Raw genomic sequence first — 72,089 nt, 5'->3', positions numbered from 1 at the left:
CGAACCTAAAAACTTGGAAGTATAAAACTCCTCCTACGAACTGTTTCTTTTCTACATTACTTCGTCTCTTTCCTTATTGAATGTCCCTCGTATTTATGCCACAGGAACCGAGAGTGCCATGGGTACTAACATCAGATATATATGTTTCGAGGTTTTTCTTGATAAATAAAAGCCATAAAACACATATGTTATATGTGGGCAACCGCTACAGTAGTCCATATACAGTTCGCATGGACAGGAAAGGTACGCCCAAACTTGAGGCCAAACTGCAAAAAGGTGAGATGGAATTTAGGTCAACAGACACTACGACGGGTTTAATGTTGCATGAAAAAAGACACGTATGTTAGCTCAACGACATGTCATACAGCTGCAATGAAATTAGCTGTAACAATGGGGCAATAAATAACACCGAAAAATTTAAACCAAAACGTGTGCTGTAATGCATGTTGTGGACATGCCAGTTAGTTCACTGAAATGTGTTCGCAAAACACTGCAATGGTACAAAAAACTCTTTTTCTCACTCCTTAGACGTATGCTTGCCAAATATCCGCGTTGTTCACTAGATTCTTACCGAAAAGAATACTTTAGTCGCCGAATTTCATCTGAACCTTATTCGTGAGATTTTAGAGACGTAACACCAAGAAAGGAAAGCTTCAGGAGGTTATCGATCGCACCAAGAAAATCCAGTGAGGCTTGGAGAAAGTCACTTTACAATCATCGCTGAATCGTCAGTAAAACAATTCGGTTCTGCAAGGAGGTGCATGATATTCAGCAAGAGCAAAAAACAAAAGAAATTGCTTTATCGCTGGAAACGATGTGATGGACAGTGTGTTGTGCCTTGTTTCGAAGTTTGTCACTCAAAAAACTTTCTGAAACACTTGTTTGTGATGTTATGGAGTTTTAGAAACTTCAATAAACAAAAACATTCAAACTACAATTTATTTCAAAAACTTTGTGATGAGAAGAAATACAGACAAGGCTGCTATAATGATGATCGAGCGCAGCGGACCCCGCAGTGCTCAGTGCCACATCGTGTCCTGACCACACACGCATATGCCCGGTATTACGATGGTACACTCACCAATGAAAGGGTGAAGTTCTAAAACGGAAGTAACGCAAGTTTGATGAAATAACATGTATTCATATTTAATTTTGGACTGAATGTATTGGCGTACCCAGAAGACAATAATCAAAAAATTTTCTTGGCCCCCTTACGTGTTCTTCACGCTAATATGATAAGCCTAGACTTTTCGAGACGTTCAGGAGTGTGGAGATCAATGGTTAGGATGCGAAAGAGTTATTGAACGGCCATTGTATAGAACTCGCGTCTCACTACTGAAGTGCTCGAAGACATCCATCCAGAATCGCAACAGACAGAGAATGAAGGAGCTGGTTTGAATGTTTAGGAACAGACAGACAGAGAGATAGAGGAGTGACACCTTTCTGCACTGATTAATTACGTCTCCTCCATGTGGAGCAGGGTAAAGACGCTAGAGGAGAAACATCACCAAGACAAAGCTGTTGCTAGAGGCGGCTGTAGAGACCTACGAGTATTCAAACATCTTTCCGGTAAATCGTGGACCCACTATCCCTGAAGCTGGTAAATGTAAATGTCGAATGGCGTTGTTGACTGGGATATCCCACAGGTTGGGTTCAGCTGCCTGCCCAAAAGTGTGGTTGTTCCTCATATGTGCATGCTGGCCCCTTTCCTTGCTGATATATTAAGAGTAGTTGTATGTTCATTTGTAGATTATAGATGAATGTAATGGATGCTTCTACAGTGTGTAGTGTTACGTTCACCTTGTTCAGTTTGTATGATGATGATGAAGATGATGATGATAATGGCCGGCCGGAGTGGCAGACCGGTTCTAGGCGCTATACTCTGGAACCACGCGACCGCTACGGTCGCAGGTTCGAATCCTGCCTGGGGCATGGATGTGTGTGATGTGCTTAGGTTAGTTAGGTTTAAGTAGTTCTAAGTTCTAGGGGACTGATAACGTCAGAAGTTAAGTCCCATAGTGCTCAGACCCATTTGAACCATTTTTGATGATAATGATGATGATGATGAAGATGCACGGGGAGAGGGTAAAATCCAGTACTGGCACATGACTTATGCTTCTCAAACGGCAGCCGAGCAGAATGTCCGTCAGCAGTGTCACATGCCCTCACTTCATAGACACTTTGGAGAAGTTCGGAATTTGTCGCCGACAGATCTCTTCCCCTTAACGGCCAAATACTACTAATGGAACTTTAGTCCGCCACCAGAATTTCAGAAGGCTTGCCTCTGAATCGAGATCCGCCCCACACTGGTGAGTTAGCGTTTCGGCGAGTTCTGTAGCTGTCTTTCGTGCCAAAGAGCAAGGTGTATGGCGTACGGTTGGCGAATTCCCTATCCGAACAATATCAGTACTTCTCTCTCCGTCCCTCGCAGATTTCCATACGCCTTGGAATGAAGAAAACGGTGCCTCTATCCATGGCGTCATGTTCCGAGCACTAAGTGCCGCAGTCAGTGCCCTATGCCAACACATCATTCTTAGTAGCAGCGAGCCATTTCCGTGAGGTAATGGCAGAGTCCTTGGACACTGACCATCCTCCGTGCCGCTTGCGTGATGGCAGAAAGTGACAGTGGTACCACTTCTGCATGATCACCCTCCAGACAGCAAGTGTTTACACCCACCAGGCCCAGCTAGTCATCGTCGGACGCTACCGTGAAGACAACGGAAGAACTGCAACGCGGCTGCCACCACAGTCGCTGGACCGGTAACCCTCGACTGCTGCTTGACCGCCCAGGCTCTTGTCAGCACTTCTCTCTGACGGCACTGCGGGTCCACCCGTTCAGATCCAGTTGCCTTTCCACGTTCCCCTCACCCTGTGTCTGGGGCCAGACGGCCCATCCTCTGGTGCGGAGCTCCGGGCGCTGGGTCGTCACTTGGTCAGCTTCTTCAAGACCTTTTCTTCAGAGGAGAGGTGGGGTGGCGCCACTCCATTGACTGCCGTTTTGTTTCCGGTTCGAAGCGATGAAGCCGTGTTTCATTGCCTGTAACAATGCTCGACAGAAAATTGTTACGATCAGCTTCGTAATGCGCAAAAAACTCCACACATTTGGCCCTTCGTTGCTTTTGAGTCTTCTGTTAGCTGGTGAGGAACCCAGCGGGCGCACGTCTTTGAATTCCCCAGCCGGTGGACGAGTGTGTCACTGCTACCATTGTAACCTCCCCCTCACTTATCGACTTTAATGACAGTGAAAAATTAAACCGCGTGCACCTAATGGAAATTTGGGAAAAGCAATCGTCACCGAAGTTAATTTGTTGGTAAAGAGGGAGGAAAGGGTTACATCTAAATAAAAGGAAAAATGCAAATGAAACTGGTGGAAATTAATTTTGAGAAAAGGGTAAAATTAATAAAGAAAGTAAATGTGTGGTCGTTACGTTAACAATTAATTGGCGTTAATTAGATATTTGAGATTTGGGGAAAATTACGGTCGCCAGTCCCATGGACAACTACTATAATAACTGAAAAAGGAAGGCTATTGCACATATAATTAGCACTAAAACCGTGGCCACTGAAGGTTGACACGTGTTGTGTGAAAACTGAATGTTTGTCAGAAGTAATAAATTTCGCTACACTTGACTTAATTTAGCAAACGAATTAACAAAACCGGAAAATTGAAAGTTAAATTAGTGACTGAAATTAATAGTGAACTCTGTTTCTGAAGCACTACGAAATTCAATAAAATAAGGTTAGTCTTGGGCTACCTCAACAATAATTTCAAAAGCTACTTGAATCCACGCAATTTAGAAATAAGAGATTTAACTTTCAACTTGAAGTAAATGATTCTGGACAATTAACAATAGTAACATTTAGTACGTACCAAGCTGAGCTGCAGTCACAGGTAAGGTAAAATATGCTAACAAAACTCGCACTCTTAATTTGTGCTTGTGTAATCTAAATATTGTAGCCAGCTATGAATACTTTAACTGAACTTTGAAATTAAAGCAGTGAAATACCATGATATTACTTTAATGCTGGCGTTTGAATTTCAACGACACTCGGGTTCATTCCAGAAAAGGAAGGGTCCCTGCTTGGTAATGCAATTGGGATAATGAGCAACAAAGGTTCATGGTAAGTTGCTGTATTTTTGTGATGCAACAGTTTGAAAAGCTGAGGTCTGCCATACAGTTCTGAAACTTTACGTGCTTTTAGTCTTCCTTGTTGGTTGATTGAAGGTTTGAAGTCGTCGATCGGGGAGGTGGCGACAGTCACTCATTGTCGGCCGTCGCTGTTGCAGAAGCTGGATGTTGGCGCGCCTTCTTCTCGACACGGTCACCAGGCGAAACGGGCTCTTGATGTACGCCAGCTAATGCTTCCCCTCCGCGACACCGTATCAGAAACTATCATAGCAAGTCGAGCGCAATTACATGCTGCCAAACCCCGAAAGCGCGGCAACTCGCGGGATCGTCACATAACACACCTGCTCCACCGCCCTACTCGAGCCAGACTCAGCGTAAAAATACAAATAATATTTACAAAACAAATAAAATATACATCGACATAAATGCATATATATATATATATATATATATATATATATATATATATATATATATACAAATAGTAAAACAATTACAATATATAAAGACACAGAAATGCCATATCTTCAGGTAACAAAATAAGAAAAAAAATTTATACTACAATAGATGGAAATAGGAGGCTATTCATTTCCGGCGTTACACCATCAGAGACGTCCAATTTTGCAGCGACTTGTTTGATTGCGATACGACGCTCACCTTGAATGAGTGTGTCGGCACGTTCCAATACTGCAGCAATCACATTTGTCGGAGCCGGCCAACACACTGGAGGTCGGGCAAGTTTGCGCGATGACGACACACGCCTCGCCCAACGACTCACCATGCTTTTGTTCACTGCCATGTCTCTGTAGACATTCTGCAGGCGCCGATGAGCATCTGTGGTGCCCTGGTTTCCCGCCAAAAGAAACTCGGTGGCAGCTCACTGACTGGAACGCACCTCCGTTACAGACCATTTTGCAGGCTACATACAGCGTCGCCACTCATCGGAAATTCATTGAACTGTAGGGGGAAGAGCGAGAATATTACACGACGTCCGACAATAAGTTTAGTAGTTGTTCAACAGAAACTGTCTGAAAAAAAAGAGTTGTTCCATTTCTTATTGAACGCCCTGGTATTTGCATTGCTGTTTGTTGTTTTTATCTTGTCCGAAAGCTGCTTTGATGCAGCTCTCCACTCTAGTCTATTCTGTGGAAGCCTCTTCACCTCTGCAACCTACATCCACGTTAGCCTGCTTACTGTACTCAGGTTTTGGTCTCCCTCTGTTATAAGGGCCAATCAAAAAGCTTCCGTCTGAGGTCTCTGCTGCAGCGAAATATAAAACCCAGCGCGACTCCGATGCGGGCGTGTAAGCACCGATATCTAGGCGAGGTACTAGTGTGGCATTCAGACAGAAATGATCTGATCGCCCCTCATATTTTAACCACCCTTCTCCCCCCCTCCTTACACACACACACACACACACACACACACACACACACACACACACACACACGTCTCCTTCCATTATCAGACAATTCCTTCATGCCTAAAGATATAGCCTGTCAACCAGTTCCTTAATTTTAAAACGAGTGATCCAGAAGTTGTCATTTGAGGACGCTGCTGCAGGGTATATCTTACACAGCGCGGAATCCGATAGGAGTTCGTGAGGACAGACATTGGCATTCGTGTCTTCCCGACTGTGAGGTAAATGCGGAAACGTTAACTATGGCGACGTTGTAACCAAACGTTGCATGGGGGCTTAATTATTATATAATGCAAATAATTTTAATTTTTTGATTTAGTAGCTGTCTGTCCGATTACGAAGTCTCGTAAACGGTTGGCCCTGACTAGTATTATTACGCAATCTGACTGCATAGAACAACAACAAAGAATGAAATGCAAATTTTCATGAACACAATTAATCTGTGTGTGGAAGTATGACTCAACGTACGTATCTGGCACGGTTCTTCTTCAACAACACAAGAAATTTTAAATATCATTTATACTGAATTAATTAAAGGAAATAGAAATACCATAATTACTCAAGAAAACCAGAATTACACTCTAATACAAGAACACAAGCCAGATGCTTTGTTGACTGAACCTGTAATGACGCATTATTTAAAACATGGAAATAATGAAAAAACAGTGAATATTTTACCTTCATATATATTGACGAAAAGCACTCTGATCATTACAGTATTTCCATTCGAACCATCTGCCGTCTAGCCCATCAAACAACTGCATAAAACATGGAACAACATCTCGACAAACACTGCCCACTAGCACATCTCAACACACACTGACTACTACGAGTCCTCGACAAGCACTGCTCACTACGACATCTCAATAATCACTGCCAGTGGAGGCGGCGGAACAATACTCTCTAGCGCGATCTCTGGCGCTGTGGCTCAGTGTAGCCACCTTTCATATGCCCTTCCTCCACGGGCTAGAATTTGATGGTATTTTTGCCAGCATTGGTGGTGAAAATACCACCAAAATCGTCAAAAAAATACAGACAAAAATAAAAGATAATATTAATGCGTAAATATCACATAACTAGATAAAATTTTGGCTTTGCACTGACCTTTCAATAACCTAATATATAAAATACAGTAATCAATACAAATTCTTTCATACATGTGATTTTACGTAATAGTTTACACAAGTATTATGTGGTTAAACAGTTCAATCAATAGCGTCAGCAATGACGAATATGTGCAGGTAAGAGTCTCATAACTTTGCACAACAGTAATACACAAAAAATCAGTTTATACAAATATTCACATAAACGCTTTCCATAGCCCAAGAAACAAGTAGTTGACAGTTCCAACAGTAGCACCCAGCAATGGTCAACAGGTGCAAAAACCAACAAGGGACATTTTTTCAGTAGAAACAGTCCATCAGTGGCACCCAGTAATGTTGAATAGGTGCAGACACCAACAAGTAACACCATTTCAGTATAAGCAGTTCCATTAGTGGCACCAGCAATGTTGAGCAGGTGCACACAGCAACAGGTGACATCTTTTCAGTAGAAGCAGTCCATCAGTGGCACCCAGCAATGTTGAGCAGGTGCAGACATCAACAAGTAACACCATTTCGGTATAAGCAGTTCCATTAGTGGCACCAGCAATGTTGAACAGGTGCAGACACCAACAAGTAACACCATTTCAGTATAAGCAGTTCCATTAGTGGCACCAGCAATGTTGAACAGGTGCAGACATCAACAGGTGACATCTTTTCAGTAGAAGCAGTCCATCAGTGGCACCCAGTAATGTTGAATAGGTGCAGACACCAACAAGTAACACCATTTCAGTATAAGCAGTTCCATTAGTGGCACCAGCAATGTTGAACAGGTGCAGACATCAACAGGTGACATCTTTTCAGTAGAAGCAGTCCATCAGTGGCACCCAGTAATGTTGAATAGGTGCAGACACCAACAAGTAACACCATTTCAGTATAAGCAGTTCCATTAGTGGCACCAGCAATGTTGAACCAGTGCTGACCGCAGTCCATAACATTCACTTTCACTAATCACACTGTTCATCAGCAGAAATTAAACATGTCCTAGTGGCACGAATCATGTAGAAAAAGTGCAAGTAACAGTCCATAATATTCACTATCACTAATCACACAGTTCATCAGCAGAAATTAAACATGTCCTAGTGGCACCAATCATGTAGAAAAAGTGCAAGTAACAGTCCATAATATTCACTATCACTAATCAGACAGTTCATCAGAGTTCATTAGCAGAAATTAAACATTTTCAAGTGGCACCAATCATGTAGAAAAAGTGCAAATAACAGTCCATAATATTCACTATCACTAATTATACAGTTCATCAGCAGAAATTAAACATATCCAGGTGGCATCCACCATGTTGAATAAGTGCAGGTAACAGTCCATAATATTCACTATCACTAATTAGACATTTCATCATACAAATAATAATAAACACACAAATGACATCAGATAATTGTCCTATTAACTATTACAATACACAAATAGCAGTAAACCTATAATGTTTATGAGTGTCAGTGCAAGCCACAACAAACAAGTAATATAATATTTAGGAGATAGGTTGGTACCAATTTGGGATAGGAAAAGGAAAACACACAAAACACACTCACTCATCTTTCATCCACATTTAGTGCTACTGTGTAGTTGAATAGTGTTAACTGTGTAAATGCAATTCTGTCAAAATTTTATGTTCATCATGTGTATCAAGTAGTAGTGGCAGCAATGTATAACAGTCAATAATAGTTAGTCAACGTCATAGTCATCATGTCAAGACCAATGTTTGCCAAGCCAGATCAAAATGTACTGTTGCTGAACAACTGTCAGTGAGCCAAGATATGCAATTACTTCCTCTCTCCAAAAAAAAAGTACACTCCTGGAAATGGAAAAAAGAACACATTGACACCGGTGTGTCAGACCCACCATACTTGCTCCGGACACTGCGAGAGGGCTGTACAAGCAATGATCACACGCACGGCACAGCGGACACACCAGGACCCGCGGTGTTGGCCGTCGAATGGCGCTAGCTGCGCAGCATTTGTGCACCGCCGCCGTCAGTGTCAGCCAGTTTGCCGTGGCATACGGAGCGCCATCGCAGTCTTTAACACTGGTAGCATGCCGCGACAGCGTGGACGTGAACCGTATGTGCAGTTGACGGACTTTGAGCGAGGGCGTATAGTGGGCATGCGGGAGGCCGGGTGGACGTACCGCCGAATTGCTCAACACGTGGGGCGTGAGGTCTCCACAGTACATCGATGTCGTCGCCAGTGGTCGGCGGAAGGTGCACGTGCCCGTCGACCTGGGACCGGACCGCAGCGATGCACGGAGGCACGCCAAGACCGTAGGATCCTACGCAGTGCCGTAGGGGACCGCACCGCCACTTCCCAGCAAATTAGGGATACTGTTGCTCCTGGGGTATCGGCGAGGACCATTCGCAACCGTCTCCATGAAGCTGGGCTACGGTCCCGCACACCATTAGGCCGTCTTCCGCTCACGCCCCAACATCGTGCAGCCCGCCTCCAGTGGTGTCGCGACAGGCGTGAATGGAGGGACGAATGGAGACGTGTCGTCTTCAGCGATGAGAGGTGCTTCTGCCTTGGTGCCAATGATGGTCGTATGCGTGTTTGGCGCCGTGCAGGTGAGCGCCACAATCAGGACTGCATACGACCGAGGCACACAGGGCCAACACCCGGCATCATGGTGTGGGGAGCGATCTCCTACACTGGCCGTACACCACTGGTGATCGTCGAGGGGACACTGAATAGTGCACGGTACATCCAAACCGTCATCGAACCCATCGTTCTACCATTCCTAGACCGGCAAGGGAACTTGCTGTTCCAACAGGACAATGCACGTCCGCATGTATCCCGTGCCACCCAACGTGCTCTAGAAGGTGTAAGTCAACTACCCTGGCCAGCAAGATCTCCGGATCTGTCCCCCATTGAGCATGTTTGGGACTGGATGAAGCGTCGTCTCACGCGGTCTGCACGTCCAGCACGAACGCTGGTCCAACTGAGGCGCCAGGTGGAAATGGCATGACAAGCCGTTCCACAGGACTACATCCAGCATCTCTACGATCGTCTCCATGGGAGAATAGCAGCCTGCATTGCTGCGAAAGGTGGATATACACTGTACTAGTGCCGACATTGTGCATGCTCTGTTGCCTGTGTCTATGTGCCTGTGGTTCTGTCAGTGTGATCATGTGATGTATCTGACCACAGGAATGTGTCAATAAAGTTTCCCCTTCCTGGGACAATGAATTCACGGTGTTCTTATTTCAATTTCCAGGAGTGTATATACTGCTTAGTGATTTAACAAAGTGTGTGTGTAGACAATCTTCCTTCTACTTGAGTGTTCTAGTCTGCCATCTTCATCCTCCTTGTTCCATATAGACCAACAAAAAAAATATGCTCCTCACTTACTTTACCTCTTATCCACCAAAACTCCAATAATCATCAGCATCACATAATCTCAATACTTCAATAATACCTCTTACTTCGATACATATAAAGCTTATCATCAATATCATCAATAATGCCTCTTCAATACGTCGACACATATAAACCTTATCATCAACATCATTTACCTTACCTCTTGTCCACGAAAACTCCAATAATCATCAACTTCACATAATCTCAATACCTCAATAATACCTCTTCAATACGTCGATACATATAAACCTCAGCACCAATATCATTTCACTTCCATAAGAACTCTTTCCTCTAGTCAGTCTCCTCGAACAAGTACAGACAAAATCCTAGTGCAAACCTCAATTCATCATCTCATGTAATCCGTAGACACAATGTCAACACACAACCTCTATGTAATCCATCTGATCCAAATCTTCTACTCATTATGAAACATAAAATACATTTCGGTTCCTTGTCCATCATTAAATAAAAGAAATGCATACCTGACCTCTAACAGACTTAGTTCGAATAACTCTCAGTAATTAAGTACGATTACGAAGTGTTAATGATCGTGATATTTCAGTGTGTACACCACTTCAAAAATTATGGCAAACAGAAGCAAACATGTGGAGTATTTCTTGTGTCAAGTGTCACTTCCTATTTCAACTGCTCACGAAGAATGCAGTGTAATAATTGTTAATGGTCTAACCTAGTGTTGGTATGTCATGTCGTTAGCTTCCTTCCTATTAGCTTAAATTTATACAGCTTCCATAAAACCTCCAGCTCATGTGACTTCTATGATGTTTCTCGTACTAATGTCGTTCGTCTAATTATAGCAGTTCATTTTCTTATCTTAAAAATATCAGGCACTGAGCGTAAGCAAAACATGCAATAGCGAGTAAATATACCAGTAGAGAACAGAATGTCAACAAATGGATGCAACACAATTCCTACAACAAGGCTCTGCCAAGCGAACAATCTGTAATTAATACCATAGTGTGACCTAAACTCCATGTTCGCACACAGTATATCAGCATTTCTATACACCAAATTAAAGAGTACTTATGACAACAAAAGGAAATGTGTTAATATGCAATCCATACGCAAAGCAGCAAATATGTATCTTACATAATAAACAGGTCATTATCATCATATCAGCATAAGCAAATAAATGTTCATACGTAATCTTAATAAGTAAACATGAAGGCGCAAGCAGATAAATCACAAAGTATAACTTACATACATAACCACAGTCAGCACAATTAATCAGTTGACAATTACAATTTAAATAAATAAGCACAGCAGGCACATAATAAAAAAATATGACATCAGTGAAAAGGCATAGCAGCCAAGCGATGCATAATATACATAAGTAACAACACTGTTCATTAATCAATAATTGTCAAAATCAGTAAATGTACACAAGCACGTCGCTTCACAAGTAAATTCATAGAACATGAAATTTAGCAGAAAGTCTGAATCACGTAATCGCGAGCAGCAAATTACGTCTAAAGTACGTACCTAAGTGGAAATGTGTTGCCTGAAAAATAAACTCAATTAATCGTTACCTTTTTAGTTTATTAGTTTCATCTTCGAAATTACATTCTTCCTGAAATTTTCTCGATAGCAAGTCGTCTTAACGTCGGACACGCACAGAATTTACCTGAAGGTCTTAAATACTTTATACAACCGTATCCTGAAAAATACTGAACGTTAATAACATAATTCATCAAGTCACTATAGCTTTATACTGAATTTAATCCGAGAAATTAGACTGTGTATTTGTTTACGTCTGTCAGTGCATTCACACTGAGCGCTCGATCAGCTGTTGGCGCGTGACGTAGGAAGTAATTGTTTGCGGTCAACGACTGCCTTGTGCGGCGCGCAGGCTGACTGTTGCTTTGAGTGTGTGCCGCCGCCAAAACACGGCGCGGTATCCTTGTATTCTCTGCATGTTTACATGTAGCTGTTAGTTTCTCTAAAGTATGTCATTCCACAAAAATTTTAACGTTAGATATGTGATGTATTCCTTTAGAGCGTCGTGATTTAAGAGTTTCTACTTCAACAGTGTTATCATGAATGATTTTGCGAACTCTATATGAACCGTTATAAAGCAGAAAAAATTTGCTACACAAGCCTTTTCCTTTATGAGACAAACGGTGAGACTTAATTAACACCTTTTGACCAACTGACAAGATTCTTAAACGACCAGGACGTTTAGCTGATTTCTCTCTTCTAGCAGCCGCAGATGCAATATTTTGCAGAGCCAGGTTGACAACTTCAGAATGCCGCAGTTTCCGTTTAGGCGGAAAAGGAACAATTTCAGAAATGCGATTTGTTGGTACTTTATTTTTTAATATCAATAGAGGCGGTAAAGAAGTTGAGTCATTAGGAAGTTCATTCAGAATGTTTTGAAAAATATGAAGATACTGATCCCAAGTTCTGTGATTCTGATGACAATAAAGACGGCACAATTTATTGATTTCCTTCATCCATCTCTCTGAAGCATTAGATTGAGGGTGAAAAAGTGAAATAAAAATTGGTTTAATCTTACGACGCCGTAGAGTACGAAGCCAAATTTTAGAGCTAAACTGTGATCCATTATCTGATATAACCTTATCAACATGACCAACTTCCTTAAGAAAATGTTTGATGAAAGCATTAGATACTGAACGAGCTGTTGCTTTGCGTAAAGTTGTAAAACACACATATTTTGATGTCAATTCCACTGCTACGAAAATGTACGCAAAACCATTAGTAGAACGAACCACTGGACCGAACAAATCGACTGCAGCCATGTCCTTTAATTTCGCTGGAATGATAAGAAACAACGGTACTCTGTGCGAAACAGTTGGCGGCTTAGCCTTTTGACATAATTTGCATTTGGCAAGAACAGATCGAATACGTTTTTCCATATTACTGAAGTAGCAATTTTCTCGCAATTTGTGAAAGCATTTTCTGGGACCAAAATGTGCATAACTGAAATGTGTAAACGAGGTGTGGCCAAATCATCCAATCTAACAAAGCGTCTAAGAAAATTACAGACACCAAGGAAACTACGAACATCACGTTTTGTGGAAGGAACAGCATAATTACGAATAGCGTCTAGCTTCTCTGGATCAGGAAGAATACCTTCTGTAGAAATAATGTGACCGAGAAATTTCACCTGAGAACGACCAAATTCAGATTTTTCCAAGTTCACTGTAATGCCAACTCTTGCAAAAATACGTAATAATGAATCCAAAATGTTGTTGTGCTCACTCCAAGAACGTTTAGCAATAACAATGTCGTCAACATATGAAGTAATATTGTCACGAAGATAAACAGGTAAAATTTCGTTTAAATTACGAATGAATGCTGCAGAAAATATAGTAAGTCCAAACGGTAATTTCCAAAGTCACTTTTCGGTAAAACAGTCAAATCCGGTTATTCTTTACCTACTGTCTAGATAGATGGATAGTAGAAGAATTGTTTTTTATAGATGCAAAGAATAGCGAAAGAGTAGGCAGCGGTGCAGAAAACTAAAAGGGAAATAGCACCACTACAGCTCGGGGCCCTGTGAGCGCTACGACACATATTCACTTAGTGTAGTGAATCCCCTGAGGACTTTAATAGCTGCACATAAATTTCAGTTTGTGACTTAGTGGCAAATTTGGCGGAAGCGCGTACGTAAATTGATCTAACCATGCACATGGATGTATGTCATTCTTAGAATTGCAGAAGATCTTAAATTTCCGAACAGTCAAAAAGTGTTTATAGTCAAAGTTTTCGCCTCGTGGCGACAAAGACCTACCGCGTCTGTCCCAGTCCCAATGTCGATTATTGTCAAGTTCGCGCGCCTGGCGCTCTCTTGTTGCATCCCGTAAATGAAACAAATTATTTTCTTCAAAGCCCTCTGCTATCTGTGATACCAAAATTCGTCTGCTGTCTTTTCCTACGATTTCGCTTTCAATATATTTGTCTTGCTTTTGTAATGCCTCAAATTCCCTTTTGACGCGTTCATTAAATTTTCCCTGATTTTCAACATGCTTATTTATGTTCTCGTACTCTTCGGTTTCTGCAAATGGTAATGGAGCTGTATCATCCGAATCTCTGTCCCCATGTAAACTAAGACTTGTCAATTTATCTGAAATCTCAACTCCTTCCGATGAGTTACCTATTTTTTCTTTCTGTTTATTTACGTCTTCCGTAAGTGTCGCGACTCAGGTTTCGGTATTGTCACATTTAGTAGTTAACTGTTCATATTGTTGTGTTAGGTTATTTGTTACAGATTCCTCGATTCTCTCAAATATTTCCTCCTTATCGTGTGCACTTTGTAAATTTAACTCTGAAAAATTTTGTACTATCACGCGACGTTTTTCTTCCCGTTCTCTGTCCTGTTCCTCTTTTCTGATTTCTGTTGAAATTAAGCTATTATTGTGAGCCTTCAAAATCGGTTGTACTTCTTCTCTAATTTCTTTATTTGATTCGTCTTTCATGTATTTGAAACATGTCCCTGTTCGTGAGCCTAACTGTGTTTCCATTGTTCCCATATCAGTTTCTAATCCAGATCGTAACTGTGATCCCACTGCTTTCATCTCGATTTTAATTGTTCCTATTTGTGAGCATAACCGTGTTGTCATTGCTTTCATTTGTGATCCCAGTGAGTCTAACCGAGATCCCTGTGAGCCTAACCGTGTTTCCATTCGTGCTCCCAAATTTAATATAGCACTCATCAACTGCTGCATATTTTCTGTCGTTAATCTCGTATTCTGAAAATTTTCTAATTGAGAAAAATTTTGAAATGGTTCCGGACTATTTTCCCGACTTATTAAATTGTTTTCCACTTCATTATTCATGATACTGTTTTCCTCTGTTGGCGAGTTCGCCATGTTAACAATTTCGTCATTCTCACTATCCATCATTTCTGCCTTTTTCATCGATCGTGTAATCATTTACAAAACATACAAAACTCGTCACTATATGAAAATTACACACAATGACACTTTATCTCCAACAATACCATTCACACGAAATGTTTCCCTCAAACACGATTAATCGAACAATTGAAATAATTGCACTAATTGTCAAACCCGTAGACAAGACAACAGAAATGAAATTTTGCAAAAAAAAATACCATTAGAAGAATGACAATTACCAAATCTACACATGCAATATAGACTACAATTACTAAACTACAAATTACTACAACAATACTACTGTCTACTATTTCTACAATCAGAAGAATTCCAAGGGACGATCCGAAGCAGCGGTCGCCACGTGCATGGGGGCTTAATTATTATATAATGCAAATAATTTTAATTTTTTGATTTAGTAGCTGTCTGTCCGATTACGAAGTCTCGTAAACGGTTGGCCCTGACTAGTATTATTACGCAATCTGACTGCATAGAACAACAACAAAGAATGAAATGGAAATTTTCATGAACACAATTAATTAATTAAGTCCCCAGCAACTATAAAACCTACGAAACCAAAGCACAAGTATAACTGTTCTGTGTGTGGAAGTATGACTCAACGTACGTATCTGGCACGGTTCTTCTTCAACAACACAAGAAATTTTAAATATCATTTATACTGAATTAATTAAAGGAAATAGAAATACCATAATTACTCAAGAAAACCAGAATTACACTCTAATACAAGAACACAAGCCAGATGCTTTGTTGACTGAACCTGTAATGACGCATTATTTAAAACATGGAAATAATGAAAAAACAGTGAATATTTTACCTTCATATATATTGACGAAAAGCACTCTGATCATTACAGTATTTCCATTCGAACCATCTGCTGTCTAGCCCATCAAACAACTGCATAAAACATGGAACAACATCTCGACAAACACTGCCCACTAGCACATCTCAACACACACTGACTACTACGAGTCCTCGACAAGCACTGCTCACTACGACATCTCAATAATCACTGCCAGTGGAGGCGGCAGAACAATACTCTCTAGCGCGATCTCTGGCGCTGTGGCTCAGTGTAGCCACCTTTCAACGTCTCCAAACAGGACCAACGTACTGTCATTGTTTTCTTGTCTGTCGAAGGTCAAACACTGGTAGACATCCGTCGAAGAATGTGGAAGCATGTCTGTCGAAAAGGATTGGTATTTTTTTGGTCTTATGTCAAAGCGGTAGGTGAATCAAAACAAAATCTTCAGACACTCTGTGACCAAAATGGTACTGAAACAGAGGATGACAGACTAAAGGCCGAAATACTAAATGTCTTTTTCCAAAGCTACTTCACAGAGGAAGACTGTACTGTAGTTCCTTCTCTAGATTGTCGCACAGATGACAAAATGGTAGATATCGAAATAGACGAAAGAGGGATAGAGAACCAATTAAAATCGCTCAAAGAGGAAAGGCCGCTGGACCTGATGGGATACCAGTTCGAATTTACACAGAGTACGCGAAGGAACTTGCCCCCCTTGTTGCAGCGGTGTACTGTAGGTCTCTAGAAGAGCGTAGCGTTCCAAAGGATTGGAAAAGGGCACAGGTCGTCCCCCTTTTCAAGAAGGGACGTCGAACAGATGCGCAGAACTACAGACCTATACCTCTAACGTCGATCAGTTGTTGAATTTTGGAACACTTATTATGTTCGAGTATAATGACTTTCCTGGAGACTAGAAATCTACTCTGTAGGAATCAGCATCGGTTTTGAAAAAGACGATCGTGTGAACCCAGCTCGCACTATTCGTCCACGAGACTCAGCGGGCCATAGACACGGGTTCCCAGGTAGATGCCGTGTTTCTTGACTTCCGCAACGCGTTTGATACAGTTCCCCACAGTCGTTTAATGAACAAAGTAAGAGCATATGGACTATCAGACCAATCGTGTGATTGGATTGAAGAGTTCCTAGATCCTAAGGAAATGCAATCCGAAAACAAAGGAAGTAGGTTACAGTACACTTGTTCTCCCACTGCTTGAATACTGCTCACCGGTGTGGGATCCGTACCAGATAGGGTTGATAGGAGATATTGAGAACATCCAACGGAGGTTACAGGATCATTTAGTAATCGCGAAAGCGTTACGGAGATGATAGATAAACTCCAGTGGAAGACACTGCAAGAGAGACGCTCAGTAGCTCGGTACGGGCTTTTGTTGAAGTTTCGAGAACATCCCTTCACCGAGGAGTCAAGCAGTATATTGCTCCCTCCTACGTATATCTCGCGGAGAGACCATGAGGATAAAATTAGAGAGATTAGAGCCCACACAGAGGCATACCGACAATATTTCTTTCCACGAACAATACGAGACTGGAATAGAAGGGAGAACCGTTAGAGGTACTCAAAGTACCCTCCGCCACACACTGTCAGGTGGCTTGCGGAGTATGGGTGTAGATGTAGATATAGATATTGCTTCATGATCAACGCCCGTCCTCACATCGCAAATGTCGTAACGCAGACTCTGCTGGGAGGCACTCGAGCATCCCCACTATAGTTCCGATCTCTTCCCGTTCGATTATCTCGCTTTCGATCCCTCAAAAAAGGCCTTCAAATGTCTGAGATTCCTTTCGGACGAGGATGTGCAGTAGGCAGCTACAGAATGGAGATTTTCACTCCGCAGCGGAGTGTGCGCTGATATGAAACTTCCTGGCAGATTAAAACAGTGTGCCGGACCGAGACTCGAACTCGGAACCTTTGCCTTTCGCGGGCAAGTGCTCCACCAACTTTTTTTCCCACTACCCCCCCCTTTTTTTGCGCCCAGAACCGCTCTTTGTTATATATTTATTTGTATTTTATTATCATGATTTTTTTTTACCAGGAACAGGGAAATTAACAAAAGATCTTTATTGGTACAAACTGAAATACAACAGAAATGCCATCCTTCCGGCGAAAATAACACAAGACATTATACTCGTACAAGGCGAGCAATTTTTTTCTGTTTTATGAACAACGTGTAGGAAAAAAAGAATAATAATACTGATGTAAGCTAAGAGGTGTGAAGCAATATACAGTGGAGTGAGGGAAAAACCAGTGTGTTCTGGTATATTGCATAAAAGAAAGGAGGCGCGTCTCCAAGCGTCTACTCCACTGTGGGTTACAATATAGAAAGTAGTGCGGGGAGTCTCAGATGTCAGATTGGGGGGCGGGAGTGTTGTCGGCTTGTGGCACCATCCAACTGAGCGGGGGTGACGTAAAGATCGCATGTAGGTAATTGGCGAAGAAGGCGCGGTAGCGCGGTCGGTGTTCGACTTGACTGTGGGCGGTTTGTAAGTACTGCCAGAAATCAAGGCGTGATTTGTCGCCATCGTTATACATGTAGGTGACCGTCCATCCCTTGACCCATACAATCGCATGATTTTTGGCGGCGGGGAAATAAGTATTCTCAGGATGGATAAAAGTCCATGGGTCAATCGAGCCCGGCGGAAAGCGGAGGTAACAGGCAACGAACTGTCGGGCAAGTTTCCAGACGTCACTGGTGGCAGCACAAGTCAGTTGATGGACATCCTCATCCACGAGGTGGTAAATGGAACAAAGTGGAGAGTCCATTAGTCCGATGGCGTGAAGGCGATGATTTGTGGCGAATTTTTCATTTGCGACTTGGTACCATGTTGCCCGGACGTTGGAGGGAAGAAAAGGCTGGTGGATATGACGCCAAACCGTGGGCCACCGCTTGGACGGATGTCTGAGTTCGATATTGTTGCTGGATATGGATCGAAGCAGTGGGGTGTAAAAATTTTTAGGTCGAGGAGAACGCGTGGTCGGTAAGTGTGTGTGAGCATAACTGAAGTCGACGATGAAATCAGAAATGTGCGTCAGATGGTGCTTGATGTGTCCGACTGGTACTGGTGGTGTTATGGTCGCGGGCACAAGAATTTCCAGCAAGCTGCGCGTAAGAGAGGTGCCCCCGTGCCACTGCTTGTGCATGGTGGACATGTACAAGGACGCCGCTCGGAGTCGCACATTGACAAGGCCGAGGCCTCTCGCTCGCATGGGAAGGGTGAGCGTGTCGTAGCGGACCTTAAAGAGCGTGCCGGCCGTAAGGAAGTATCCGAAGGCAGCTTGGAGGCTGCGTCCAATTGTTGATGGCAGCGGGAGGACCTGTGCGATGTGGACCATTCTGGACGCCACATGTTGATTGAGGTACTGGACACGTTGTAAAGAATCGAGTCGTCGGAGAAGATTTTGTCGCACCGTCGTGCGGATAGTTTGGAGTGCACGCCGAAAATTGATGGCAGCGGAGCGGCGCACGGTGGAGGTGAAAATGATAACAAGGTATCGTAGTTTTTGTACATACGGGAGAGGTGCTAAGTCGTCGTGTGAGAGGCCGCGTCCAATGGGCATCGCCGCGGATTTAGCCACATTCATGTTACTGCCCGCTGCAGCGCCGTACGTTGATATCAAATCGAGTACCGTGTGTGCTTCACTCCGTGAGCGGATCAAGAGGAGGAGGTCGTCCGCATACGCACGACATCGAAAACTGTGCTGTCGCAAAGTGAGAGCAGAAAGGTGGCTCGTCAGACTCCCGATGAGTGGCTCCAGGCTTATGGCATAGAGTAGGGTCGAAAGTGGGCAGCCTTGCCGTACGGAACGCCGGATTGCCACTGGTCCCACCACACGGCCATTAACCTGAATCAGCGATTCGGCGGTGCCGTACAGGCGCCGGATAACGTCGATAAAGGCTGGTGGAAAACCCATGCGGTTCATCACCGAGAACAGAAAAGGATGCCGCACTTTGTCGAATGCGCTGTCAAAATCAATGGCAACCACTGCGGTGCGGAGTCTTCACGCCGCTGCCAGTGCAATTAAATCGCGACATTCTCCTGTGGCCTTTTGTATATTAACTGAGCCGCCCGGAGTTGTCTGTTCCGGGGATAGAATGCTAGGCAGGACCTTGCGGCATCGCGTTGCCAGTAGGCGTGTAAAAATTTTATAATCTGCGTTAAGCAGAGTCAGGGGACGGTAATGTGCTGTCGTCACACCTGGTGTCGGTTTATGGATGGGTATAATAATTCCCGTGACGAAGGACGGCGGTACGGCGTTCCCCATCGTCAGCAGTTCATGAAACATCGTTCTCCACCGTGACGCCATTAGTGTGAGGAAAGCGCGATAAAATTCTATCGGCAATCCGTCGACACCAGGTGACTTATTCAGAGCGCCTTTTTTGATTGCATCGTGGACTTCGTCACGCGTAATTGGCTCCATCATTTCGTCCGCTTCGTCGTTGGTGAGGGTGCGAGTTGCGTGTGGTAACACAGACTCCTCAGCGTGGTTGTCGGTAGTCTCCTCCTGGTACATTGTGCGGTAGTGGTCGACAAAGGCACTGACGATTTCAGCCTGGCAAGTGGAGTGCTGGCCGTGACAGGTGTTGATCTCGGTGATGAGTTGTTGTCGTCGATGTTTCCTATCGGAGGCGATGTGATGCATGGTTGGATGTTCTTGTTCCGCCGAATCTTGACATCGGGTTCGCACTATATCCCCCTGCAGTCTATGGCGTGTCAACGTTATAATTTGCGCCTTAATCCTGCTGCGTACCCTCTGGGTGTCGGGGGTGGGCGGTTGGGCGTCGAGGTCGCGGAGAACGGCGTAGAAATAGTCGGTAGTGTGCCGGCGCCACGCAGCTACTTCCTTTGCATACTGAATCAAAGTACGTCGAATGGCAGGTTTGGCACATTCCAGCCACCAGGTCAAGGTCGTGCAGTATGTAGGTAAGCGACGTTCACAGGTGGCCCATGTCTCGGTAACACGTTGAAGACATTCGGGATCATGAAGGTGGGTGGTGTTTAGCTTCCACGGTGCACGACTACGCCAGACCACTTGCTTGGGGAAGAGAATGTTGCAGCTGTAGGCACAGTGGTCCGAAAGGGCCACGGGCCAAAGTTCTGCACCTTGGACTGCAGGTGTGAGTTCCCGAGAGACGTAAATCCTATCAAGGCGGCTCGCGGAGTGACTCGTCTGGTAAGTATATCCCGTGCGAAATTCCCAAGTGTCGCGGAGCAACAGATCGCGGACGACAAGACGCAGTTCTCGACAGGTGTTGTAGTGGGGCACTTGATCTTTGGGGTGCAAGACACAATTAAAAACACCCCCAAGCAAGTAATGGTCGCAGCGTCCAAGAAACAAAGGAGCGATTTCTTCTGAATAGAAGAGTGCCCTGTCGCGTCTGCGGGTGGAGCCTGACGGAGCGTAAATGTTGACGATACGGGTCCCCATGACGGTGACGGCCATGCCTCTGGCAGATGGAAGGTATGTGATATCGGCCACTGGAATGCCTTCTCTGGCGTAGATGGCTACGCCGTGTCCCAGGTGGTCACCAGGAGAAGGATAAGTGTTATATCCCAAGTGGCCAAGTGTACTTCCTGTAGTAGTGCGATATCGACGTCCGACGCCCATATCATCTCTCGCAGCAGTTGAAGTTTCACGGGTGAGCTAATAGTGTTGATCGTCGCTATTCGGTAGGTTTGGAGCCGTACCCCGCCGTGGAGGGGAACTCCACCGGCGGAGGATGAAGAGGGGCGAGGTAACGGCGAGTCTTGCCGTACGCCACCTGACAACGTTATCAGCGGCGTAACGATGCTTCAGTCTGGGGTAACTCTGTCCCCAGCGTGTGGTCCGGGTCCTCATCGACGTCCTCACTCCACACCATTGAAGGCGCTGTCGTTGTGATGGTCGTACGTTCCACGTCGGTCGTAGGGGCGGAGGACGTCTCGGCGGCAGTCGCAGCGGTGGAGTCCATTGGTTCAGGAGCACCTGGGCGAGCCAGTAGAGTAGGCATCGACACATCCACAGTCGGCGTCATGTTGTCCTCATTCGTATCGTCGTGTAGGTTCTCCGAGGCCTCGTCGGGTCGGACGGCCTCTGCAGCATCAAGGGGAGGTGATCCGTCTCGTTTCGAGACCGTACGGCGCCTCCTCTTGCGCCTCTTAGGTAAACGTTGTTTGCGGGTTCGTCCCTCCGTGTCGGAAGACGGAAGGGAGTCGCGTCGCTCTGAGAGGAAGGACGTCGCGTCCAACTGTGCTACCCCAGCACGACTCAAGCCTTGTCCTCACAGCTTTTCTTCTTCCAGTACCTCGTCTCCTCTCTTCCACACTTACAGAAGCTCTCCTGTAAACCTTGCAGAACTAGCACTCTTGAAAGAAAGGATATTGCGGAGACATGGCTTAGCCACAGGCTGGGGGATGTTTCCAGAATGAGATTTTCACTCTGCAGCGGAGTGTGCGCTGATATGAAACCTGCTGGCAAATTGCTTGGATAACTCAGTTGGTAGAGCAGTTGCCCGCGAAAGGGAAAGGTCTAGAGTTCGAGTCGCGGTCCGGCACACAGTTTTAATCTGCCAGGAAGTGTCAGCTACGGAATTCTTCAAGCAGCAGGAGATGGTGTTTTACCAAACGGCTATCTTCAACCTGATGCATCGGGGGAATGACTACCTAAATGCTCACGGCGAATTTGCCTGATTGGCGTTCCGACTCTGGACTGCACGGCCTTTGAACGAAAGCTTTTCAATCGCTCCTTAGAATACGGGTTTGTCTTAAATTTCCTATAAATTATTTTCTCCCTAATTTGATTCAGTAGCCGTCAATAATTTTCAGAATTCTTCTGCAGTTTCATATTTCAAAAGTTTCTATTCTCTTCTTGTTTGAAACTTTTACCCTCCCTGATCTACGCCCATACAAGGTGGCACACAGTACAAGTACTTTCAGAAAATACTTCCTCATATTAAATTTCTACATCTTATCAAAATAGATGCTAATATACAGGGTGTACCCGTGGTATAGGGGTAGCGTCTTTGATTCAAAATCAAAATCGTCTTCGGTCCCGGGTTCGATCCCCGCCACTGCCTAAATTTTGGTAAATAATCAGCATTGGCGGCCGAAGACTTCCGGCATAACAAGTCAGCCTCATTCTGCCAACGGCCTTGTCAAAGAGGGCGGAGGAGCGGATAGAGGTTCAGGGCACACTCTTGTCCTAGGAGTGGGAAATTGCCCCTAAAGGCGGAAGAATCAGCAATGATCAACGACGTGAGGATGCAGAAGGCAATGGAAACCACTGCATTAAATACACGTAACGTGTATCCACAGGACATGTGGCCTGTAATTGAAGAAGTATCATGATGATCTCTCCATTGGCAGAACATTCCGGAATAGTCCCCCATTCGGATCTCCGGGAGGGGACTGCCAAGGGGGAGGTTACCCTGAGAAAAAGATTGAATAATCAACGAAAGGATAACGTTCTACGAGTCGGGGCGTGGAATGTCAGAAGCATGAACGTGGTAGTGAAACTAGAAAATCTGAAAAGGGAAATGCAAAGGCTCAATCTAGATATAGTAGGGGTCAGTGAAGTGAAGTGGAAGGAAGACAAGGATTTCTGGTCAGATGAGTATCGGGTAATATCAACAGCAGCAGAAAATGGTGTAACAGGTGTAGGATTCGTTATGAATAGGAAGGTAGGACAGAGGGTGTGTAACTGCGAACAGTTCAGTGACCGGGTTTTTCTAATCAGAATCGACAGCAGACCAACACCGACAACGATAGATCAGGTATACATGCCGACGTCGCAAGCTGAAGATGAACAGATAGAGAAAGTGTATGAGGATATTGAAAGGGGGACGAAAATCTAATAGTCATGGCCGACTGGAATGCAGTTGTAGGGGAAGGAGTAGAAGAAAAGGTTACAGGAGAATATGGGCTTGGGACAAGGAATGAAAGAGGAGAGAGACTAATTGAGTTCTGTAACAAGTTTCAGCTAGTAATAGCGAATACCCTGTTCAAGAATCACAAGAGGAGGAGGTATACTTGGAAAAGGCCGGGAGATACGGGAAGATTTCAATTAGATTACATCGTGGTCAGACAGAGATTCCGAAATCACATACTGGATTGTAAGGCGTACCCAGGAGCAGATATAGACTCAGATCACAATATAGTAGTGATGAAGAGTAGGCTGAAGTTCAAGACATTAGTCAGGAAGAATCAATACGCAAAGAAGTGGGATACGGAAGTACTAAGGAATGACGAGATACGTTTGAAGTTCTCTAACGCTATAGATACAGCAATAAGGAATAGTGCAGTAGGCAGTACAGTTGAAGAGGAATGGACATCTCTAAAAAGGGCCATCACAGAAGTTGGGAAGGAAAACATAGGTACAAAGAAGGCAGCTGCGAAGAAACCATGGGTAACAGAAGATATACTTCAGTTGATTGATGAAAGGAGGAAGTACAAACATGTTCCGGGAAAATCAGGAATACAGAAATACTAGTCGCTGAGGAATGAAATAAATAGGAAGTGCAGGGAAGCTAAGACGAAATGGCTGCAGGAAAAATGTGAAGACATCGAAAAAGATATGATTGTCGGAAGGACAGACTCAGCATACAGGACAGTCAAAACAACCTTTGGTGACATTAAAAGCAACGGTGGTAACATTAAGAGTGCAACGGGAATTCCACTGTTAAATGCAGAGGAGAGAGCAGATAGGTGGAAAGAATACATTGAAAGCCTCTATGCGGGTGAAGATTTGTCTGATGTGATAGAAGAAGAAACAGGAGTCGATTTAGAAGTGATAGGGGATCCAGTATTAGAATCGGAATTTAAAAGAGCTTTGGACGACTTACGGTCAAATAAGGCAGAAGGGATAGATAACATTCCATCAGAATTTCTAAAATCATTGGGGGAAGTGGCAACAAAACGACTATTCACGTTGGTGTGTAGAATATATGAGTCTGGCGACATACCATCTGACTTTCGGAAAAGCATCATCCACACAATTCCGAAGACGGCAAGAGCTGACAAGTGCGAGAATTATCGCACAATCAGCTTAACAGCTCATGCATCGAAGCTGCTTACAAGAATAATATACAGAAGAATGGAAAAGAAAATTGAGAATGCGCTAGGTGACGATCAGTTTGGCTTTAGGAAAAGTAAAGGGACGAGAGAGGCAATTCTGACGTTACGGCTAATAATGGAAGCAAGGCTAAAGAAAAATCAAGACACGTTCATAGGATTTGTCGACCTGGAAAAAGCGTTCGACAATATAAAATGGTGCAAGCTGTTCGAGATTCTGAAAAAAGTAGGGGTAAGCTATAGGGAGAGACGGGTCATATTCAATATGTACAACAACCAAGAGGGAATAATAAGAGTGGACGATCAAGAACGAAGTGCTCGTATTAAGAAGGGTGTAAGACAAGGCTGTAGCCTTTCGCCCCTACTCTTCAATCTGTACATCGAGGAAGCAATGATGGAAATAAAAGAAAGCTTCAGGAGTGGAATTAAAATACAAGGTGAAAGGATATCAATGATACAATTCGCTGATGACATTGCTATCCTGAGTGAAAGTGAAGAAGAATTAAATGATCTGCTGAACGGAATGAACAGTCTAATGAGTACACATTATGGTTTGAGAGTAAATCGGAGAAAGACGAAGGTAATGAGAAGTAGTAGAAATGAGAACAGTGAGAAACTTAACATCAGGATTGATGGTCACGAAGTCAATGAAGTTAAGGAATTCTGCTACCTAGGCAGTAAAATAACCAATGACGGACGGAGCAAGGAGGACATCAAAAGCCGACTCGCTATGGCAAAAAAGGCATTTCTGGCCAAGAGAAGTCACTAATATCAAATACCGGCCTTAATTTGAGGAAGAAATTTCTGAGGATGTACGTCTGGAGTACAGCATTGTATGGTAGTGAAACATGGACTGTGGGAAAACCGGAACAGAAGAGAATCGAAGCATTTGAGATGTGGTGCTATAGACGAATGTTGAAAATTAGGTGGACTGTTAGGGTAAGGAATGAGGAGATTCTGCGCAGAATCGGAGAGGAAAGGAATATGTGGAAAACACTGATAAGGAGAAGGGACAGGATGATAGGACATCTGCTAAGACATGAGGGAATGACTTCCATGGTAATAGAGGGAGCTGTAGAGGGCAAAAACTGTAGAGGAAGACAGAGATTTGAATACGTCAAGCAAATAATTGGGGACGTAGGTTGCAAGTGCTACTCTGAGATGAAGAGGTTATCACAGGAAAGGAATTCGTGGCGGGCCGCATCAAACCAGTCAGTAGACTGATGACCAAAAAAAACGAATACAGGGTGATTTTTTTCCACCCTCTAAAAACTCTAGGGATTGATCGACGAGAGGATACGGAACAAAGGAAAGGTACATGAACTTACGCCCGGAAACGCATTGTTTCTATACTAGAGACCATTCATTCAGTCCTACTTTCTTACAGGGACTGCGTTCTAATACACTCAGCACCAGGCAGCCACAGTTACGGTACGCGTTGAAAAAGGTACCCATGCGTCTCGACGCATGCGTGTACGCGTCATTGTCGTTGCATGTTCTGTCTCACACGTTTAAATCGGACAGGCTGCATCCGAACACTGTCAAAGGCAGCATGAATACGGTGCTCCAGAGTCTACACGTCTGAAATGGTTCAAATGGCTCTGAGTACTATGGGGCTTAACATCTGGAGTCATCAGACCCCTAGAACTTAGAACTGCACTACTAGCCATTAAAAATTGCTACACGAAGAAGAACCGAAGATGATAAACGGGTATTCATTGGACAAATATATTATACTACAACTGACATGTCATTACATTTTCACGCAATTTGGCTGCATAGATCCTGAGAAATCAGCACCCAGAACAATCACCTCTGGCCGTAACAACGGCCTTGATACGCCTGGGCCTTGAGTCAAACAGAGCTAGGATGGCGTGTACAGGTACAGCTGCCCATGCAGCTTCAGCACGATACCACAGTTCATCAAGAGTAGAGACTGGCGTATTGTGACGAGCCAGTTGCTCGGCCACCACTCACCAGATGTTTTCAATTGGTGAGAGATCAGGAGAATGTGCTCGTCAGGGCAGCAGTCAAACATTTTCCGTATCCAGAAAGGCCCGTACGGGACCTGCAACATGCAGTCGTACATTATCCTGCTGAAATGTTGGGTTTAGCAGGGATCGAATGAAGGGTAGAGCCACGGGTCGTAACACATCTGAAATGTAAAGTCCAGTGTTCAAAGTTCCGTCAATGCGAACAAGAGGTGACCGAGACGTGTCACCATACCATACCCCATACCATCACGCCGGGTGATACGCCAGTATGCGGATAACGAATACACGCTTCCAATGTGCGTTCACCGCGATGTCGCCAAACACGGATGTGACCATCATGATGCTGTAAACAGAACCTGGATTCATCCGAAAAACTGACGTTTTGCCATTCGTGCACCCAGGTTCGTCGTTGAGTACACCATCGTAGGCGCTCCTGTCTCTGATGCAGCGTCAAGGGTAACCGAAGCCACGGTCTCCGAGCTGATAGTGCGTGCTGCTGCAAACGTCGTCGAACTGTTCGTGCAGATGGTGTTGTCTTGCAACCGTCTCCATCTGTTGACTCTGGGATTGAGACGTGGCTGCACGATCCGTTACAGCCATGCGGATAAGATGCCCGTCATCTAGACTGCTAGTGATACGAGGCCATTGGGATCCAGCACGGCGTTCCGTGTTACCCTCCTGAACCCACCGATTCCATATTCTGCTAACAGTCATTGGATCTCGATAAACGCGAGCAGCAATGTCGCGATACGATAAACCGCAATCGCGATAGGCTACAATCCGACCTTTATCATAGTCGGAAACGTGGTGGTACGCGTTTCTCCTCCTTACACGAGGCATCACAACAAGGTTTCACCAGGCAACGCTGCTCAACTGTTGTTTGTTTATGAGAAATCGGTTGGAAACTTTCTTCATGTCATCACGTTGTAGGTGTCGCCAACGGCGCCAACCTTGTGTGAGTGCTCTGAAAAACTAATCATTTGCATATCACAGCATCTTCTTCCTGTCGGTTAAATTTCGCGTCTGTAGCACATCTTCGTGGTGTAGCAATTTTAATGGCCTATAGTGTACTTAAACGTAACTAACCTAATGACATCACACACAGCCACGCCCGAGGCAGGATTCGAACCTGCGATCGTAGCGGTCGCGCGGTTCCAGACTGAAGTGCCTAGAACCGCACGGCCGCAGCGGCCGTCCATCTGGAATGGGCTCTGCATACGAGATGCTTTCGTGCTTTCGTGACGGTCCCATAACCAGAAATCACACGAGCAGGCCGTGCAACTTGACCCCGTCGTCAGATCCACAGACCAGGGAAGACACGACTGAGATGCGTCCGGACGTTAACGGCGAAGTGTGCTGGAGCTCCGTCATGTAGCAGCCACATAACCCTTAGAATCATAAATGGCACTCCTTCCAGCCGGGTAAGTAAAGTCACCCACAAGAACGCCACCATAGTTCCGGTCGGTTATGCAACGTGGAAGGAAAACTGGTGCCAGTTGTCCTGGCCCACACATTCTGGCTGCACCGATGCTGATGATTCACTGTCACCATACCAGAGGGGGTTGTGCCCACTGCCCCACGGACGACTGTTACGGAAGTTGGAGATACCAATCCGCTTAAAGGTGGCCTCAACTGTGAACTGGATTGATGACCCAAATCCCTGAATCGTCGTTGCCTGATGATGAAATCAGTGACAAAGCTGATACCGATGTGGAAAGTCTGTCGCTAGTAAGCAGCACGTTTGAAATCCTGTCTACTCAGTTTGATAGGTCAAGGTGGGTCTCGCGCTCAAAGCTCGCCAGGGGGAAGTAAAGGAGTAGACAAACTTTGCTGTGGGTCCGACACAGTAGTTGGCCGTCTGATAGTAACGCATAAAAGCGGAAATATCATGAAGACAACTCTGGGTCCTGTGGAGGCACCCACATACGCATGTGATCTTCATACTTCTACCTGCCAGTATGAAATCGCTATGTAAGACTGTGCGAAACTTCCGTATTTGGAATTCCAATGTGTGTAGCTGTGTACGCTTTATTCAGTCTCTGTGAAGCCTTCAGATCTGACCTTCTATATGTGACTTGTGTAGCTGTGTTGACTATATACCCTATCTTTATACTTGAACTTCTAATACAGAACATACATACAATCTTTTAAATGAACAAAATTAGTATCTACACTCCTGGAAATTGAAATAAGAACACCGTGAATTCATTGTCCCAGGAAGGGGAAACTTTATTGACACACTCCTGGGGTCAGATACATCACATGATCACACTGACAGAACCACAGGCTCATAGACACAGGCAACAGAGCATGCACAATGTCGGCACTAGTACAGTGTATATCCACCTTTCGCAGCAATGCAGGCTGCTATTCTCCCATGGAGACGATCGTAGAGATGCTGGATGTAGTCCTGTGGAACGGCTTGCCATGCCATTTCCACCTGGCACCTCAGTTGGACCAGCGTTCGTGCTGGACGTGCAGACCGCGTGAGACGACGCTTCATCCAGTCCCAAACATGCTCAATGGGGGACAGATCCGGAGATCTTGCTGGCCAGGGTAGTTGACTTACACCTTCTAGAGCACGTTGGGTGGCACGGGATACATGCGGACGTGCATTGTCCTGTTGGAACAGCAAGTTCCCTTGCCGGTCTAGGAATGGTAGAACGATGGGTTCGATGACGGTTTGGATGTACCGTGCACTATTCAGTGTCCCCTCGACGATCACCAGTGGTGTACGGCCAGTGTAGGAGATCGCTCCCCACACCATGATGCCGGGTGTTGGCCCTGTGTGCCTCGGTCGTATGCAGTCCTGATTGTGGCGCTCACCTGTACGGCGCCAAACACGCATACGACCATCATTGGCACCAAGGCAGAAGCGACTCTCATCGCTGAAGACGACACGTCTCCATTCGTCCCTCCATTCACGCCTGTCGCGACACCACTGGAGGCGGGCTGCACGATGTTGGGGCGTGAGCGGAAGACGGCCTAACGGTGTGCGGGACCGTAGCCCAGCTTCATGGAGACGGTTGCGAATGGTCCTCGCCGATACCCCAGGAGCAACAGTGTCCCTAATTTGCTGGGAAGTGGCGGTGCGGTCCCCTACGGCACTGCGTAGGATCCTACGGTCTTGGCGTGCATCCGTGCGTCGCTGCGGTCCGGTCCCAGGTCGACGGGCACGTGCACCTTCCGCCGACCACTGGCGACAACATCGATGTACTGTGGAGACCTCACGCCCCACGTGTTGAGCAATTCGGCGGTACGTCCACCCGGCCTCCCGCATGCCCACTATACGCCCTCGCTCAAAGTCCGTCAACTGCACATACGGTTCACGTCCACGCTGTCGCGGCATGCTACCAGTGTTAAAAGACTGCGATGGAGCTCCGTATGCCACGGCAAACTGGCTGACACTGACGGCGGCGGTGCACAAATGCTGCGCAGCTAGCGCCATTCGACGGCCAACACCGCGGTTCCTGGTGTGTCCGCTGTGCCGTGCGTGTGATCATTGCTTGTACAACCCTCTCGCAGTGTCCGGAGCAAGTATGGTGGGTCTGACACACCGGTGTCAATGTGTTCTTTTTTCCATTTCCAGGAGTGTATATCTCCTTAATAAACCAACAATTGCATACGTAGCTGTGCAGCATGACTGATCATGGAATGTCAAGTATATCTATCCACTGCAGAGAACATAAAACAACAATTTTTTTTCATGCATCACTATGAGTATGATAGTACTGAGTTGTTGTTGTTATTATTATTACAGTCTAGCTACTCACAGAAGTCCACTACGGACTGCAATTATCGTATGTCAGCGAAACCTGGTAGATATTCTAATGCGTTAATGCGAAAGCGATTTACGATGGACAAAAAATTAATTCCAATTTTGGTCACCGGGTGCATGTCTGGCGCTGTGAATGCGAGGAAGACGTGTGGAAATGTTTGTATATTTAATGAATTAGGAACGGAATGTGGGCTGAAAAGGTCAAAGAAATGAGAAGGGATAATGTTTATTTTATTATTAACGGCCGCTTACACAATCTGTTCAGTACGAGTACAGGAGACGTCCACAAGATGTTGCATCCGTAAAACGTCGTGATCAAAAATTGCTCACTGCAGTTCCGGTGGAATCTGAGTAACATGTTGCTGTACACTGGCTTTCATATAAGGTAGAAACCGAACGCGTCCCTGGTGCACCCTTTCTTTTGAATACCCCGATAGCCATCCGTCACATGGATTCAATTCAGTTGATCTTGCAGATCATGTGTCTGGAAAACCTCTGCAGATAGCCCGTTCGTGGTAGGTTGTATTCCTTTCCTGCAATATTGGTCCACGCCAATGATAGGGAGATAGTACTTTAGTCGACACTAGGAAGTTCTGAATGGTAAAGCCTCCGAATTTTTTATGTGAAAACTTCTAAAGCTTTTTAAGTAAAATGAAAGTTATTAACATTCTATATCTCTATTCTTCTTGTCTACCTATCCATTCCTCAACATAGTCACCCTGGTGACGAACACATTTCTCCCAACGAGAGACCAGTTTCTTGATACCGTCTCTGCAGAATGATTGACTCTGTTCACGGAGCGACAACCTCACCTCTGCTTACACCGCTTCATCAGAGGCAACGGAAAAAGCATGCGAAGTTCGGAAGAACGCGAAATCCCGAAGACTGGCTAAAATTTACAGACGCGCGAAATTTGACACGGACTTCAATGCGAGATGTTTTTAATAGGTTCCACAATGAAACATTGTCTCGAAATTTGGTAGAAAATCCGAAGAAATTCTGGTCGTATGTAAAGTACACAAGCGGCAAGACGCAGTCAATACCTTCGCTGCGCAGTGCCGATGGTACTGTTACCGACCACTGTGCCGCTAAAGCGGAGCTATTGAACGGAGTTTTCCGAAATTCCTTCACCAGGGAAGACGAATGAAATATTCCAGAATTTGAAACACGAACAGCTGCTAGCCTGAGTTTCTTAGAAGTAGATACCTTAGGGGTTGCGAAGCAACTCAAATCGCTTGATACGGGCAAGTCTTCAGGTCCAGATTGTATACCGATTAGGTTCCTTTCAGATTACGCTGATACAATATCTCCCTACCTAGCAATCATATACATATGCTCGCTCACAGATAGATCCGTACCTACAGATTGGAAAATTGCGCAGGTCGCACCAGTGTTTAAGAAGGGTAGTAGGAGTAATCCATCGAACTACAGACCTATATCAATGACGTCGGTTTGCAGTAGGGTTTTGGAGCATATACTGTATTCAAACATTATGAATCACCTCGAATGGAACGATCTATTGATACGTAATCAGCATGGTTTCACAAAACATCGTTCTTGTGCAACGCAGCTAGCTCTTTATTCGCACGAAGTAATGACCGCCATCGACAGGGGATCTCAATTTGATTCCGTATTTCTAGATTTCCGGAAAGCTTTTGACACCGTTCCTCACAAGCGACTTCTAATCAAGCTCCGGGCCTTTGGGGTATCGTCTCAGTTGTGCGACTGGATTCGTGATTTCCTGTCAGGAAGGTCGCAGTTCGTAGTAATAGACGGCAAATCATCGAGTAAAACTGAAGTAATATCAGGTGTTCCCCAGGGAAGCGTCCTGGGACCTCTGCTGTTCCTGATCTATATAAATCACCTGGGTGACAATCTGAGCAGTTCTCTTAAGTTGTTCGCAGATGATGCTGTAATTTACCGTCTAGTAAGGTCATCCGAAGACCAGTATCAGTTGCAAAGCGATTTAGAAAAGAATGCTGTATGGTGTGGCAGGTGGCAGTTGACGCTAAATAACGAAAAGTGTGAGGTGATCCACATGAATTCCAAAAGAAATCCGTTGGATTTCGATTACTCGATAAATAGTACAATTCTCAAGGCTGTCATTTCAACTAAGTACCTGGGTGTTAAAATTACGAACAACTTCAGTTGGAAAGACCACATAGATAATATTGTGGGGAAGGCGAGCCAAAGGTTGCGTTTCATTGGCAGGACACTTAGAAGATGCAACAAGTCCACTAAAGAGACAGCTTACACTACACTCGTTCGTCCTTTGTTAGGATATTGCTGCGCGGTGTGGGATCCTTACCAGGTGGGATTGACGGAGGACATCGAAAGGGTGCAAAAAATGGCAGCTCGTTTTGTATTATCACGTAGTAGGGGAGAGAGTGTGGCAGATATAATACGCGAGTTGGGATGGAAGTCATTAAAGCAAAGACGTTTTTCGTCGCGGCGAGATCTATTCACGAAATTTCAGTCACCAACTTTCTCTTCCGAATGCGAAAATATTTTGTTGAGCCCAACCTACATAGGTAGGAATGATCATCAAAATAAAATAAGAGAAATCAGAGCTCGAACAGAAAGGTTTAGGTGTTCGTTTTTCCCGCGCGCTGTTCGGGAGTGGAATGGTAGAGAGATAGTATGATTGTGGTTCGATGAACCCTCTGCCAAGCACTTAAATGTGCATTGCAGAGTAATCATGTACATTTGGATATAGATGTAGATCACTATCAACTGGAAGTACTCTAAGGTGTTCTTTAGGTTTTGGAAACTGACGAAAATCGGATGGGGCCAGGTCGGGACTGAATGGAAGACGATCGATGGTGATGAACCCAAGTCATCGGATTGTTGTAGACGTCGTGGCGACGGTGTATTTTCCGGCATTGTCATTCTGAGGGAAGGGATGCCCCATGTGTGGACGTTTTCTGCGGCTATAAACTCAATACCTGCACGTCGTCTGTCACACAAAGGTATAGTTACACGATATAAATCGGGGCCCCCCAGTGGTAGAGAGTTGCATCTTGCGTCAGCGTACCGAGAAAGTCGACCGAGTGACAAGCAAGACATGTAACTGAGAACAGAATAAAAAATTCGGAGGTATTGCTTACCAGCACTCCCTCATGTGTCCCAAGCTGCAGCAGCTGCATTCCAAAATCAGGCATCCACATCAGCACGGTCTAGACAACACGTCTGATTCTACCAAAGCACGACAAAGAAGTGCTAGTAGTGTTACTTACACATCGACAAATTACAGATTAACGACAATGTCAGCACTATCGACACTATCGACAGTCTGCTTAACTGTCGATAGTCATATCTTTCAAAAAATAACGCCTCATTAATTAGGGTGCGAGAAGTTTTCCGATCCGATTACCTCCTTAGAGTGCATGGTGAGGAGGCGAAGTACGAGCAGATAGCAAGGAGATGTTTAAGCAACATGAAATATAGTCGTGCCTTAGCCAGTGTATGTTGGTTACATATGTTGTTATTAGATTGGCGCTGCGGGTGAGCGGACACGAGAGACGGAATTTTCGTGTTTGTATTCCATTGCTGTCAACTCACCGGCGTGCGCGTCTCGTACTGATCAGCTAGCAAATTATATGCATTCGTGAAAGCGCATTATGCAGATGATCATGTGTAAGCCTACTTATTTGTAGTAAAGAATACAAATGTAGATAAGGCTGTTGTAAACCAATGTAGTTAGTAAAGGACAAAATAACATTTAAAGATTTGTTAAGCGTCTGAGATTGTGGCGCGTAATGCATTTTAAAATAAATACGATTATCATCGTTATCAGTTAAGCACACCACTATTGTGGTCTGTTTCTGAGCCCTCCTTGCACTTACAAGTGTTTTCATTCTACATGTTATTGTATAATGTGATTCGAAAACACAAAACTTTGTCGCGTTCATATCGCCACTATGCCATTTCTGCTTTTGTAGAAACATCCACGAGCAGCGCTAACAGTCTACTGATGGGCTACCTGTTCAAAATCTGTTTTTCTTCCCAATCAGCAGCAGTGATTCTATAACTGACCCAAGTTAACATTGTAAGAAGCCTGTAACAGACAATCGTGTATGTATATTACAATATCGACAAAAATCTAATAGTATGTTGCGTGTAATGACCAATAAATATTTGTCCTGTCCAATGACTTCAGTTTCTGCAAAGAAGGTTTTCTCCAAGGCAGGAGAAATAATTAATGAAAAACGAAACAGTCTAGAAGACAAGAATTTAAATATCTTCCGTTTTATAAAGCAAAATTGGCACATCTTGTAATGGAACTTACTAAACAATAGAGAGTTGTTAAGTTGTTTTTAATTTGAAGTTCTTTCCCAAAACATCCCATAGCTTATCCATATATTGATAGTAATAAGATTTACTATAGATACTATTAGTTAAACAGGCCATGTTTAACTACCACTAAGTGCTAACCAGCACTGAGTGACTACGTGACGACAATATAAGCTTCCCTGGTGTCCACAGAGTCGCGTCTATACATGTATTCAGGAATTAAGCTCTGTAGCAAATATTACAAATAAAACTTGATTGAATTTTCTGAACGTATTGACGGGCGATCTGTTTTAATCGTTAAAACCCACTCGAAAGCCACGATCGCACGAATTTTTTTTTTTTTATTCAAGACAACCGGTTTCAACAGTCTTTGCTGTCATCTTCAGGCCTTAAACATCTTTTTGTAGTAAAACATGTTCATTTTACACTGAACCTCAAGCATAAGATGTCAAGTGGATAAAACTCAGCACTTTATAAACGTTTGTCGTACAGAGAGTTGTATTTTATAATCCATTTAAATTGTATTCCCATTCTTTAGTACGTGTCCACCACATGTGAACAGATGTGCTATTATGTTCCGATTTGTACCATGTAACAAGCATCTGTGAGCAACATGTACATGGACGTGGCCTTCTGGGTAGGGTGCTTTGTGTTTTTAATTATTTTAGCGACGGCAAACGCTTACAGTGTGCTGAGTTTCATCCACTTGCCATGTTGTGCATGGGGTTCAGCGTAAAATGAACATGTTTTACTATAAAACGATGTTTCTGGTCTGAAGATTATAGCAACAAAGACTGTTAAAACCTATTGCCCTGAATAATAAAGTATCTTGCGCGATGTTGGCTTTTGATTGGTTTTTAACAAGCAAAACTGCCGCCTCTCGTAATACTGAAACCTTATATTCCACGAATGTTACTTGAACACGATATTGATGGCTGCAGGATGACTACGGCTCCACATGACTACTGCCCAGGTCGATAGACATTGTGAGCTCAGACACAGGCTTACCGTCTTCTGAGACGAGCCTTGCAGACTGCTTCACGATGAACGTACCTGTGTCTGTTGCATCATGGCTTTACCAGGGCCAAGGTACTGTTCCTGCAATGCTCGGCAGAACGACGTCATAAAGGAGGAAACAGTCCGACACCGTTTCATAAGATGGTATATTCCGAGTGCAACAGCACTACCCGGGACGCTGCCAAAGCGGAAGTCACCGACCAGCCCCTCTGAAAGGCGAAGCTGGGAAACCCTGCAGGACTCTGGAGGAGTTGATCAAGCAAGAAAACCAGAGCAAATGAAGTCTCTCGTGCCTATTGGGGACGCCCTGCCGCTCCAGCCCACTGTGAGTTGTGAGGCGGAAGTGCAAGTATTGGAGAAATACTCAACCAGCTGCCCCCCCCCCCCCCCTAATCCCCGAAAGCGCACCATCACACTCGAATGCTCTCAATATTATCAGGAAGTATGATGGCAAACGCCGCAGTCTATGAGAGTCGTTCGAGATAAAGTCAACTGCAGTACCAGATCAAGCAGTCAGCCACATTCCATGGACTTCGACTCCAGTAGCTGCACGTGACCGCCTGTGTTGTGCTTTGTATGCAGACAACTTGGCGTCTCCATGCTGCTACGCCACGTGCATACTGACTTCCCTCTGCTGGCGACCAGTTCCTTGGTGGGTCGCTTCTTCGAGCCTGAGCTATCAGCTGCCCGATTACTCTGTTGCTATTGCTAGTGACTACTCCTTGTGGGGCCTCATTGTTGCTGGTGACCATCCACTGCGAGCGTATGTACTCGACTTTGAACATGCTGAGTATTACGGTTTAACACCATTTTTGGTATTGGTTCTGCGGCCATAGCCGAGTGGCCAAGATCTTTCCTCACTGGGTTGGCGAACGCATCAGGTATCCATGGCAGCGCTGACGTCACCAGCGACGACTTTCGCACATGCTGCCTGGCAGGCAGGCCAAATGCTGACGTCGGCACTCTGCACGCTCGCCACGACAATAACCTACCCTCCGGCCGCGACTCCATCCTTGTAATTGACACGAACAAAGCATATTGGTAATCAGGGATGTTTTACTGAGGGTACTTGTACAGTCCGCACTTACACCTGCACCCCACGGTGCTCCATCGTCGGCTACCATTAGCTATTTCACCCGTCACCGTAGGGGTCAGTCCCGACCCCTACAAGATCATCTCCATAGGGTGCAACACATGGACCTATTACCGTCAAATCACATTCGTGTTAACACCTGTCAAAAGCCTGAGTAACAACCTTCCATTGCGCGACATGCAGGAAGAGAGTCAATGAACTTCTGGTACGTGCCAACAGGGATGTGGAGCCACGCCGACTACAGTTCCATGTCCAGCTGCATTAAATTTCGCGACTGAGTATTGTGAAGCGAAGAGACCGATACCATGGATTCTCGATCGAGTTTAAATCCGAGGACTTTGATGGTCTGGGGAGTATGGTAAACACAATCCTGGTGCTCTTCGAACCACGCACGTACTCTGAGAGCTGCGTGATATGTTGCACTGTCCTGCTGATAGAATCCACCAAGCTGAGGAAAAGGAACTGTATACAGATGTGAACATATTCCCCAAGGATATATGCATACTTGTTTTGTTCCATTGTGTCCTGCAGAATCAGAATATCACCCAGGAAATTCCCTCTGGTCTGTACGCTTCTGACAGTTGTTGAAGGACGTTTGCTTCCAGATGTTTCATGACGTACGCAACAATGGTAATTTGTCTGATGGACTATAAAACAAGATTTAACTGAAAAGGCCATCTGTCTGCTCTACGTGGAAGTCCAGTTGCGATGGTGGCGTGAAAATTCCAGTCCTCATGGCCGATGGATAACAGCCAGCATGGGTGCACGAACCAAGCGCCTGCTGCAGAGGCAGGCCCATGCGCAGCAGTGACCGCTGAGCGCTCGTTAGGGAGACAGTTGGTAGCCCTTTGGTTCATGATGGCGACCAGTTGCACAACACTTTAACGTCCATGTGCCCGTATGCATCTGCACAGCTGTCGTTTACCGCTGTCATCTACGATGCGCACCAAGGTTGCCTCTGCACCGGTATTTTACTTGCCATTTTGCCATGAATGGTGTACTTCAATCACAGTGACACGTTGTAAAGAAACTGGTTCTCTACTTCCGAAAAAAAACCATTTTAAATAATAAAACATGACCTATACAAGGAATCTGACTACCCCTGTTAGTCATGGAAAAAAAAGTAGCACAGTCTTTGTCAGAACGTGTAGAATCTTATGTGCGGCCAATAAGACGTCAATTTTAATCTAAATATGCTGTACCAATGTTAACGTAATAAAAAAATAAATTAGATAATTCATTACAATTATTATATAGATACGATAAATCACTTTAACGGGGCCAAATGAACAGTTAAAGTCAATATAATTCCAGTAAATCTGCAAAAATAAAAAATTTATTGTAGGGGCCTACATAGACATCGTGCATCTGCTAGATGCCCACGAAATACGTAATTTTGTTTTAAAGCTGACAGCCAATGAGAAAATAGGTGCAAAAATACTATTTGTCAGTTTTCAAGCGGTAATGGCGGACATCATCAGTTGGTAATATACGTAATTTTATGGTAGCTAATTTTACTGCACAAAAAATAAAATATGTACTGCCTCCAAAAGAAGTTACACACAAACATTAAAATAAAATTATGATGAGCAGCAAAATGTCTGAGAAGAATTTTGAAAGAAAATTATTAATTGAACTTTAATTTGTCGGGTTTTCAACACTTAACAAGACGAAATAATGGAAAGAATATTTATTGGAACTAAACAAAATTGAACCTTGCTATTGTGACAGTATTTTTAAAATAGATAATTTAACTGCAATTGTCTTTAATTTTGAAATGAGAGAGAGCGTAATAATTTTCTTTTAATGTCTTAACTGTTGCTGCAGGCAGTGCGATGACGTCAGCGGTGGTCCGCGCGGACGATGTGTGAAATTAATCCTGGTTCGTGGCGTGAAGATAACGACGGATCCACCTTTTTCATTAATGTTCCAATTACAGCGGTGGTCCACGTCTCCGTTGTAGTCGAATCAGCTGGCAGTACTGGCGGGATAATAATAGTTCCCGTGTGTGCGATGTCGTTACGCGCGCTACGTTTTATTATTAAAAGTTTATTAATCGCGCGGTGCGGGTAGGTCGGAATTACGCAATGTCTTTAGCATTTAAGATATATATCCGGTTAATGCCAATACTTCGCACAGTTCTTTCACCGTGTTGCCACAGGAAAACACTCACATGTGTTTATCACTATAACAGTCCGTTAAACATCAGTTCAATTTACGTCGTCGTCTTTAAGACAGTTTGGATGATATAATAAATGTTTCTTGATCAAATCACAGCACCGTTCTTTTATTTAACATTTTAGTTTGTTCCACTTTCACGCAATTCTAACAGTTAGTGTCTCCGCACGACAATGGTGTCTGGTTCACGGCTAATTCTCACAAGTTCACACAGTATTTAAAATCGTCACCGCAAACACTCGATATACTTTTCAGGTTTTACTGTTCACTTAATAATGCACGATCTCCTATTAACACAGAGGACGCACTGTAATTCATTGTTCCTCCGCGTATCACCGTCTTTCACGACGAAATTTTCAACGTTTCTCCACCCGCTAACCGCCCACGATACCACACAACGCGCACGCTCTCTATCGATGGTCGTTCGCTCTCTCTCTGACACAGTACTTAACCTAGCGTGACCAAAGATTTGCAAAGCATATAAAACCAGAACATTCATATTCGTACAATATAAAACAAAAAACAGTAGCAAAATGAATGAAGAAACAATGTGACGTATTAACAAATAAAGAATAGTTGAAATAAATGATACATACGTGCTATGACAAGGTAATGCACAAAGGGAAAACAAAAATCATCGACTTTCGGGAAAAGCAATGTCTTTACAACGTGAACAGTCTACAGTTAGCAGTTCCGGAAACGCTTCCACCCTTGGCCTGAATGCCAATGATGATGTCCTTTTTGACCTCAGACAAATCGCTCCGTTTCTACATTACGACAAGGACTGCACTGATCTCCCTGTCCGATCCACACTCTTATGTACCCTCCATTGCCAGTGCTGCCATCTGCCATCTGTGAGTGATTATTGCACGTCGACGTCGAACATAGACGGTAGTCACATTAATGTGACTGGATCGTGCCACTGGGTGCACAACACGATCACCACCTGTTCGCATAGCCGTTAGTTTGGACAGTACACGCTACATTACTGATGCATCAAGGTCGATGGCTGTCCCCTCTCTTCGAGGTTTCTGTGATGGTATCTTTCAACAAGATAACGCAAGACTACTTGTCCACGCGACCCTGACCTACGTCGATGCAGAAAGCTTTTGATATTGCCCTGACCGACAGGCACAAAGATGAGGCAACGAAAAACTTTGGCACCAGCTACAGAGCATTCGTTCCATCGGAGTTAGGGTGTCCCATCACAACAAACATTAGGGGAGAGATCAGCAGCGGACTGACTAGACGAAGAAAGCACTGCGTTTCACGAGGAACTGAGGAAAGTCTTTCCGGAACTTTATCTCTGGAAGGCGCAAGCAGCGCTGGCGAGACATCTCAGAGTTGCCACTGGCGTCGAGGATTTTCGCGCGTGTCAGCTTTCGCATGCGGACATAAAAACAAGTGCCCTAGATGCCGAAGCACAGAAATCAAGCCGTGCGCGAATCTAATCACGTACTGCCACCGCGGCAGCCGCAAATTTCAGCTTCAGTACGTAACGTAGTTTGCGCCTCAATAGCTCTTCTGTGGCACAAAGATACGAAAGAAGTAAACAGTTTAACATCTCGTTGATTTAGAGATCGTTACAAAGCATCGGCTCAGCTGGAACGGCGTCGCTTTTTCCAGAAGTCCTCTCGTTATTATGCGGAAGTTATTTCCAGAATAATTATTGAAAACCTCTCTAGGGCAGGACGACGACTGGAAACCCATTCCACAACACACCAAGCTAACTTGCACAGTGTTTAAGAAATTGATGACGCGTTCCAAGGTGTGTGGATCAAAAGCCCTTCCAGCCATGCTGACTGAATTTTCGGTGGAACCTTAATGAAGTTTAATCTTTCCGACATAACCTGCAGACTCCTGACGCTAATTTTCATAACACGTAGTTCTGTTTGATAGTAAAAATATTTTTATTGTACTAGATTTATTACTTTAAATTAAAATTTCCCTAACATTAATTTGGCTAGTTAACTTTCCCACTGGTCAGTTTCCAAAATCTTCGTTGTGACAGTCACCATATTTCCCTCGGAAGAGCTGCAACGTACTCTGTTGCGATATTAGTAACACACTTATGGTTGACTACGACAGCGAATAGCGAGTGGCTCTATTCTGTTACACTGTAAATGCAGTTTCTACACACCTCTACAGACGCACAAAGTATTTTCTACTGGCGTATTAAACGGAATTGTTTCACCCACGACGCACGAACCAATGAGATGATGGAATTCAGGACCAAGACAACTCTACTAGATTAGATTAGATTAGATTAGATTAGATTAGATTAATACTAGTTCCATGGATCATGAATACGATATTTCGTAATGATGTGGAACGAGTCGAATTTTCCAATACATGACATAATTAGGTTAATTTAACAACATACTTAAGTTAATATAACTTTATTTTATTGTGTTTTTTTTTTGTTTTTTTGTTTTTCTTTATTTTTATTTTTTTAATTTTTTCAAATATTTTTTTTTGTTTTTTTTTTCTTAATTTATATCTAAAAATTCCTCTATGGAGTAGAAGGAGTTGTCATTCAGAAATTCTTTTAATTTCTTCTTAAATACTTGTTGGTTATCTGTCAGACTTTTGATACTATTTGGTAAGTGACCAAAGACTTTAGTGCCAGTATAATTCACCCCTTTCTGTGCCAAAGTTAGATTTAATCTTGAATAGTGAAGATCATCCTTTCTCCTAGTATTGTAGTTATGCACACTGCTATTACTTTTGAATTGGGTTTGGTTGTAAATAACAAATTTCATAAGAGAGTATATATACTGAGAAGCTACTGTGAATATCCCTAGATCCTTAAATAAATGTCTGCAGGATGATCTTGGGTGGACTCCAGCTATTATTCTGATTACACGCTTTTGTGCAATAAATACTTTATTCCTCAGTGATGAATTACCCCAAAATATGATGCCATATGAAAGCAATGAGTGAAAATAGGCGTAGTAAGCTAATTTACTAAGATGTTTATCACCAAAATTTGCAATGACCCTTATTGCATAAGTAGCTGAACTCAAACGTTTCAGCAGATCATCAATGTGTTTCTTCCAATTTAATCTCTCATCAATGGACACACCTAAAAACTTGCAATATTCTACCTTAGCTATATGCTTCTGATTAAGGTCTATATTTATTAATGGCGTCATACCATTCACTGTACGGAACTGTATGTACTGTCTTATCAAACTTCAGTGAGAGTCCGTTTACAAGGAACCACTTAGTAATTTTCTGAAAGACAGTATTGACAATTTCATCAGTTAATTCTTGTTTGTCAGGTGTGATTACTATACTTGTATCATCAGCAAAGAGAACTAACTTTGCCTCTTCATGAATATACACTCGTGGAAATGGAAAAAAGAACACATTGACACCGGTGTGTCAGACCCACCATACTTGCTCCGGACACTGCGAGAGGGCTGTACAAGCAATGATCACACGCACGGCACAGCGGACACACCAGGAACCGCGGTGTTGGCCGTCGAATGACGCTAGCTGCGCAGCATTTGTGCACCGCCGCCGTCAGTGTCAGCCAGTTTGCCGTGGCATACGGAGCTCCATCGCAGTCTTTAACACTGGTAGCATGCCGCGACAGCGTGGACGTGAACCGTATGTGCAGTTGACGGACTTTGAGCGAGGGCGTATAGTGGGCATGCGGGAGGCCGGGTGGACGTACCGCCGAATTGTTCAACACGTGGGGCGTGAGGTCTCCACAGTACATCGATGTTGTCGCCAGTGGTCGGCGGAAGGTGCACGTGCCCGTCGACCTGGGACCGGACCGCAGCGACGCACGGATGCACGCCAAGACCGTAGGATCCTACGCAGTGCCGTAGGGGACCGCACCGCCACTTCCCAGCAAATTAAGGGCACTGTTGCTCCTGGGGTATCGGCGAGGACCATTCGCAACCGTCTCCATGAAGCTGGGCTACGGTCCCGCACACCGTTAGGCCGTCTTCCGCTCACGCCCCAACATCGTGCAGCCCGCCTCCAGTGGTGTCGCGACAGGCGTGAATGGAGGGACGAATGGAGACGTGTCGTCTTCAGCGATGAGAGTCGCTTCTGCCTTGGTGCCAATGATGGTCGTATGCTTGTTTGGCACCGTGCAGGTGAGCGCCACAATCAGGACTGCATACGACCGAGGCACACAGGGCCAACACCCGGCATCATGGTGTGGGGAGCGATCTCCTACACTGGCCGTAAACCACTGGTGATCGTCGAGGGGACACTGAATAGTGCACGGTACATCCAAACCGTCATCGAACCCATCGTTCTACCATTCCTAGACCGGCAAGGGAACTTGCTGTTCCAACAGGACAATGCACGTCCGCATGTATCCCGTGCCACCCAACGTGCTCTAGAAGGTGTAAGTCAACTACCCTGGCCAGCAAGATCTCCGGATGTGTCCCCCATTGAGTATGTTTGGGACTGGATGAAGCGTCGTCTCACGCGGTCTGCACGTCCAGCACGAACGCTGGTCCAACTGAGGCGCCATGTGGAAATGGCATGGCAAGCCGTTCCACAGGACTACATCCAGCATCTCTACGATCGTCTCCATGGGAGAATAGCAGCCTGCATTGCTGCGAAAGGTGGATATACACTGTACTAGTGCCGACATTGTGCATGCTCTGTTGCCTGTGTCTATGTGCCTGTGGTTCTGTCAGTGTGATCATGTGATGTATCTGACCCCAGGAATGTGTCAATAAAGTTTCCCCTTCCTGGGACAATGAATTCACGGTGTTCTTATTTCAATTTCCAGGAGTGTAGAATGGCAAGTCATTAATATATAATAAGAACAACAAAGGACCCAAGACTGACCCTTGTGGAACCCCATTCTTGATAGTTCCCCAGTTTGAGGAATGTGCTGATCTTTGCATGTTACGAGAACTACTTATTTCTACTTTCTGCACTCTTCCAGTTAGGTACGAATTAAACCATTTGTGCACTGTCCCACTCATGCCACAATACTTGAGCTTGTCTAGCAGAATTTCATGATTTACACAATCAAAAGCCTTTGAGAGATCACAAAAAATCCCAATGGGTGGTGTTCGGTTATTCAGATCATTCAAAATTTGACTGGTGAAAGCATATATGGCATTTTCTGTTGAAAAACCTTTCTGGAAACCAAACTGACATTTTGTTAGTACTTCATTTTTACAGATATGTGAAGCTACTCTTGAATACATTACTTTCTCAAAAATTTTGGATAAAGCTGTTAGAAGGGAGATTGGACGGTAATTGTTGACATCAGCTCTATCCTCCTTTTTATGCAAAGGTATAACAATAGCATATTTCAGTCTATCAGGGAAAATGCCCTGTTCCAGAGAGCTATTACACAGGTGGCTGAGAATCTTACTTATCTGTTGAGAACAAGCTTTTAGTATTTTGCTGGAAATGCCATCAATTCCATGTGAGTTTTTTGCTTTTAAGCAAGTTTATTATTTTCCTAATTTCAGAGGGAGAAGTGGGTGAGATTTCAATTGTATCAAATTGCATAGGTATGGCCTCTTCCATTAACAGCCTAGCATCTTCTAATGAACACCTGGATCCTACTATATCCACAACATTTAGAAAATGATTATTAAAAATATTTTCAACTTCTGACTTTTTGTTCGTAAAGTTTTCATTCAATTTGATGGTAATACTGTCTTCCTCTGCTCTTGGTTGACCTGTTTCTCTTTTAATAATATTCCAAATTGTTTTAATTTTATTATCAGAGTTGCTGATTTCAGACAGGATACACATACTCCTGGATTTTTTAATAACTTTTCTTAATATAACACAGTAGTTTTTATAATTTTTGATAGTTTCTGGGTCACTACTCTTTCTTGCTGTCAGATACATTTCCCTTTTCCGGTTACAAGATATTTTTATGCCCTTAGTAAGCCATGGTTTGTTACAATGTTCCTTACGAGTATATTTAACTATTTTCTTGGGGAAGCAGTTTTCAAATGCATTTACAAAATTGTCATGAAATAAATTATATTTTAAATTGGCATCAGGTTCACGGTACACCTCATCCCAGTCTAACTGCTGTAGGCTTTCCCTGAAATTTGCAATTGTTAAATCGTTGACTGAACGTACTACTTTGGAGGACTGTTTAGTATTGCTGAATGGAGCTATGTCATATATTGTAACTAGCTGTGCACCATGATCAGAAAGACCATTCTCAACAGGCTGAGCATTTATCTGGTTAAACTTATCTTGGTCTATAAAGAAGTTATCTATCAGTGAGCTGCTATCCTTTACCACCCGAGTAGGAAAATCAAAAACGGGTGTCAAATTGAATGAACCGAGTAATACTTCAAGGTCATTTTTCCTATTACCCTCTTTCAGAGAATCTACATTGAAGTCCCCACAAATAATAATTTGCTTCCCCCTGTCTGACAGATAGCACAACAAGGAGTCCAAATTTTTCAGAAATAGATGAAAATTTCCTGATGGGGACCTATATACAGTTACAATTATAAATGTGCCTTTATTTAATTTAAGCTCACAGGCACATGCTTCTATATGTTTCTCTACACAAAACTTTTTTGTTTCTATACTTTTTGCACAATGATAACTTTTGACATATATGGCAACTCCTCCTTTCTCCATGTTTTCTCTCATTACATGTGCAGAGAGCTTATATCCACTTACATTTACCTTATCCATATCAGTAACAATGTAATGCTCAGACAGGCATAGTATATCTATTTCATTCTCAGCTTCTAAATCTTCTAAACAAACCAGAAGCTCATCTACTTTATTCTTTAAACTCCCAAAACTAGTATAAGTAGGCTGTTTATGTTTTCTTATTGGCAACGTTACGTAGCGCTCTGTATGAAAATCACTGGCAGTGCTGTGTGCAGTCTGTGGCTAGTTTGCATTGTTGTCTGCCATTGTAGTGTTCGGCAGCTGGATGCGAACAGCGCGTAGCATTGCGCAGTTGGAGGTGAGCCGCCAGCAGTGGTGGATGTGGGGAGAGAGATGGCGGAGTTTTGAAATTTGTAAGACTGGATGTCATGAACTGCTATGTATATTATGAGTTTTCAACACTATTAAGGTAAATACATTGTTTGTTCTCTATTAAAATCTTTCATTTGCTAACTATGCCTATTAGTAGTTAGTTCCTTCCATACTTTGAATCTTTTATTTAGCTGGCAGTAGTGGCGCTCGCTGTATTGCAGTAGTTCGAGTAACTAAGATTTTTGTGAGGTAAGTGATGTGTGAAACGTACAGATTAATGTTAGTCAGGGCCATTCTTTTGTAGGGATTATTGAAAGTCAGATTGCGTTGCGCTAAAAATATTGTGTGTCAATTTAAGCACAGTCTTCTATAATTGTTCAAAGGGGACGTTTCATATGTCGACCCTTAGCCTAGGATACCTCACTGGAATCTTCTGATTTTTTTCTTGTAGTTTGTGTAATTAGTGTAGCTATTGTTTATTGCTAGCGCGTAATTATAGAGAGAATTTCCTTTGTAGTTGCAGTCTTTCATTGTTGTACACTAAAACAGGTGTGGTACACATGTAGATTTGCACCAAGTATTTCGCAGCTGCAATTAACTAGATATTATTTTCAGTGCTATGTTAATGTGTTCTCTTACACACCTGGAAATGGAAAAAGGAACACATTGACACCGGTGTGTCAGACCCACCATACTTGCTCCGGACACTGCGAGAGGGCTGTACAAGCAATGATCACACGCACGGCACAGTGGACACACCAGGAACCGCGGTGTTGGCCGTCGAATGGCGCTAGCTGCGCAGCATTTGTGCACCGCCGCCGTCAGTGTCAGCCAGTTTGCCGTGGCATACGGAGCTCCATCGCAGTCTTTAACACTGGTAGCATGCCGCGACAGCGTGGACGTGAACCGTATGTGCAGTTGACGGACTTTGAGCGAGGGCGTATAGTGGGCATTCGGGAGGCCGGGTCGACGTACCGCCGAATTGCTCAACACGTGGGGCGTGAGGTCTCCACAGTACATCGATGTTGTCGCCAGTGGTCGGCGGAAGGTGCACGTGCCCGTCGACCTGGGACCGGACCGCAGCGACGCACGGATGCACGCCAAGACCGTAGGATCCTACGCAGTGCCGTAGGGGACCACACCGCCACTTCCCAGCAAATTAGGGACACTGTTGCTCCTGGGGTATCGGCGAGGACCATTCGCAACCGTCTCCATGAAGCTGGGCTACGGTCCCACACACCGTTAGGCCGTCTTCCGCTCACGCCCCAACATCGTGCAGCCCGCCTCCAGTGGTGTCGCGACAGGCGTGAATGGAGGGACGAATGGAGACGTGTCGTCTTCAGCGATGAGAGTCGCTTCTGCCTTGGTGCCAATGATGGTCGTATGCGTGTTTGGCACCGTGCAGGTGAGCGCCACAATCAGGACTGCATACGACCGAGGCACACAGGGCCAACACCCGGCATCATGGTGTGGGGAGCGATCTCCTACACTGGTCGTACACCACTGGTGATCGTCGAGGGGACACTGAATAGTGCACGGTACATCCAAACCGTCATCGAACCCATCGTTCTACCATTCCTAGACCGGCAAGGGAACTTGCTGTTCCAATAGGACAATGCACGTCCGCATGTATCCCGTGCCACCCAACGTGCTCTAGAAGGTGTAAGTCAACTACCCTGGCCAGCAAGACCTCCGGATCTGTCCCCCTTTGAGCATGTTTGGGACTGGATGAAGCGTCGTCTCACGCGGTCTGCACGTCCAGCACGAACGCTGGTCCAACTGAGGCGCCAGGTGGAAATGGCATGGCAAGCCGTTCCACAGGACTACATCCAGCATCTCTACGATCGTCTCCATGGGAGAATAGCAGCCTGCATTGCTGCGAAAGGTGGATATACACTGTACTAGTGCCGACATTGTGCATGCTCTGTTGCCTGTCTCTATGTGCCTGTGGTTCTGTCAGTGTGATCATGTGATGTATCTGACCCCAGGAATGTGTCAATAAAGTTTCCCCTTCCTGGGACAATGAATTCACGGTGTTCTTATTTCAATTTCCAGGAGTGTATTTTTGCTCTTCAAATTGTGCTTTTCTGTGTTGTCGTGTGAAATATTGTGACAATAATGGCGTGTGAAAAACGTAATACTAGGCTCCAAAGTAAACTGAGAAATGACAGTGAAGACGAAAGCAGTGTGTTAGCGCCACCATGTAATGAATTAACTAATATTCAAAGTAGTAATTTGGTAACTGTGCATAGGGAAATGGAGCGGGCGTCAAATAATGGTGTAGACAGTGAAACAGGTAGTGAACAGGGAAGCATTATCGATCGATCGGTCGGCAACAGCTCGCCTCAGGAATCGGGTATGACAGAACACAATATTGCAAATACTGTAGACTCAGGTTTTGGGTTCTCACCGTTTTCTCAAATGAGTCAAGACACATTTTCCGCTTGTCAAAATGTGAATGTTGCCGGTGCAAATTCACTGCCGAAAAGCACTGAGGAACATGTTTCAGACACCAGTGCATTGTTATTACAACTAATGCAACAAATGGGACAAAAGCTTCAAAAGTTAGCCACAATGGAACAACACCAGAGACAAACACAGCAACAGTTAGCCACAATGGAACAAAATCTTCAAAAGTTAGACACAATGGAACAAAATCTTGAAAAGTTAGACACAATGGAACAAAATCTTCAAAAGTTAGACGCAATGGAACAACACCAGAGACAAACACAGCAACAGTTAGACACAATGGAACAAAATCTTCAAACGTTAGACACAATGGAACAACACCAGAGACAAACACAGCAACAGTTAGACGCAATGGAACAAAATCTTCAAAAGTTAGACACAATGGAACAACACCAGAGACAAACACAGCAACAGTTAGACGCAATGGAACAAAATCTTCAAAAGTTAAACACCACGCTTGAACAAACACGTGAAGATTTAACTACTGAGTTACATAACATTGAATCGAAATGTCAAAAAGTCTGTAATGACGTAAAAACACAAATTTGTGAGCATTTTCAACCTATTTTTTCGCGGCATGAAAATGCGTTACAGAATCACGAAGCAGCCATAAAAGAACTGCAAACTATTGTTCATGAAAATCATGAGACCTTGCAAGCTAAAACTGACTCAGTTGCATCTACCGATTTGGTTACGCAACTTGCAAAAACTCAGGAAAACTTAAAGGACACAGTAGATACTCTGAAAATTGATTCAGAAAGACACATGGAGGAAATTAGTTCATTATCAGAGAAAGTAGTTGAACTTTCGGATCAGCTAAATAACTTATCTACGAAGGTAGATAATACTCTGAATGACACAAAACCGGTAGTCTTTAATGACACAGAAGAGTGCGAACAAATTAGAAAATTCAAACAAAATCAAAATCAAATCAATACACAGTACAAAAGAGAAATCCGGGAAGTACAAGATCAGTTGGCACAAGTAATACAAGAATTACATATTTCAGAGGACACTCGCACCCCAATACGGGAAGAGGGACATAGAAATACGGAACAGCCACAAAATAATAACACAGGGCATTTCGGAAGTTATGAAAGAAATTGGCAATGTGCACCGAATTTTGAGATGGAACCGCCGACACGACGTAGCAATGACCGACATGCGACTCGCCGACATGATGATTTTGACTATAAGCTGTTCATTACTACACGTAAATTCAAAACGATAAGAATTCTGGCAACGACATTCATCCACAAGCGTGGCTCCATCAATTCTCTCATTGTTTTCCTCCCAACTGGTCATTAGAGCACAGATTAGAATTTATGTGTGGCTATTTAGAGAATGAACCAGCTGTAAGAATGCGATCGGTCATTCACGATTGTCGCAGTGAAGGAGAATTTTATCATGCCTTCCTCTCAGCATATTGGTCTCAAGCTACACAAGACCGAGTAAAACATAGCATCATAATGATGAAACATTTCGAACAATCTGAATTCTCCAGTCTTTTGAAATATTTTGAAGACATATTACACAAGAATCAGTACCTGTCAAACCCAAACAGCCCCTCAGAACTCATCCGCATTTGCTAAATCAAATTACCTGAACATTTACGACATATTATTGTGGCAGGACGTTGTAAAGACGACATTGAAGCTTTTCAGGGACTCTTACAAGAATTAGAAATTGATACAGACAGTCGCGGGATGCGAAAACAGGAAAACAACCACTACAGGTAACATCTGTCACAATTCCGTGACGACAGAAACAATAACTGGACACGACAAGTCTATTCTTATAACGCAAATCGTGAATAAAACAGACACCACACATATGACAACCACTGGCAGAGTAATATTTACAGAGAAAGATCGCATTTCCGTAGTAATGAATATGACAGAGATTACCATAGAAAGAGACAATATAGGAACAAAAACAATTATTATCAAGGGAGACAGAATAAATTCAGGCGCAACAGTTCAGCGCACAGTTACGATTCCAGGAGAAATTCTCCACCACATGACCGACAAACAAGAAACTATGTAAACTACCGACAAAACGACAGACCTGAATTCCATCAGAACTGGCCAGCTTCAGACAGGGCAGGGCCTTCTCGTCAAGGTGAATTTGTAGAAGATAGGTCTCCTAATCCCAATAACGGCGCGCGCCAACAAAGAGACAGACGATGACTTGCACCGCAGGCAGTCACGTGCGCCAGCTGGCTCAGAGAAAAATAACATTGTCGCTAACCTCGAAAAAATTCCAGTATTCTTTACCGACGTATACCGCATGACAATTGTATTCAAGTTCAAACTCTGAGTACTATGAAGAGTAAAGGATTTCACCACACGTCACATATAAAACCGCTTATTGAGAGATAATCTGCTTTTTAACTTAGTCTTTACCATAAAATTTTTCACTTTACATTACTAGTATGCTTTGTTAGACTTAGAAACTGTTATGATGCAACAATGTTTGAAGTTAAATATCCAATCAAGAACCAAGAGAACTTATTTAAACAGAAATTACGAATGCATTGTTATAGTGAACAGACGTCACAGTGTTATTGTGTGTGTACATTCTTGCTTGTTAGTTGCACGATTACGTAACGACTATAAGGCTCACATACTTAGAACATTTACCAGTACTGCTAATGAGATTTTAATGCAACATTTTGGTTTACTTGAAAATACAATCTGGATTTAAAGTACTTTATGTGAGATACCAGATGACACAGTGGTTAGTTTATGTGACAGCTACACAATTTTATCACGACGCTACTAATGAGTGATAATTTACAATGTTGCTTTTGCGGTGTTTCTGTTTTATATCTGCACAGTTTTTCTGTATTATTCTGGAAAGTAAAACATGTTTTAGTAGTAACTTTTGTGGTATAGCTACAATGAGACTGCCTTTTCCGTAGCACAACAATACGTTACAGCACAGTACTTTCTTCATCACAGCAATAAGCGTAATAACTAAGATATCTATACGCAAAGCATTTAACTTTTGTTTATCATGAGGTAAGTACATTGGCTTCTGCAGAACTTAGCTTTCGGAGGACGATAACTACGAGACTTCCACAGAGATTATCTTACAGCAAGACACACATTTAGCGCTACAGGACACGTATTTGAGTGATTAATTTTGTACTTAAATCATTTATTTTTAAAGATATTTGAAGTACAATGAAACAAAGGTTTTCCGTGATACATTTCATTCCATTGCTGTAATCTGTAACACCTGATGGTATAATTACATTAATCCTCAGGGGGGTGCACGCTTACTTTGTGTACCATGTGTTTGGCAAGCACAAGGAACCCTAGCTAATATGGTATTTGCTTATACAACTTTACACATCGGTACCATATTTCTCTAACACATAAATTACACAGCTATCAGATCATTTAACAGAGAAAGAAACATTTTTTTGTTTACTACATCAGTGGCAGATGTTTACGTAATTATACAGTTGGATAACTTCACACTTACGAAATTGTATTTTGTCTGTACTTTGTGGACTCTTCATATTTTTTCAGAACCATTGTGATACTATGAGAGCTTTGAATGATGTATTTGGTATGAGATAATGATTTTTAAGGTACATTTGAGGTAGATGACACTATTGAAATGAGTAGAGAATATTTTTTAGGGTTTGTAATTATTGTAGAAAGCTACGACGTTTTCGAGATTTGACTGAGGTGTTATGATGTTATTATTTCGACGACGATGTGTGTTATGTTGTTGGGGAATGTTTATTATGCTACATATTTCTCATGATGAAATATTGAAGAAGTGTCGATGAATATGTATATGTATAATGAGGTAAGGAATAATGAGTAGTGGTTAGGGACTCTGATTTGTGAAAAAGGATGTTGGAAACCAAGAATCGTACTTTAGACTTATGAAATGTGTGTACATGTGTGAATGTATCACAATGCCACTGAAGATTTTTTTGACACTGTTATATTCATAGGATTTTGTTTCTACACATTTGCAACGCAAATTCTCGACCTGTGAAATTTTTTATATGAGACTGCCACTGTAGCGGAAACTGCTGTCGTAAATATTTCCGTAAGAAAGTTAAGTGACCACCTGCACGTATTGCGTCATGGGCACCCAGCTGAGTCAGACGCCTGGAGAAAAAGCCATTAGTGTGTGCCTTTTCAGAGGCACAGGTAGAAAAAAAAGGGAGGCCATTAGCCTCGCTATTGACATTCCTTTGTAGAAAGCATCGCAAATACGACACGCTCAAACTTGAAAACATATGATTATACTGTGGAGCTCTTAATTTAGATATTTACTAAAATGCCTAATGAAATGATGAGAAACATTTCACAGCTATTGTCTTGCTAGTTGAGAGAAATGCCATATGGCTTGCTTTATGTATTTATTTACTCAATTTGTTTAATATCTAGTTTCTAGCTGCACTGCAGCATTGGTTAAAATAAAATTTATAGATGTACTAATATAAATATTTTCTGTCTACAGATCGAGTAAATAATAATTTTTTCAAAAAAATGAGGGAGCACAATAAGACATTTACCTTCACAGGAACTGCATTCATAATTTTCTTTCCAAGTACTTGGTAATTTATTTTGTAGAATAAGTTGTGGTGCACCACTTTAATGACATAGATATTAAGGTGTGAATAGACATTTCCCTTATCTGCGTTGTTGTCTTTACTGTAATATTTTTCTGCTTGAGCTTTGTCATGTTTAGATATAATTTATTGCATTTGCTGCTGCTGTTTGCCAGGCATAGTGGTACTAAATTTCACTTTACATTACTCTGTTAAGCAAATTTACTACTGATTTATTTTTCTTGTTTGCTGCGCATTGCCTTATATTAGTTGTAATATTGTTGCTTACTTTGCCAATTTGTATTTTTTTCCTTGCTGTTTGTGTTAATTTGTTATGTGCTGCTGCATTGCCTCGTCCCTTGGTATATATATCTGAGCTCAGTAGATTTAAGTTAGCTTAAGAGGGGGTAGACTATATAAGAGAATGAGTTGCGATGAACTGGAAGAAATGCATTGTGAAGTTTTATGAAAAAAGTACAGAAAGCAGGTATAGATAGCACTTTTTGAAATAATGCGGAACGAAGGAAGATCTCCAAGAAAAAAAAAAGGTTTTGTTTGGAAAATACTGCAGTACCAAATGTTACACTGAAAACAAACCCTGTCCTTTCACCCTGTGTTATTCTACTATGTGTTTGAGTACTCTTGTATATTTGTGTTTTTCCTGTCTTTATGTGTTTAGCTAATAAGATTTATGTTGTAGAATTTTTCGAATACTATGTTATTTTCTTCGTAAAGATGTTTAGACGCTATTTATTCTGTTTTCTTTTAATGCTATGTATATTATGATTTTTCAACACTATTAAGGTAAATACATTGTTTGTTCTCTATTAAAATCTTTCATTTGCTAACTATGCCTATTAGTAGTTAGTGCCTTCCGTAGTTTGAATCTTTTATTTAGCTGGCAGTAGTGGCGCTCGCTGTATTGCAGTAGTTCGAGTAACTAAGATTTTTGTGAGGTAAGTGATGTGTGAAAGGTACAGATTAATGTTAGTCAGGGCCATTCTTTTGTAGGGATTATTGAAAGTCAGATTGCGTTGCGCTAAAAATATTGTGTGTCAGTTTAAGCACAGTCTTGTATAATTGTTCAAAAGGAGACGTTTCACTAGCATCAAACATAGACGTTAATTTGAGGAAGAACATTTGGAGCACAGCATTGTATCGTAGAGAATAATGGACTGTCAGAAAACCGGAATAGAACAGAATCGAAGCATTTGAGTTCTGGTGCTACGGAAGAATGTTGAAAATTAGGTGGGCTGCTAAGGTAAGGAATGAGGGGGTTCTCCAAAGGAACAGGAAAGAAAGTAATATATTACAAACACTGACAAGAAACAGAAAAATGGACAGGATGATAGGACATTTTATGACATCATGGAATAACGTCTATGGTACCTGAGGGAGCCGTAGAGGCTAAAAACTGTAGAGGAAGACAGAGGCTTGAATACATGCAACAAATAATTGAGGACGTAGGTTGCGACTGCTACCCTGAGCTGACGAGGTTGATACAGGAGAGAAATTCGAGGCGGGCCGAATCAAACCAGTCAGAAGACTGCTCAACGCAAAAAACAGGTAGGTTCTAACTTGCGCTTTCCTCGCGTGCGTCCTGAAAGCCTAGGATCTGTGTAGTCAGATGGATGCAGTATTCCTTATGTTCCGCAAAGCATTTGACTCAACAGTAAAATCTACACTCATACGGAATATTAAACGGAATTTGTGACTGGCTCGAGGTTTCCTTTGCGGAAAGAACGCTGCATGTTACCTTGGATGGAGAGCTATGGATAGATGTAGAATAAACTTGCTAGTAATGTATATTAAAGACTTGCTACACAATATTAGTAATAATCTCCGACTTTTTGCAGGTATCTGCAGTGAGACATTAGGCGAAAAAGCTGCACAAATGTCCAGTCGGATTTGGTAAGACTTCATAATGGTGTAAATGTTGGCAACTTAGTTTATGTCAGCAATGTAATACTTCTGATTTACCCAAATCATTCAAATATCTATTTCTCAACTTGTGGAAGAGTTTAAACATTGTTTATTATATTACATGTTCTTATCAAGATAGTGATAGAGTGTTTTACAGCATTATTATAATTCGCTAGCTACTGATGATACCGGTTCCTACATCTTCCCTTTACAATTAATTCCATTGTACAGTACTTGGCACGGTCAATTTTGGAGACAAGCGATCTGTCTTGTTCAAGCTGTGGATTCAGAAAACGCTTAATGGTCAAGATTATGTATACAATTTTATTTGATTGCTAGGTATAGCTCATCTACAAACCAACTTTAGATTCTAACAAACTAGTCTGATAAGTGTAAAGTTGCCAAACGTCTGGACGCACCATCATAATTCGTGTGAGCTATCATATTTCCCAATGTGTCCACTTGCGTAAAGTATCTGATACTGTGAGTGTGTATTAAGGTGCGTTTACACTGCGATTTGTATCGGCACATGTATGAGATACATGTATATGCGACTTTGCGACATGTATCGCGATTTGTATGAGTTGACAAGTATCAACCTCATACATGTATGAGCGTGCGTTTACACTGGTTGATATGTATCACTGTGCGATAGCTTCCGACGACGATTTGGAAGTTTTCACATTTTTATGTGCTGATACACTTGCTCTTTTGGAAGATGATGGGAAGAAAAGGCGGAGGAAGCGTAGATGGTGGCACAGAGAGTTTCTCGCGAATTAACGCTAGAGGATGGCGCATATTTTATAAATTATGTTAGGATGAGTATGGAGGATTTCCGCGGTTTGTTATCACTTGTGGCTCCTCTTGTGTCCAAAACCAACACAAACTTTCGGGAAGCGATTCCACCAGAGGATCAGTTGGCAGTAACACTTCGTTTTTTAGCCACTGGGGATTCCTCGTAAAACGAAGATTTCATGACAAAACATTTGCATTGTCGCGCGATTGCTAATGCCAACGTCTCACACACGATTGTCGGCATCCGTTGTCAACATTATCACGCGAGGCCGCCGGAATAATAGCAAAACATTGATATACGTGCCAGATGCATGAAAAAATTATATAATGTATTACATACACTGATATATATATAAAACTTTTACCCTCACTTCTTGGGATAAAACTTGCACAATGGCCTCGCAAACACGAAGAATAATGTTGCATATGGCACTTTTTGATATTCTATGCAGATACATTAACGTCGAAACGACAGTTGGCACCTTCAAAACTCAAACAGCCGCCAAAGAGCCTGGACCTACGCATGCGCTAATCGTCGAAATAAGCGGCAGTCGACAAGACGACAGGAAATGATAGTACTGCGCATGCGCGAGTTCTTCAAATGTCGCTCATACATGTCGCGTATATGGCCAAAAAGCGATATACAAAATGTATACGCGACATGTATGAGCTGGAGGGTCCGCATACAAGTTCCGTGTATTTTTGTATGAGGTGATGTATCGCGACATGTCAAATTGACATGTCGCTCATACATGTCGCGATACATGTATCCCAGTGTAAACGTACCTTTACACATCGCCATCTACTATTCGGGGATAACTGACATCATTGGTCCGTTGTATTGTATAGCAAACGATGTTTTTTTTCTTTTTTATAATCTGTCTTCTGCTGGTCTGATGCGGCCCGCCATGAATTCCTCTCCTTCGCCAACCTCTTTATCTCAGAGTAGCACTTGCAACCTATATCATCAATTATTTGCTGGATGTATTCCAGTCTCTGTCTTCTCTACAGTTGTTACCCTCTACAACTCCCTCTAGTAACATGGCAGTCATTCCCTCATGTCATAACAGATATTGTATCTTCCTGCCCTCCTTCTTGCTAGTATTTTCCATATATTGCTTTCCTCGCTGATTCTTCAGAGAACCTCCTCATTCCTTATTTCAGCAGTCCACCAAATTCTCAACATTTTTCTGAAGTATCGCATCTCAAACGCTTCAATTCTCTTCTTTCCTAGTTTCCCCATGGTCCATGTTTCACTACCACACAATGCTGTGCTCCAAACTTACATTCTCAGAAAATTCTTCCTTAGATTTTTCATCTACTTCCTTATCACCAATCCTGTTGTTGAGTTTCTCACTGTTCTCATGTCTACTTCTTCTCATCACTTTCGTCTTTCTTCAATGTCCTGTCAGCAATGTCATCAGCGAATCTTATCATTGGTATCCTGTCATCTTGAATTTTAATTCCACTCTTGAAGTTTTCTTTTATTTCTGACACAGCTTCTTCGACGTATAGACTAAACAGTAGCGAGGAAAGACTACATCGCTGTCGTACAACCTTTTTAACCCTAGCGCTTCCTTCTTGCAATTTCCATGAAAATTATTAAAGCACTTCCTTCCTTGTCTTCCGGTCTTACTATTCACTATTGGTCCTTGTACATATGTATATTACCCGTATTTCCCTATCGCATATCCGTATTTTTCTCAGAATTTCGAATATCTTGCATCATATGACATTGTCGAACGCTTTTTTCGGGTCAACAACTGATATGAACGTGTCTTGATTTTTCTTTAGTCTTGCTTCTGTTATCAACCGCATCGTCAAAACTGCCTCTCTGGGTCCTTTACCTCACGTAAAGCCAAACCGATCACCATCTAACACATCCTCGGTTTTCTTTTCCATTCTTCTGTATATTATTCTTGTCAGAAACTTACAGCCATGAGCTGTTAAACTAATTGTGCGATGATCCTCGCACTTGTCGGCTCTTCCAGTCTTTGAATTTGTAAGGACGATGTTTTTCCGAAAGCTTGATGGTATATCGCCAGACTCGTACATTCTACACACCAACGTGTATAGTCGTTTTGTTGCCACTTCTCCCAATGATTTTAGAAATTCTGATGGAGTGTTGTCAACCGTTCTGCCTTATTCGATCTTAAGTCTGCCAAAGCTCTTTTAAATTCTGATTCTAATTCTGAATCCCCTCTCTCTTCTTTATCGGCTCCTGCTTCTTGTATCACGCCATCAGACAAGTCTTCCCTGTCACAGATACCTTTAATGTGTTCCTTCCACCTATCCGCTCTCTCCTTTGGATTTAACAGTTTAATTCCCATTGCACACTTAATGTTACCATTCTTGTTTTTAATTTCACCGAAGGTTGTTTCGGCTTTTCTACATGTTGAGTCACTCCATTCGACAATCATTTCTTTTTCGATTTTTTCACGTTTTTCTTGCAGCCATTTCCCGTATCTCCCGGCCTTTTCTTTGTATACCTCCTCCTGTTGTGATTCTTGAACAGCGAAATGCTAAGGCTCAATATAGATATAGGAGGGAGGGGATGTGGTCAGTGAAGTTCAATGGAAAGAAGACAAGGATTTGTGATCAGGCGAGTATAGGGTGATATTGACACGTCCCCTTTGAAAAATTATACATGACTGTGCTTAAACTGACACAATATTTTTAGCGCAACGCAATCTGACTTTCAGAAATCCCTACAAAAGAATGGCCCTGACTAACATTAACCTATACCTTTCACAAATCACTTACCTCACAAAAATCTTCGTTACTCGAACTACTGCAATACAGCGAGCGCCACTACTGCCAGCTAAATAAAAGATTCAAACTACGGAAGGCACTAACTACTGATAGGCATAGTTAGCAAATGAAAGATTTTAATAGAGAACAAACAATGTATTTACCTTAATAGTGTTGAAAAATCATAATATACATAGCAGTTCATGACATTCAGTCTTACAAATTTCAGAACTCCGCCATTTCTCTCCCCACATCCACCACTGCTGGTGGCTCACCTCCAACTGAGCAACGCTACGCGTTGTTAACATGCAGCTGCCCAAAACTACAATGGCCAACAACAATGCAAAGCAGCCACAGACTGCACACAGCACAGCCAGTGATTTTCATACAGAGCGCTATATGGCGTTACCGATAAGAAAGCATAAACAGCCTACTTACATAGCCCCCATGCTCCCTACAAAAAATTTTACAAATTGTTTTGGGCAGTGGCCAATACAGATTTGAAAAAAATTTTCATAATTACAATAACAAAGAAATCAAATGCACACACTTATTGAAACAATGTTGGTCAAAAGCTAAAATTTTCTCACAGTCCATAAAGACAATCCTGATCGTTCATCACAGTAAAATAGCAGTGTTTTTCTCAAAGTCTGAGCAGTAAAAGAAAATGCACACGGATGTAGTGGATTTCCATGCAGTCTTGAAGAAGTAGTGTTGTCCTTCCAGCGGAAAGACAGTGCTGACTCTTGACATGCAGACAGCTAATGGGCCACAACAGAGCAAACCCACAGCAGAGTCAGTCGAAGTTTTGAAGAATATTGGTAGGTAGGTCATCACAGAGCAGACCACTGTAGTCTTGTTAGAGATTACTGTTTTGGTGGGCCACCAGAGGTGCAGACCCACTGCAGTCCTTGTAGAAATAATGGTGTTGGTGAGTCATCGAAGGTGTAGACCCACTGTAGTCCTTGCAGAGACGTCCAGCAACCATCTGTTGCGACTGTGCAGGTGCACAATCATCATCGAAGAGTATTGCGGACAATATAGCAAGTCCATAAACCACCACTTGTGCACTCACAAAAATTTTTTTTGAAATGTCTTTAGAACCAGCAATGCTGTTAACCAGTCCCTTGCTGAATTATTAACGCACGTCCAAACACTAACGGTCCCAACTTCTCATATATTGTGCATATACTATGACCAACAGAAACGTGTGCAGTGAAATGGAACTTACAAGTTACTTAATTTGATGAACTGGTGTCAATTGCAATTTTATAACATAAGAATACAATAACAAAGGTACAAAATACATCATTAAAGAACATAACAATAAAGATAACATTTGTGGTAATGCAGGCTTTACAGAAGAATCGAAATAACATATACATCAGTGTTACAGGAATTATGACATAAGTAAATATATAAAAGATCAGAATAACTTTTGAAACATCAACTTCACACATGAGCATTAAAACAAAACAGAATAAATAATGTCTAAACATCTTTACAAAGAAAATAACATATTATCAGTAAAATTCTACAACATAACTCTTATTAGGTAAACACATTAAGACAGGAAAAACACAAATTCACATAGTGTAATAACACAAAAATACAGGACAGGGTTTGTTTTCAGTGTGACACTTGGTACCAAAGTCCACCCCAAAACTTCATTCCGTATGTCTTTCCTCTTATTTCAACATTTGTTTCCACCAAAAAAATTCTATCCAAGCTTGCTTTCTGTATTCTGTTCACATCCTCTTTCAAAAATACTTTTTCTGCACTGCACACAACTTTTTTGGCCAAACCATTTTCTTATAGCTTCTCAATGCATTTCTTCCAATTCATCATAACTCATTCTCTTATATAGTCTACCCCCTCTTAAGCTAACTTAAATCTACTGAGCTCAGATGGTAAACTAAGGGATGAGGAAATGCAGCAGCACAAAACAATTAACACAAACAGCAATGACAAAAAAATGGAAATTTGCAAAGCAAGATACAGTAAATCTAAATTACCAAGCAATGCAACATCACAACTAATATGAGCCAATGTGCAGCAACAAGAAAAATAAATCAGTAGTAAAACCAGCTTAACAGAGTAATATAAAGTGAAATTTAGTAGCACTAAGCCTGGCAAACAGCAGCAGCAAATGCAATAACTTATATCTAAACATGACATAGCTCAAGCAGAAAAAATATTACACTAAAGACAACAATGCAGACAAGGGAAATTACCAAGTACTTGAAAAGAAAATTATATATGCAGTTACTGTTATTAGTCCCTTCTTATTGTTCTTTCCATTCCAAGGGCTCCTTTTTCGAAGAATGTGGATCATAAAATAATTATTTAATAGATCTGTTGACAGAAAGTGTTCACATTAGCAAATGCATTTAATTTTATTTTATAAAACCAATGCTGCAACACAGCTGGAAACCAGATATCAAATGAAATAAGCAACTATGAAAAGCAAAGCATAAAAATATCATTCAATAGTCATGTGACATTTCATAAGTTGGTAGAAATTCTCTCAACTTTCGTAGAAAGATTCTTGTCATAATCAGGTGTGCAGATGTAAGTATCTTTCCAAGTAATGAGCGTGTCGTATTTGCGATGCTTTCTACAAAGGAATGTCAATAGCGAGGTTAATGGTTTCTTTTTTTCTCCACCAAATGGCTTTCTTTTGTCAGACAACTATCTCTCAGCTGGGCGCCCAAAACGAGTTACATCAAGGTCACTTAACTTTCTTACCGAAATATTTACGACAGCAGTTTCCGCTACAGTGGCAGTCTCATATAAAAAATTTCACAGGTCAAGAATTTGCGTTACAAATCTGTAGAAACAAAATCCTATTGATATAACAGTGTCCAAACATTTTCATCGACATTGTAATACATTCACGCATTTACATACATTTCATAACTGTTAAAGTTCGATTCTTGGTTTCCAACAACCTTTTTCACAAACCAGAGTCCCTAACCACTACTCATTATTCCTTACCTTATTCGTCGAAACTTCTTCAATATTTCATCATAACAGATACGTAGCATAATCAAATAACTCATACAGCATCAGCTTATTGATCATAAACATACCGCAACAGCATAATTCACATAGTCATCGTAATAATAACATCATAACACCTCAGTCAACTCTCAAAATCGTCGTAGCTTCCTCCAATAATTTCAAAACCTAAAAAATTCTCTGCTCATTTAAATAGTGTCATGTACCTCAAACGTACCTTAAAAATCATGATCCCGTACCACATATCATTCAAAGCTCTCATAGTATCACAAGGGTTCCGAAAAAATATGAACAGTTCACAAAGTACAGACAAAATACAATTTCATAAGAGTGAAATTATCCAACTGTGTAATTTCGTAAACATCTGTCACTGATGTAGTAAAATAAATGTTTGTCTCTCTCTCAGTTAAATAATCAGATAGCTGTGTAATTACGTGTTAGAGAAATATGGTACCAATGTGTAAAGTTGTATAAGCAAATACCATATTAGCTAGGGCTCCTTGTGCTTGCCAAACACATGGTACACAAAGTAAGCGTGTACCCCCCTGAGGATTAATGTAATTATACCCTCAGGTGTTACAGATTACAACAATGGAATGAAATGTATCACGGAAAACTTTATTTGTAATTCAAAAATCTTTAAAAATAAATGTTTTAAGTACAAAATTAATCACTGAAATACGTGTCCTGTAGCGCTAAATGTGCGTCTTGCTGTAAGATAATTCTGTTGAAGTGTCATAGTTATCGTCCTCTGTAAGCAAAGTTCTGCTGAAGTCAATGTACTCACCTCATCATAAACAAAATTGAGATGCTTTGCGTATAGATATCGTAGTTATTATGCTTATTGCCATGATGAAGAAAGTACTATAATGTAACGTATTGTTGTGCTACGAAAAAGTCTGTCTCATTGTAGCTATACCACAAAAGTTACTACTAAAACATGTTTTACTTTCCAGAATAATTCAGAAAAACTGTGCAGATATAAAACAGATACACCGCAAAAACAACATTGTAAATTGTCACTCATTAGTAACGTCGTGATAAAATCGTGTAGCTGTCACATAAACTAACCACTGTGTCATCTGGTATCTCACAGAATAAATCCAGATTGTATTTTCAAGTAAACCAAAATGTTGCATTAAAATCTCATTAGCAGTACTGGTAAATGTTCTAAGTATGTGAGCCTTATAGTCGTTACGTAATCGTGCAACTAACAAGCAAGAATGTACACACACAATAACACTGTGTCGTCTGTTCACAATAACAATGCATTTGTAATTTCTGTTTAAATATGTTCTCTTGGTTCTTGACTGTATATTTAACTTCAAACATTGTTGCATATTAACAGATTCTAAGTCTGACAATCCATGCTATAAATGTGAAGTGAAAAGTTTTATGGCAAAGACAAAGTTAAAAAGCAGATTATCTTTCAATAAACGGTTTTACATGTGAAATGTGGTGTAAACCTTTACTCTTCCTAGTACGCAGAGTTTCAGCTTCAGTGGAATTATCATGTGGAATATGGTACATCGGTAAAGAATGCTAAAATTTTTCTCACGGTTAGCGTCTATGTAATTTTTCCCAGCCAGCCTGCGGTGCGAGTCATTGTCTGTCTCTTTGTTGGCGTGCGTCGTTATTGGGATTAGGAGACCTAACTTCTACAAATTCACCTTGACGAGAAGGCCCTTCCCTGTTCGAAGCTCGCCAGTTCTGATGGAATTCAGGTCTGTCGTTTTGTCGGTAGCTTACATAGTCTCTTGTTTGTCGGTCATGTGGTGGAGAATTTTTCCCGGAATCGTAACCGCGCGCTGAACTGTTGCGTCTGAAGTTATTCTGTCTCCCTTGATAATAATAGTTCTGGTTCCCATATTGTCTGTTTCTATGATTGTCTCTGTCATATTCATTACTACGGAAATGCGATCTTTCTCTGTAATTATTACTACTCTGCCAACGGTTGTCATAGAGGTGGTGTCTGTTTTGGTCACGATTTGTGTTGTGAGAATAGCCTTGTCATGTCCAGTTATTATCTCTTTCATCATGGAATTGCGACGGATGTGACCTGTAATTGGTGTGTTCCTGTTTTCGCGTTCTGCGATTATCAGTGTCAATTTCTTATTCTTGTAAGAGTCCCTGAAAAGCTTCAATGTCGTCTTTGCAACGTCCTGCCAAAATAATATGTCGTAAATGTTCAGGTAATTTGATTAAGCAAATGCGGATGAGTTCTGAGGGGATGTTTGGGTTTGACAGGTACTGATTCTTGTGCAACATGTCTTCAAAATATTTCAAAAGACTGGAGAATTCAGATTGTTCGAAATGTTTCATCATTATGATGCTATCTTTTACTCGGTCTTGTGTGGCTTGAGACCAATATGCTGAGAGGAAGGCATGGTAAAATTCTCCTTCACTGTGACAATCGTGAATGACCGATAGCATTCTTTCAGCTGGTTCATTCTCTAAATAGCCACACATACATTCTAACCTGTGCTCCAATGACCAGTTGGGAGGAAAACAATGAGAGAATTGATGAAGCCATGCTTGTGGATGAATGTCGTTGTCAGAATTCTTAAATGTTTTGAATTTACGTGTAGTAATGAACAGCTTATAGTCAAAATCATCATGTCGGCGAGTCGCATGTCGGTCATTGTTACGTCGTTTCGGCGGTTCCATCTCAAAATTCGGTGTGCCTTGCCAATTTCTTTCATAATTTCCGAAGTGCCCTGAGTTATTATTTTGTGGTTGTTCCGTATTTCTATGTCCCTCTTCCCGTGTTGGAGCGCGAGTGTCCTCTGAAATACGTAATTCTTGTATTACCTGTGTCAGCTGATCTTGTACTTCCCGGATTTCTCTTTGGTGTTGTGTATTAATTCGATTCTGATTTTGTTTGAATTTCCTAAATTGTTCGTACTCCTCTGTGTCATTAAAGACTACCGGTCTTGCGTCATTCAGATTATCATCTACCTTCTTAGATAAATTATTTAGCTGATCCGAAAGTTCGACTACTTTCTCTGATAGTGAACTAATTTCCTCCATGTGTCTTTCTGAACCAATTTTCAGAGTATCTACTGTGTCCTTTAAGTTTTCCTGAGTTTTTGCAAGTTGCGTAACCGAATCGGTAGATGCAACTGAGTCGATTTTAGCTTGCAAGGTCTCATGATTTTCATGAACAATAGTTTGCAGTTCTTTTATGGCTGCTTCGTGATTTTGTAATGCGTTTTCATGCCGCGAAAAAATAGGTTGAAAATGCTCACAAATTTGTGTTTTTACGTCATTACAGACTTTTTAACATTTCGATTCAATGGTATGTAACTCAGTAGTTAAATATTCACTTGTTTGTTCAAGTGTGATGTCTAACTTTTGAAGCTTTTGCTGTGTTTGTCTCTGATTTTGTTCCATTGTGTCTAACTTTTGAAGCTTTTGCTGTGTTTGTCTCTGATTTTGTTCCATTTGTTGCATTAATTGCAATAATAATGTATTAGTGTCAGGAATGTGTTTCTCTATGCTTTTTGGCAGTGCATTTTCACCGGCAACATTCGCATTTTGAAAAGCAGAAAATGTGTCTTGACTTATTTGAGAAAACGGTGAGAACCCAAAACCTGAATCTGCAGCAATTGCACGATTGTGTCCTGTCGTTCCCGATTCCTGAGGCGGGCTGTTGCCGATCGATCGATCGATAATGCTTCCCTGTTCACTAATTGTTTCACTGTCTATACCATTGTTTGCCGCCCGCTCCATTTCCCTACGCACAATTACCAAATTACTATGTTGAACATTAGTTAATTCATTACACGGTGGCGCTAAGACACTGCTTTCGTCTTCACTGTCATTTCTCAGTTTACTTTGGAGCCTAGTATTACGTTTTTCACACGCCATTATTGTCACAATATTTCACATGACAACACAGAAAAGCACAATTTGAAGAGCAAAATAAGAAAACACATTAACATAGCACTGAAAATAATATCTAGTTAACTGCAAGCGCAGCTGCGAAATACTTGGTGCAAATCTACATGCATGCCACAACAACAATGAAAGAGTGCAATTATAAAGGAGATTCTTTCTACAATTACGCGCTAGCAATAAACAATAGCTACACTAATTACACAAAGTACAAGAAAAAAATCAGAAGATTCCAGTGAGGTATCCTCAGCTAAGGGTCGACATATGAAACGTCCCCTTTGAAAAATTATACATGACTGTGTTTAAACTGACAATATTTTTAGCGCAACGCAATCTGACTTTCAAAAATGCCTACAAAAGAATGGCCCTGACTAACATTAACCTATACCTTTCACAAATCACTTACCTCACAAAAATCTTCGTTACTCGAACTACTGCAATACATCGAGCGCCACTACTGCCAGCTAAATAAAAGATTCAAACTACGGAAGGCACTAACTACTGATACGCATAGTTAGCAAATGAAAGATTTTAATAGAGAACAAACAATGTATTTACCTTAACAGTGTTGAAAAATCATAATATACATAACAGTTCATGACATCCAGTCTTACAAATTTCAAAACTCCGCCATTTCTCTCCCCACATCCACCACTGCTGGCGGCTCACCTCCAACTGAGCAACGCTACGCGTTGTTAACATGCAGCTGCCCAACACTACAATGGCCAACAACAATGCAAAGCAGCCACAGACTGCACACAGCACAGCCAGTGATTTTCATACAGAGCGCTACGTGGCGTTACCAATAAGAAAACATAAACAGCCTACTTACAATACCAACAACAGCAGAAATGGTGTAATGGGAGTGGGATTGGTTATGAATAGGAAGGTAGGGGAAAGACTGAGTTACTGTCAACAGCTCAGTAAAAGGCTTGTTGCTCTCGGAATCGAAAGCAAACCAACACCAACAACGGTTGTTCAGGTATACGCGCCCATGTCGCAAGCTGAAGATGAGGAGATAGAGGAAATATGAGGATATTGGAAAATGACAATCTAATAGTCATGGAGACTGGAATGCGGTTGTAGGGAAAGGAGTAAAAGAAAGTAGAATGAAGGCTTTCACGACCGGGTGACATGGCTGTTGATATACTTTCCGGGATGTGAGGTCGTGGTCCAAGAACTTTTCTGCTCCTTACGTTTCGTCCAGAACTGCGCTGCACTTCCTCTGAGGAAGTCCAGCGCAGTTCTGGACGAAACGTAAGGAGCAGAAAAGTTCTTGGACCACGACCTCACATCCCGGAAAGTATATCAACAGCCAGTAAAAGAAATGGTTACGGCAGAATATGGGTTGGTAATAGCGTAACCTCCCCACAAAATATTTTTAATATGTAACCTCGCTACAAAATAAATAATAATAATATGAATATGATTCTAATTTTTTTTAGTGTAACCTCAGAACAAAATTGGTTCCCATTTATAATCTCCGTACAGAAATGCATTCACATTTAACGTACCCACAAAATTCTTTTCTCATTTAATGTAAGCTCGAAACAGAAAAATTCTTTAACCTCTTAATAAAAAATAAATTCAGTAACCTGGTAAATTTTGGACGACAGCAGTGCTGCGTCACGGCCCTGTAAGATCATTCTGAGTAAAAAAAAGGAAAAATTCTTACCTCAATAAAGTCGCCGGATATATCTGCTCTTACAATAGCTTTTTCCAGCACAACTCTGTGCAATGCTGGCCGATAGATTTGTCATTTATGAAAGGAAGCAACTGATTTTTCTTTTGCAACAATCGGAATGATCATGGATTGGAGAAATTAGTAAATTCTTTAAATTGAAATGAATGCTTGTAAGACTACCCACTACTTACTGCTACAGCTACACAGTTCCTACTGCAGTCAACACTGCTCTCTGGTCAGTGATTCTCTTATACCTTGCATATCGCAGGCAGCGCATGAGCAATACATCGAAATTACATCTCCTCAGACCTCTTACATAAAATTACATCTGCTCGGACCTCTTACATACCTCTTACATAGAATTACATCTGCTCGGACCTCTTACAGTAGGAATAAGCAAGACTGACTGATTCTGCAATAAATTTCAGCTGGTAATAGGCCATGCGCTGTTCAAGAAACGATGCTGCTCACAAAGATTATAGCGATGCCGTTTGGCAGTAGTACACTAATCAATGGATTTTGTTGTCGCTTGTACATAAACTGAAACCAGTAATCAAATAAAGTTATATTTTTAGTCTAGTTAGTGTGGGTTTTTCTGAGTCCACAGTTTTAACGTAACAGATCGCTTATTTCAAAATTTGACTATACAAATAAGAAGATAAAACGAAGAACGTGGAACGAGTGCAATACTTGATGCTCTGCTATTACACTGCCTACTGGTTGATGAATCTGCAGTTTATCTCGTAACTGTTATCTATTGCATGTGCCCCGTGTGTTTATGGTTCAGTACCTTAATAGGTGAAAACGGAACCCTTATAGAATCACTCTCTGTCTGTCCGACTGTTAAGAACCCTTTTTCTCAGGAACGGGGAGACGAATCACCTTTTCGGTGTAAAAACTAAGCTTCTAAGTCAATGTAATCAAAAGGCGCAGCCATTTATGTCACATATTTTGAAACACGCAAATTCGCTCATCAAAACCTGTAGGCCAGTTCCCGTTGACCTGTAACCATAAAATTTTTGCGAAAATTAAGGTTTCATTGTACAAGTAAACGAAACAATTCGAAAATTGTTAATTTGTAATTCATCCCCTAAAAAAAATACGGGTATTCTTTGCCATTACAAACTTACCTCACATTCGCAGTCCGTCAACAGAATCAGGAACAACTGCAGGGATTTTGATCCGGTTTCCAGCTATAGGTAGAGTGATTCACGAGGATGGTTTGCGTCCTTAATTTACAAATGCTTCGCGCTAGTTGCCTGAGCTACGATGAAATGAGGTTCCCGACAGATAAGTAGATGGTTTTTCCTGCTACCGCGCTGAGAGTCTACGCCTATGAGAAGTGCAGTATCTGCAATGCTTCAAAGCAAAGTAATACAGGTAACTGATTAAAGATGACACTTCCATTATTTGGAATGAGTTTGCTGTATTCCATAAAATATCCATAGAAGCGTTTCACAGAACAATTCGACATTCGTCTAACAACAATAGCCCTCTGGCCGGGTCTACTGTTTTCTTCACTACAGGCTGCCGTCAGATCTTGCCAGTTATCGCAACAGGGACGAGAACAGACGAAGTCGACGCTTCTGCAATTGACAGTTAGCATGTTAACATTACTCCAAAATTGATAAAATAAATGAAAATTTACGGTAACGGTTGCGGAATTAAACAAAATTGTAGAATTTTGGAACACGTATTATGTTCGAGTATAATGACTTTTCTGGAGACTAGAAATCTACTCTGTAGGAATCAGCATGGGTTTCGAAAAAGACGATCGTGTGAAACCCAGCTCGCGCTATTCGTCCACGAGACTCAGAGGACCATAGACACGTATTCCCAGGTAGATGCCGTGTTTCTTGACTTCCGCAAGGCGTTTGATTCAGTTCCCCACAGTCGTTTAATGAACAAAGTAAGAGCGTATGGACTATCAGACCAATTGTGTGATTGGATTGAGGAGTTCCTAGATAACAGAATGCAGCATGTCATTCTCAATGGAGAGAAGTCTTCCGAAGTAAGAGTGACTTCAGGCGTGCTGCAGGGGAGTGTCATAGGACCGTTGCTATTCACAATATACATAAATGACCTTGTGGATAACATCGGAAGTTCACTGAAGCTCTTTTCCGATGATGTTGTGGTATATAGAGAGGTTGTAACAATGGAAAATTGTACTGAAACGCAGGAGGATCTGCAACGAATTGACGCATGGTGCAGGGAATGGCAATTGAATCTCAATGTAGACAAGTCTAACGTGCTGCGAATACATAGAAAGAAAGATCCTAAATCATTTAGCTACAATATAGCAGGTCAGCAACTGGAAGCAGTTAATTCCATAAATTATCTGGGAGTACGCATTAGGAGTGATTTAAAGTGGAATGATCATATAAAGTTGATCGTCGGTAAAGCAGATGCCAGACTCAGATTCATTGGAAGAATCCTAAGGAAATGCAATCCGAAAACAAAGGAAGTAGGGTACATTACACTTGTTCTCCCACTGCTTGAATACTGCTCACCGGTGTGGGATCCGTACCAGATAGGGTTGATAGAAGATATAGAGAACATCCAACGGAGGTGACAGGATCATTTAGTAATCGCGAAAGCGTTACGGAGATGATAGATAAACTCCAGTGGAAGACACTGCAAGAGAGACGCTCAGTAGCTCGGTACGGGCTTTTGTTGAAGTTTCGAGAACATCCCTTCACCGAGGAGTCAAGCAGTATATTGCTCCCTCCTACGTATATCTCGCGAAGAGACCATGAGGATAAAATCAGAGAGATTAGAGCCCACACGGAGGCCTACCGACAATCTTTCTTTCCACGAACAATACGAGACTGGAACAGAAGGGAGAACTGATAGAGGTACTCAAAGTACCCTCCACTACACACCGTCAGGTGGCTTCCGGAGTATGGATACAGATGTAGATGTAGAAAACATTTAAACTTAAAACATTCTCAAAAGTCTCTGAATTCCCGGGACCGATATCTTGCCAGGTTCGATAACGATAACAAGCCAAAATCATAGAGATTCTTGATTCGCATGATGGCTGAAGCATCTACACTGCTGAAAGAAATTCAGTACACTCTTTTAGAGGTTTCCAGTTCATTCAAGACTTACTACAGCAACAGTGCATGTGGAGTACACAAAATGAGTAAGTTTATAGATCAGTATCACAGGAGGTTCTAAGGGAGCAAGCTGAAACACCCATACAAGTACGTGGTGTAGCCTCTACGCACGGCAATGCAGGCGCTGACCGTGGCGTCCAGTCCATGCTATATATGGTGAACACTGTCGCAGGCCACGTTATGTCACTCCTGCTCCACCTGTTCATGCAGTTCTCTAAGATTTGTTGGTTGACGAGTCGCACGAGTCTCTTCTCGTCCTATCACATCCCACACGTTGTCGATTGGAAACCAGTCCGGAAATCGTGCTGTCCAGGGAAGTTGCTGCACGTCTTGGGTAGCACATTGAGTTCCACTGACAGTGTGTGGACGTGCATGATTGTGTCGGAACAACACATCACCCTCCTATTTTATGAACTTCAAAAGAACGGGTCTAACGACATATTGCACGCACCGAACGCTGGGTAGCGATTCCTCCAGAAGCACCAAAGGTGAACCAAAGCTGTAGCTCAGCGCACCTTAGACCTTAAGGCCTGGAGTGGAGGCCAGTCTATCTTCGACAGGTACACTCTACGAAGCAGCACTCACCAGGTCAACGCCGAACTGACAATCATCACTTCCTTGGAGGAAGAATTTACTTCCACCGCTGAAGACCACGGCTCGCCAATCCGTCTTCCAGGTGACGTCACCAGTCGAGCCGTGCACGTCGATGCTCTCGCGTATCTGGAAGACGAGCTACAGGTGTGCGCGTCTTAGTCGCACCGCTTATAACCGGTTCGGAACGGTTCCTGCTGACACATCTGGGGTCTCAGGCCCCCTTATCTGCCCTGTGGTAGCTGTACTATCTGCCACTGCGGCCTTTACAATACCAAGACCTGGTCCGCGTCTGTACGAGGTGCATTCAAGTTCTAAGGCCTCCGATATTTTTTCTCCGGACTGGAAAGAGATAGAAACACGCGCATTGTTTTAAAATGAGGCCACGTTCATTGTCAATACGTCCCAGAGATGGCAGCACTGTACGGCAGATGGAATTTTACCGACAGCGGCGAGAATGAGAACTGTTTTAAATACTTAAAATGGCGACGTTCTCCTTACTTGAACAGCGTGCAATCATTCGTTTCCTGAATTTGCGTGGTGTGAAACCAATTTAAATTCATCGACAGTTGAAGGAGACATGTGGTGATGGAGTTATGGATGTGTCGAAAGTGCGTTCGTGGGTGTGACAGTTTAATGAAGGCAGAACATCGTGTGACAAGAAACCGAAACAACCTCGGGCTCGCACAAGCCGGTCTGACGACATGATCGAGAAAGTGGAGAGAATTGTTTTGGGGGATCGCCGAATGACTGTTGAACAGATCGCCTCCAGAGTTGGCATTTCTGTGGGTTCTGTGCACACAATCCTGCATGACGACCTGAAGATGTGAAAAGTGTCATCCAGGTGGGTGCCACGAATGCTGACGGACGACCACACGGCTGCCCGTGTGGCACGTTGCCAAGCAATGTTGACACACAACGACAGCACGAATGGGACTTTCTTTTCGTCGGTTGTGACAGTGGATGAGACGTGGATGCTATTTTTCAATCCAGAAACAAAGCGCCAGTCAGCTCAATGGAAGCACACAGATCCACCGCCACAAAAAAAATTTCGGGTATCCGCCAGTGCTGAAAGAATGATGGTGTCCATGTTCTGGGACAGCGAGGGCGTAATCCTTACCCATTGCGTTCCAAAGGGCACTACGGTAACAGGTGCATCCTACTAAAATGATTTGAAG

The sequence above is a fragment of the Schistocerca nitens genome, chromosome 7, assembly GCF_023898315.1.
Source record: "Schistocerca nitens isolate TAMUIC-IGC-003100 chromosome 7, iqSchNite1.1, whole genome shotgun sequence".
In the NCBI taxonomy this organism is placed as follows: Eukaryota; Metazoa; Arthropoda; class Insecta; order Orthoptera; family Acrididae; genus Schistocerca; species Schistocerca nitens.
The sequence above is the reverse complement of the archived record's forward strand: the minus strand, read 5'-3'. Positions refer to the sequence as shown.